Below are 70,223 nucleotides of genomic sequence, written 5' to 3'. Positions count from 1 at the left end.
CATAAATTCAGGCTTCAAACAGAAATACCGTAAACGAGCCGAAATCGCCCAAAAGAGGGGTTACACACAGAACCCAACATCAGCTGCCAAACATTGCAATCAGCCAACAATCTCCATAATTTGTTTCCGCATCTTCTCTGCTAACGTAATACGAAGGAAGTAACTTAAAACTATTTGTAGATAAAACTAGCTTAATTTGCTCACAACAAGAAGTCTGTTCTTGACGGCAACCTCCCGAAGAAATTCAATAGTACTGAAAAAGAAGGAAGCTTATCATGAAACATTGGATGCCTCAACATATAAAACCCTGCGAGAAGAGCCACAACTCGGAATGGTGTGATATGAAGAATAATGGCAGCAGACAGACAGAAAATCGCAAACAGAGATGTCGCTCTTGGATCGCGCCAGTTGAGCAACGATTGTAGCCTCTCCCCATGAATAGCCCAGTTACCAACCATATTCTGAATCTCCCCAGCAGTATTTCTCAACCGATCATACCTCATCCTTACAATGCCCGAAGGCCGGGAAGTTGGAAATGTATCAAATTCTTCATCTAAGACGTCGGGATCCTCATGTAAAATGTGATTGTCCAGTTCAGGAGGATGTCCTGGCCTCCCTATACGGTACCGAAGCATAATGAAGAAAAGGTATAGGAGAAATGCGGGTAAGATTAGCTCCGGGTGCATTACCAGGATTATAAAAAAGATGTGGACAAACACAGTTGTGACGGGTTTTTCCCAGTTGCAAATCTGATCAAACCATTTGATAAAATCAAATAACTCATGCAAATTACCCCAAAGCCTGGAAAAATTTGTATTGATCCTTCTCATACTCCACATGTGGGAGCCCGTTTCCAACATGTACTCCACCACCTCTTTCTTTAGCGGTGGCTCAGCCCCGCTCAACCTCATGAATACAACTTGAGCTGCATGATATCTCAAGTAATCAAACTGCGAAACGGTAAATGGACGGAGATAGTGCATTTTAGGCAAAAGTGGATGTGAATACATGAGCATCATATTAAGCAATGAGGAACAAGTGAACCTCACAGCCAAATGAATTTCACCCATCTTCGTCAGTCCACTGGGGTGTAAAGCCATTAGGGGATACTCGTGTTTATAAACCCGACCTGTTTCAAGGGTCGAAATGCGTATCCTTACCTTCCCAATTCTTGAATCCGTTGCCCTTCCATACTTATCATCTCCTCCATGCAAATGACAGTTATCAAACACCCCAATTGTCACGACTGTACAAGGATCGTATACCTCCCACGTATATTGTTCATTCCACCTGGGTGTGAAGCTATCGATGATCGTCCTTGTCCTGACCCACTTGTGACCATATTTTGCCACACAATAAGCGTCAGTCGTTCCGCGCCCATCTTTTGCCTTCATCGGCATCAGCCCCCGAGCATATAGAATCCCAAGTTCCAGTACCCCAATGCTGGGCTTCCACAACTGTTCTGCTGCCGGGCGAAGGTCACTCATATAGTGCGTTGAGTCGTCCAGGACATGATAACCACCTTCCAAGCAGATCCTCATACAAATCCTGCTAGAAAATTTGGTTTCCTTCTTCTGCTCCCCTTCTTGCTTTTCGAGATTATACCACCTAGTGTCGACGGGTTTATGATCCAACCTCATATGAACATCCTGCACGGGAATTACGCACCTCCCCAAAAGCTCATCCTTGTTCGGGGAAAGTCTGTCTTCGACTCTCAAAATTAAGGGCTCCTCCAATGGCTCCGCTGCTACAAACACTAAATCTTCATTCCAGATAGGACTCATAGTTCTGCTAACAGTTCTGGTTTTTAATACCTGATTTCCCAGAATAGCCTTGACAAACAGCTCTGGGAGCCTACCGTTATCACTCGGCTGCAAGTCTAGAGCTTCAATTACATTGACCCTCAAATACAAAATCTTAGGGGAGTGGTATACCTTCGACCGAAGACTACTAAGAACATCATTCCCACTAACTCCCGCCCAGTCTGAATCCCATGCTTCCGGAAACGCTTCATCAGCTTGTGTGCCCATCCAAACAGCCAACATCAGCTCCCCCTCAACCCTCTCTCCCTTCCTATCCTCCAATCCATACCACTGAAGCGCCGATGGACTGTCCTGGGGAACCCGTTTAGGAACCTCCTTAGTATTAAAAATAACCCGACCCATAAAATCGTCCGTCGTACAATTTGTATCCTTCGCAGTAATTTCAAGCACCGAGGACTGAATCCGGTCACTTCCGAATGCAAACACCTGGTTCCACTCGGGATTCGACTTCTTCGCAAGATGACGAGTTGTATCCTTGTAGTTTCCAAGCTTTACCTCCACACAAGGACCAAAACTACCGCTGACATCTTTTCCGGGCAAGTCTTTGGCCTTCATCACGCGTACATAGAGATAGCACATCTCTTCAACAAGGTCATAGGCGCGCCTATGCTTAGCTCCGGTAACCATTCCCCTTCCGAGATCGGGATGGATCGCAGCTACCGCTGACATATTTTCTTAACTTTTTTGAATTAATACCAATAATCTGAAAACGTATTCATAAATCTTTGTTTTCGGTTGAAAATGCATGAGAAGATTGTTTTGGTTTGTGGATTCCAAAGCATATGTGTACAAAGGAAATTAACACCAACGAGGAGGCCAGACAGTCAAATATGAAAAGAGTTTTGCTAGTTAAATGTACCAATTCGTATACTGTTCTTTTATTTAAAAAATGTATTTAAAAATATTTTCAAGAGAAGAAAAAAAATTTCTATTCTATAAAAATTATTTTTTATTTTTAATTCACATCGATTCCATTAAATATATATTTTATATTCCAATATCGATGTGAATTGATGCACAAACTGGAACGGTAAAAAAAATTTTCCTTTTAGACAAAGTCAATTCCACATGTGAAGTAATTTTTCCTCCGTTAAATTAAATAATTAAAAAAACCCTCTACCATTCCCATCCTCCTGCTCTGAAGTTGAACACACCACTTCTGTCGATTTGGGCGTCTCCTTGAACCAAGACAGAATATGCAGAGGCCTCCACCAGAAGACTTTTTGTTGAAGGAGACCAATCCCCATCTCGGAGGGGGAAAGGTAACCGGTGACAAGCACAAAAGCGCCTATGACCTCGTTCAACATATGCCGTATCTCTATGTACGCGTTGTCAAGGCCAGGGACTTGCCCGAAAAAGATGTCAGCCGTACTTGTGATCCTTACGTGGAGGTAAACCTTGGAAACTGCAAGGGTTCAACTCCGGATCTTAAGAAGAAGTCGGATCGTAAGTGGAACCAGGTGTTTGCTTTCTCGAAAGAGCGGCTTCAGTCTTCGGAGCTTCAGGTTACTGTGAAGGATAAGAATTTTCTAGAGGATGATTTCATCGGTCGAGTTTTGTTTGATCTGAATAAGGTTCCGAGTCGGGTTCCTCCGGATAGTCCAGTGGCGCCTAAGTGGTATGACATGGTAGATAAGAACGGGGAGAAGGCTAAGGGCGAGCTGAAGTTGGCTCTTTGGACGGGTACACAAGCCGATGAAGCATTTCCTGAAGCATGGAAATCAGAGGCAGCTGGATTTGGGGAAAGTTACTGTCTTGCTAGCATGCGTTCAAAGGTATACCTGCATCCTAAACTTTGGTACTTGAGGGTCAGTGTAATTGAAGCTCAGGACCTGCAACTGAGCGATGAGGGTTGGTTCCCGGTATTTTTTGTGAGGGCTACCCTTGGAAATCAGCAGATGATAACCAGTGTTTCTCAAAGCAGGACTATTAATCCTAAATGGAACGAGGATTTAATGTTTGTAGCAGCGGAACCATTTGAGGATCAGGACTTGATTTTGAGTGTAGAAAACAGAGTTGCAATTAAGAACGATGAAGTTGTGGGGAAGTGTACAATTCCCTTGCAGAGTATTGATAGGAGGTTGGATAATAAACCTGTGAACCCTGAGTGGAATAATCTTCAAAAGAATGTCATTGCTGGAGAGGAACAAAAGGAAACCATATTTTCCAGCAGGATTCATATAATGATCTGCTTGGAAGGTGGCTATCACGTCCTGGACGACTCACCGCAGTATATGAGTGACCTTCGCCCGGCAGCAAAACAGTTGTGGAAGCCCAGCATTGGGGTACTGGAACTTGGGATTCTATATGCTCGGGGGCTGATGCCAATGAAGGCAAAAGATGGGCGCGGAACGACTGACGCTTATTGTGTGGCAAAATATGGTCACAAGTGGGTCAGGACAAGGACGATCATCGATAGCTTCACACCCAGGTGGAATGAGCAATATACGTGGGAGGTATGCGATCCTTGTACAGTCATAACAATTGGAGTGTTTGATAACCGTGACTTGCATGGTGGAGATAAGGCTGGAGGCGCCAATGATTCAAGAATTGGGAAGTTAAGGATTCGTCTCTCCAACCTTGAAATGGATCGGGTTTATTCACAATCATATCCTCTTTTTGTTCTACACCCCAGTGGGGTGAAGAAGATGGGTGAAATTCATTTGGTTGTGAGGTTCACTTGCTTCTCTTTGCTTAGTATGATGCACATGTACTCGCATCCACTTTTGCCGACAATGCACTATCTTCATCCATTAACCGTTAGCCAGCTTGATAAATTGAGACATCAGGCAACTCAAATCGTATCGATGAGGTTGAGCCGGGCTGAGCCACCGCTGAGGAAAGAGGTGGTTGAGTATATGTTGGATGTTGACTGGAACAAGTGGAGTTTGAGAAAGAGCAAAGCAAACTTTTTCAGGCTTATGGCAGCTTATGGTTGGTTAATAGCTGTGGGAAAATGGTTTGATCCGATTTGCTACTGGAAAAACCCCATCATAACTTTATTGATTCACGTGTTGTTTATTGTATTGGTCAGGTACCCTGAGGACATCCTTTCCATAATTTTCCTCTGCACTTTCTTGATTGTGGTTTGGCGTTATAGGTGGAGGCCAAGCCATCTAGCTCATATGGATATTCGCCTTTCTCGTGCCGACTCTGCACATCCCGATGAACTTCACGAAGAACTTGATACATTTCCCTCCTCCCAGCCTTCCGAAATTGTAAGGATGAGATATGATCGGTTGAGATCTATTGCTGGGAGGATCCAGACTGTCGTTGGTGACTTAGCTACTCAAGCAGAGAAGCTACAATCTCTACTAAGCTGGCGAGATCCAAGAGCAACAGCTCTGTTTGTAATTTTATGTCCGGTTGGTGCTATTATTCTCTTCGTTATACCATTCCAAGTTGTGGCCCTTCTCGCCGGATTTTATCTGTTGAGACATCCAAGGTTTCGGAAAAAGCTTCCTTCAGTCCTAACGAATTTTTTCAAGAGGTTGCCGGCCCACACTGATTGCATGTTGTGAGCAAACGTCCAAATTATTTATGCAATCGCTTTCGAGTGGAATGGCAATGAGTTACCCCTCTCTGGTTTTATGTTAGTGCAGAGAAGATGAAGAAACAGATGAGCTTATCTGCTAATTTCTTTGTTTGGAGGTTGATGTCGAGATCTGTGTAACCTGTCTTGAAGGTAGTAGATTTGTTAATTTGCATTTTAAGCGATGCCATCATTTAGTATAGGCTTGACTTCATGGTAATCACCTTTGTTCATCTCGAAGTTTTTAGGTTTTGAGTTTGCATTAAAGATATTAATGTTGTTGTTTTTGGAAGATAATGTTGTTGTTGTTGTTGTTCTGAATATGTTAATCTTCAATCACGTAGAAAAATTTTAAAAAATACAGAAATACCCTATTGGTAACACTTGTTGTCACTCCTCTTGGTCTACTTGGTATTTTACTCACCTAAAACATATATATTTTTTTTTTCTAAAATACCTTAATATTTATCCAAAATGAATCCCAATAGATCGTGACATTGTTAATTTATCCAAAATGTATTTGCCATTTATCTACAATAAATGCGCTACATATAGTGGGTACTTTTCACCATCTATTTTTTTTTTTTTAATTTTTTCTCTTTCCATCCTCATTTCATTTATTCACTCTTATTTTTACTTGAGACTCTAATTTCTCGTAACATGCCCAAGACCTTACTGAAAATATTCTCCCGATATAATCCCATATTTTTCATCTTTTGATTTTATATATAGTTTCTATTTGGCTAATATGTTTTTATTTTGTGCATATAGAATAAAATTATATCAAAATCAAAATTATAGATATTGCAAATATCAAAATATATGGAGATATTATAAATTCATTAATAGTTAAAATGTTTGAAAAAAGAAGAAGATCAAAACATTATTTAAATGATATTAAAAATAAATAAACAAAAATATGGCAATAAGCAAAAATTATTAACTAAAATAGAAAAAAATGAATTTTGAAGATATATAAATAAAAAGATACATTCGGAGTGCTCAGCATTCATATTGGATGAGGGAAATGCAAATTTAGGCAAAATTTAACTAATCTCGACGTTAAAGTCTCCACATTGAATCAGACGTAAATTAGAAATAAGTTAGATATTAATATAATAATATGTAATTAAATATTATAGTATAAGTTTATTATAGAAATAAGTTAGGCACTAGTATAGAAATAAGTCTAATATAATAAATTAGAATATATAATACTATAGAATAGTAATATTTAATTAGATACTAGTAAATTAGTTATTGTTAAGCTGTAATTATCTTCAAATGGCAAAGCTGTAATTGTCTTAAAATGGACATTTTAGCCTATTGACAGTCTCCTTTAAAATTAAAACTATTGCTTTTCTTGAAACATACTTTTTAATTTTTTTTAGGTTAAGAAGTACTTTAATGTGTAAGAATTAGAAATCTAATTTTCTTATTAAAAAACTTTTGAGCATATTTAAATACCTTTATAACCCCTAAGACAATCCCAAGCATATCCTTAGCATTCTCTCTTAACCCTTACCCATTGCTTGGGTAGTGTGGCTTAGGGGAGAGCAGCGGGGGAGGGGTGCAAGATACCTACAGCTCCGCTCCACATATATAAAAAATATATATATATTTATATATAAATATATTATATATATATAAATATTATATATATATATATACAATTTAATAAAAATTTGAAATTATGACTGCTTCCCATATTGCTTAAGTATGATTATTATATTATCTTGACCTCTTATATAAAGGTTGATCTATGAGGTTACAACAATCCAAAACATAACTCTAATAAATTTAAAATTCTTTTTATATTAATAAATTTTAATTTATAATTTTAATTATATTATAAGTTTTTAAACCCAATAAGTTGGCCTAAGTGAGGGGTAGGGTGGATGACTTTTTGACCTTGCCCCCACCTACTGAGGTAGCGGGCCCCGCCACCTAGAGGCGGGGTTGAAAGCCCCTCCCTTGCATGGTGCAAGGTGGGGTGGAGGGAAGGTCCCCCTACCTCGCACCATGCATATAGTATATCTAGTTTGGTCCCTTTTTTTTTAGCCTCTCTCTCTCTCTCTCCCCCTCAAAAATTGGAAAAGCCTCTTCTAACCCCATCTAAAATTTTTGAGTTTTCTTGGTGGTATGGGAAAAAAAATTGTTTCTACATTTTCTTTAAGTCTATAAATTTTGCCTCCAAAATATAAATATGAGTGTAAAAACCTAAGAAATCCAAAAATATACCTCTAAAAATTTAAAAACTTGAAGACATGAGTTAAAAAAAATAAAAATAAAAAAATAAAAACCAAAATTTGGTTGCTAAATTATGAACTTATATATATATATATATATATATTATGAAACAAAAGTCATTAATTTTAAAATTTAAAAGTGTCTTTTTTAAAACATTTAAACATTTGCATATCCTCTCCTAAATTTCTTTTCGCTCTGCTAGGGTTTGAACCCTTACGTGGTTTTGCATGGCCGCCGACGGGGTTTTGCAGCCTCCGGCTGGCCCCCACAGGTCCTTCGCTGATCTGGTTTCAGCCGTTCCACAGCCCCTGCCTGAGATGGAGGTGGCTTTTCGTCCTCCAAAGATAGTAGATGGAGAAATCATTTTTCACTTCTCGGCAGAGGAGATTGAGCGCACTGCTACTCCTTTCCGATATTCAATGGTGATCAAATTCCTCCGCCCACGACCTTCACTTGATGATATCCGTGTGTTCATTCGATCTAGATGGGGTCTGTCCAGCATGCCAGTCGTCTCCTCCATGCAGCAACCACGCCATGTTTTTGTTCGGATGTCCAACGAGGAAGACTTCAATAAAGCACTTTCAAGAGACTCTTGTGACGTTAATAGTTGTCCATACCGGCCTTTTGTCTGGAAACCAGACTTTGATGAAAGCTTTGAGTCCCCTGTTGTTCCGGTTTGGGTCTTTTTACCAGGACTTCCTCCAAATTTTTTCCATGCTTCAATTCTTAAGGTTTTGACAGCACCGATTGGGAGATTCATTCGCCGTGATAATTCGACGAAGTGCGCAACCCGAACAGATGGAGCAAGGGTGTGTCTTGAGGTTAATGCATCAAAGGATCCTATTCTACACTTTTGGATAGGCAGTCCTGGTTTGCCTGGAAGTCGATGGCAAGGGGTAGTGTATGAAACGTTGCCCGCTTACTGTTCTAACTGCAAATGCCAAGGCCATAATTTGAAGACCTGTCGTCGAGGTAATGACCAGAGTAAAAAAGGGAAGGGCAGCTTGGTTTGGGTTAATAAAGGTGTTAAAACAAATATGGAGAAAGAAGGGTTTAAAGTGGAAGAACTAATTACTAAGCCAACTGAAACCGATGGCTTTAAAGTGGAAGAAATAAATGCCAAGCCGAGTGAATCTGATGGGATTGCACCCGGTGTCAACACTGTGAATGTTGTAGGAGGGCTTTCGGCAAGTGAGAAAACTGGTGACAAGGAAGCAGGAGGTTTTTCGGTTATTGAGAAAATTGTTGAAAAGGAAGCTGGAGGTTCTTTGGTTGCTCAGAGTTTGAAATGTGTTCATGAGGAGGTGCAAAATTTGATCCAGGACGTGCATGAAGAAGAAGCAGATTCCAGAATTTTGAGTGGGCCGGATGGTGTAGGTGAAGGTCAGGAATTTGATATGCAAGTGGAGATCTTGGGCCTGCAGGGTGCAATACAAACGCAGCAAGTCCATTTGAGTGAGGTGCAGGAGTTAGAGAAGGGTCCTGTTTTGGATTTTAATGGACATCAAGCGGATTTTCATAGGCCGGTTTTGGGGTCATGTGAAAATGTGAATACCGATCTTGATAATTTGGAAGGGCCTAACGTGGTTGCACAAAGGGAAAAACTCAAGGTTGTAGATGAGGAAAGATATACGGATATGATTTATGTTTCCCATTCCGATCAAGAAAGTGAAAGAGATAAATTAAAGGAGGACATGAATAAGGACTACAGCACCGATTCAGAGGGTCCCAATAAGCCTGTGGATAAAATTAACAGAAGGAGCTCCACCAGGGCGGTAATTCGCCCTTCCAAACTTAATTAATGATTAGTCCTTTTATTTTCTGGAATATTAGAGGTTTTGGCACTTCTTATATGCGGTTGAGGAAAATTCTAAAAACTTATCGCCCTAATATTTTAGCTTTGGCTAAGCCTTTTTTGTTAGAGGATAGAATTCCGCTTTACTTGGGACGGCTCAATTGTGATTTCTTTGTCACTAATGAGGTGCTTGGAGGGAAAATTTGGTTACTTTGGAAGTCGGGGGTGTCGGTTCAATGGGTTGCAAGCTCTAACCAGTTTATTACTGTGAAAGTTGAGGAGAATGGTCATGTTTTTCTTCTCACCATTATTTATGCAAAGTGTACTCAAATGGAAAGGAAAGCTCTTTGGGCGGATTTGGAAACCATGAGGATTGCTAGTATGCCGTGGGTCATTTGCGGGGACTTCAATATTATTAAAGATGATTCGGAAAGAATTGGTGGCCGTCCTTGACCTTTTACAGCCATGGAAGATTTCAATCAGTGCATTCATTCTTGTGGCCTTATAGATATGTGCTTTAAAGGCCCGAAAATGACCTGGTGTAATGGTCAAGGCGGATTAGCTCGCAGTTGGTCAAGGTTAGATCGTTGTTTCATGGATACTAACTTTCTTAACTCTTTTCCTAATGTTTTTTATCAGGTTTTGGCGCGTACTACCTCGGATCATTCTCCTTTGGCTATCCAATCTGGGGAGGACCCGTTCAGGTATGGTCCTAGTCCTTTTCGCTTTCATTTTATGTGGACTGATCACAGTGATTTTTATAGTTTTGTGGAAGGGGTGTGGAAGCGCCAGAGCCTTGGTCATAGGTTAACAAATTTGTCCTTTAAATTGAAACGGGTAAAGGTGGCTTTAAAAGAATGGAATAAGAGTGTTTTTGGTAAGACTGGTGTGATCATCAAGGACTTGGAAACTCGTATTGATTATCTGGAGAATTGTCTTCAAAGCTCGTATAATGCTGAGGACGAAAATGATCTGTTGGCTTCCAAGATGGAACTTCTAACCTGGATGGATAGAGAGGAAACCCGGCTTGCCCATATGGCCAAGAAGAGTTGGCTGAAAGATGGGGATCAGAATTCTAAATTCTTTCATGCTTACTTGAATGCCAAGTATCATCAGAGAGTGCAGGACATGTGTTTGTCAGATGGTACTTCTTTACACACTCCTCTGGACATTCATCAAGCTGCGGTTGATTTTTTTGATCAGTTTCTCGGCCATAATTATTCTCGTGTTTTGCCTAATTTAAGTGAGCTTATTTCCCCTACTGTTTCTAATGAGGATAATTTGGCGATTGGTAGAGCTCCCTCCTTAGAGGAAATCAATGATGCTCTTTTTACTATTCCTATTGATAGTAGCCCAGGGCCGGATGGTTTTGGTTCTGGTTTTTTCAGAGTCTGTTGGGATTTTGTTAAAGATGATGTTTTTGAAGCTATTGTCGAGTTTTTCCATACTCATATGTTTCCTAAAAGCTACACGGCTTCTTATATTGTTTTAATTCCTAAAGTGGACAAGCCTTCTGGCTTTGATAAATTTCGCCCTATAAGCCTTTGTTCTGTGATTTATAAGATCTGCACTAAGATTATTGTGAATCGTATGACTAGCTTGCTTTCTAAGATTATTTCAAAAGAACAAGGGGCCTTTATCCCGGGTCGCAGTATTTTCGAGAATATTAGTTTGACTCAGGAAATGGTTCATTCTATTCACAAGAAGTCGATTGGGGGTAATGTCTTGGTTAAGCTTGATATGTCTAAAGCTTATGACCGAGTGGATTGGAATTTCCTCTTACATGTTTTGATGCATTTTGGTTTTTCTCCTAATGTTTGTGATCTGGTGAAGGCTTGTATCTCTTCGCCCTGGTATTCAGTCATGATGAATGGTACTCCTCTTGGGTTTTTCAAAGGAGCGAGGGGCTTAAGGTAAGGTGATCCTCTTTCCCCTTATTTATTTATTATTATGCAAGAGGTTCTTTCTCGTCTAATTAAGAAATCCTTTGAGGAAGGTAAGATTGGTACCTTCACTCAAGCTAGAGGGACTCCTATTATCTCTCATCTCATGTATGCTGATGATATTATTATTTTTGCTAATGGTAGCAAGAAGTCGATGAGAGGTTTGATGGAGGTGTTGAACACTTATGAGGTTTGGACGGGTCAAGTTCTTAATAAAGAAAAGAGTGTCATTTTCTTTTCTAAGAGAATTCCTTTATCTAGGAAAAATGCTCTTCTTAACCTTACTGGGTTTTCAGAGGGTCTTTTTCCTTTTAGGTACTTGGGGGTTCCTATTGTGACTGGTAGGCTGAAGGCCAGTGATTTTAGCGAGTTATTGGGAAAAGTTAAAAAGAAGATTGCAGGTTGGAAGATGAAAATGCTTTCTGCTGGGGGTAGAACTATTCTTTTACGTCATGTTTTATCTAGTATGGCCACCCATCTTCTTGCTGTGTTAGATGTACCCAAAGTGGTGTTTCTTAATTTGAATAAGATTTTGAGTTCATTTTTTTGGGGTGATTATGAGGGAAAGGGCCGTAGAAAATGGATTTCCTGGAAGCATATTTGCACTCCCATTGATGAAGGTGGCCTAGGTATCAGGGATTTTGGAGATGTTCAAAGAGCTTTACATATGAAACTTGCTTGGAGGCTTATTAATGGCCAGTCTCTTTGGGCGGATTTTTTTAGAGGTAAATATGTTAAGGGGCAACATTTGTCTCTTTTGGACTCTACTAAAGGGACTCGTTTTTGGAGGTCCATTGTTCGTAATATCCCGACAGTGTTAAATAATTCTAAATGGATTGTGAAAGAGGGAAATATTTCTTTTTGGTATGATAATTGGGATGAGACAGGTCCTCTCAATAGCCAATTTCCTGTGATTGACCATCCGTCGATCAAGATTAAAGAGTGTCGTATTGAGAATGGATGGGATATTTCTCTTTTGACTAGGTTGGTGGGCCATCAGAAAGCTTCTGATTTGTATGACTTTTTGGCCAGATGTAAGGAGGGTCAAGATGTGCTAGTTTGGTTGAAGGATAAGGATGGCCAGTTTACTACTAAGAGTGCCTGGGATTGTATTAGGATTAGGGCGCCTCCTTTACCTTGGGCTCAGTGGATCTGGCACACTAACCTTCCTAAGAAGATTTCCATTATGATGTGGAAGGCGATTAATAATTGTTTAAGTGTTGATGATAAGATTCAGATGGTGGGTATTCCGATGGTTTCGAAATGTAATTGCTGCCAAGAGGGTCATACTGAGGATTTGAATCATGTTCTTTGCACGGGGGAGTTCGCTAGACACGTGTGGCGTTTAGCGGCTAGTCATTTAGGGGTTCATATGGCTTCTTTTTACAATTGGACAGAACAAATAAATTTTTGGTTTCGTCGTGCGAGTAAGTCCTCTCAGGTGCGTATTATCTTTGGTATTCTTCCTTCTATTATATCCTGGAAACTCTGGGAGAGGCGTTGTAAAGCCCGGTATGAAGAAAAGGCCAATACGGTTGAGTCAGTTTGGCATGCTGTTAAATTATGGCTCCGTCGTGTTGTGGATCAGGTTATGAAAGTCTCATCTGTTTCTACTCTGGATATTGATATTTTGAATAGATTGGATATCCCGGTTTTGAATCCTAAACCTAAGAGAGTTCGTGTGGTTAGATGGACTCGACCTCGCCAAGGCTGGGTTAAACTTAACATTGATGGTAGTAGTCTTGGAAATCCTGGTCATTCTGGTGCAGGGGGTGTTATTAGGGATGATAATGGAAGATTGATAGTGGCTTACTCTGTCTCCCTGGGTCATGGTACTAATAATTTTGCTGAATTTCAAAGTTTACTGGAAGGAGTGCGCAGGTGTCATACTCTTGGTTTTTCTCGTGTTCAGATTGAGACTGACTCTCAACTTTTGGTTAATTGGATCACCAAGGATGCCTGCCCCAATTGGTATCTAGAAGATTTTTGGGAAGAACTACATGCTTTTCTTACTTGCATGGATTATACTATGACTCATATTTTTCGTGAAGGTAATGCAGTTGCTGATTTTTTAGCAAAGAGTGGTGCTGCAGGTTTAAACTCTGATTGGTCTGGTGATCAGACGTTGTCCAGTCTTTTACGAGGTCTTATTCGCATGGATAAGTTGGGCCTTCCTTACTTAAGGGTTTCGTAAGGTTTGTGCTTGGTAAGTTCTTTCTATTTGTTTTGTCTATATGCTCCTTTTTTGCTTGCTTGTTGTTTCTTGCAGGTTGTCCTGCCCTCGGTTGGTTTTGAGTTTGGTTCTTGTTTTTTCCTTTTGGCTTTGTTTTTTGTATGTTTTGGTTATTAAGGTTTTTTACGCATGGGTTTTGGTTTTTTGTATCCCCCATGCGTCAGGTTGTAACCACAGTTTTCCTCCGCCATAAGTGAGGGTTTTTTAATAAAATTTGGGTAGGGGCTCCTCTCGTACATGGGGCCCTGACTTTTTCAAAAAAAAAAAACTAAATAAAAAAAAAAAGAGTTTGATATTAAAAAAAAAATGTCTGTTATAAATTAAAGGAATATGAAATCAAATTGCATCTATAATGTATTTTTTATAAGAGTAATGCTACTCATCATCCGAATTCTCATTATCCTATAATGTGACATTAGATGATTAGAAATTATTTATTATATTTTATTTGTAAACTTATCATCTAATGTCACATCATAAGATGATAAAAAAATTATGAGAATTAAGATAATAAATAAATTTTTTCTTTTTATAATTATAAACAATAAAAATGATCAAAAGCCATTCTGGCATCCATCCTTCCTATGCTCATTTCTACAGGAGATATGGTTAGCAAGAAATGACCACTACCATAATGGCAAAGAACCGGTGTCCTATTAACAAAATTCATCATTGGCTAGCAGAACTAATATGTTGATAAAGCCATCTCGTGTTCTATCATTTGATGCTTTCCTTTCTTTAAAGGAATTGGGTTTAAATTCTATTATGGTAAAGGTTACAAACTTGTTTTAATCTATTGGTAGGGTCATCCTACTGGAATGCTAAAATTTAATATAGATGGTTGAGGCGGACTTGCACTCAGAATAAAAGTAAAAGCTCGCTACGGCAATGGAGCCTCACCATGCCAAGATTCCCATATCAGGATCAAGAAATAATTTATTCAAATAAGGGTAGTGCTACATCCACAGAAGGATTTGGCACGAATACCCACCAAAAAAGTTATTTTTTATTTATTTTTTTATAATTCATAAATATTTTTTTTTAAATCGCAATATTATTAAAAATCATTTTTTTAATTATTAAATAAAAAAATTTAAAAAAAAAAATTCCGAGACACACTTCGGGTCCCGAATTAAGCATTTCTCTTCAAACAATCAATACCTTTACAACCCCACGCCTTAAATAGAATTGCTAACAAGTTGATCCTAAAGTAAGGAGTAGGAGTAAAATTCCTTAACTAACTAAATCTCTAAATACTAACTTAATGGATTAACATCCTTATTGATAATCAGTAATAGATTAAAATCCTTATTTTCCTGTTGATAACTATAACTGAACAGACTCCCCCCCTGGTGCTGGACTCTGTCAACGGTTCTATCTTTGAAGGTCATAGTAGGACAAGATGCGGAGTGGTACTCAAATCTGAATCAGTTGACATAATTTTCACTTTCTCATTTCATTTGGGAGACGGCACTAATAAATATGTAGAATTAATGTCTCTAAGGCAATGTCTACTTTATCATCTACAATTGAGTATTTTGGGAGTGATATTTGAATATAGGAAAAATATAGTTGCAAGTATGATTATGCATTAATGTGATGTGATTGATCAAAAAGTAAATTTTATTGAAAATAGTATTAATTTAAATTTAAAGTATGAATAAATCAGTATTGGTATACAGATTAGTGCACGACTGTGATTGTATGTAGTAAAACTCTTGAATATAATTCAACTTGTTGTAAATCATTGAAAATAGAGAGAGCCTCTAGACGCTGAGCGCCTTCCGTTTGTTTTTAGAAAGAGAAGTTCTGACTTCTATCTAGAAAAATAAATCTCTCTGTTTGTTTTTGCCAGAGAGGAAGGTGTGAGTTCCGGCTCCACCTTCCTCTTCATCTCGTTTTCTTTTTCTATTCATTTTCTACTATCTATATGTGAATATACTTATATGGTAGTGTTTTTCTATCGGTTCGGATTTTCTTAGATCTGCAGCTTTCTAGCCATGAACAGTCGACACGCGCCCCACCATCACGTTCGTCTTCCGCCGATCTTCTGGAATGACGCGGAACCCCGCCAAAATAGTCTGCTCGTGGGCCTCACGCGCGGCTTGTTTCTGCACGTGGCCCTCACACGCCGCTGCACTCTGACAGCTCTGCCGGCTACACGCGCCATACCAGAAGACTCCCCGCCCTCCGATCCTTCAGGTCGGCTCTTCCTCTCATCTTTTCGACCAGCTCGTGGCCTTCACGCGCCACTCCAGAGGCGCTGCTCGACTTTTCGGCAACTACTTTTCTGCCCTTCCGATACCAGTCTATCCGGAGTTTATCTTTCCCTAACCGGTGATCTTGTGAAAGAGATTAAGGACCTCATCAACAAATACTTCAAGGCTTTCAACCACAGTGCTTCCGCTTACACAACTTTTGGCGGTGGCTTACCTTCAAATCGTCTTTTAAGACGATACCCTCTTTGTAGGGTTTGGGTAGAGACTAAAAAATTAGTTTTAAAACTTATTTTTTTTCTTTTTTTCACCTCGTTTGTATTGTAGTTGTTTATTTTGAAAATTTTGTTGGAAAACCCTACCCTCTCTAACTTGTATTACCTTTTATTTCAATGTTATATGCTTGTTTAGAAAAAAAAAAAAAAAAAAAAGAGAGAGAGAGCCTCCAGACAGAGAGAGAACGAGAGAGAGAATTCTTATCATTGATTCACAACACGTTATCAGCACGATTCTCATTATTTTACTTTTCCCTTCCCCCAACTCCATCGCGTTTAACTCCAGACCAGATGAGGATCTGATGGAGAAGAAAGGCCAGCTGAACCCAGATCAGATGAGGATCTGATGGAGAAGAAAAGGCTCTTGCTTCAGTAAGAGATTTGGTAGATCTGGTCGACTTCGAGCAGGAGAGGCTCGACGACATCGTGCCGGATCGCAGAGGAGCGCAACCTCTTCTCCGTAGCCTATATTATAGGCTACCGAACTGAACCTGAATCTACTCTCTCTAACCTCTCAATTAAATATTAAAGATTTCCTATATTTTGTATGGATCGAAATAGTAAGAGAAACGGCCCATTACTAAAATCTAACCTTGAGCCTCCTTGCATATCTGAACATTGGAAGTGACGCTTTCTTCGTTGTTGGATGTTGGCGGATTTGGATGCTATTCCTTAATTCTTATTTCTTATCCATAAGTTTATTTATTTTTTATTATTATTATTTTATTTTATTGTATTTCTCAGACTTGGGAGGATCTGAGGATGGGGTTCTCGTTGGTGGGTTCATTGGGCTCTCAAGTTTTGGTGAGCAATTATCATCCAGGGAGGTCAAAGTTTCAATCTTTTAGTGAAAGAGGAACGCATACGGTCAATTTTAGTGAAAGAGAGCAGTACGTGTACATGGTGAAACTTGCAGAGGTACTTGCAGGGAGTCTATGCCCAGATCGTCTTCGATATGCTTTTCTGCAAATTTTCTGCGGTTGCACTGTGTAGAATTTCCCGTGAAGGGGTAGTTGAGCACGTGAACCAGCGTCTTACCTTTTTGGTTGTTGAGCACGTGACAGAAGCAGAGCTGTGATCAGATTCAAAGCATACAACCTAGCTAATTCTTTTCTAATTAGCAGCTTTTCTACGCATACGTACGTTCCAGCTACTTTAGTTGTTAAAATTTGACTTTCTTAAAGAATATTTAACAAAATTTTACAAGTTATTAATAAGAAGATAGAAAATCATTATTATATATAATATATTTCTTCATCAAAAATGACGCTGGACATCAAATAAATTTATTGAAATTTACTCACTATTGATTTTTAAGTTAGTGATCTTTTATTTCAAATAAGTTTTTATTATCTTATTTACAATCTTTAAGATGAATATTAAAGATTATATTCCTTATTATTACATAATAAAATTTTATTTTTATTTACATAGTTTACATCTCAAATTATATTTATAGTAAATTAAAATTTCTATAATTTACATATTAATTATATCTGTGATTAATTTTATTCACATAGTTTATATACAAGTTTTATTTATTTTTTTATACTCGTTAGAAATTATTGATGATATATTTAAAATGAATGTCTCGAATGTACTCCTGAAATAGTAATATCGAGTGTGTTCCTGAAGTAGCAATATCGAGTGCTACCAACTTTCGGGCCAGAAGCTTGTATTAGAAAAACTACCAACTTTCTCTTTGAAATGATATTATAGAATTATTGAATCAAATATTATGATGCATCAAAAGTGATATGATTCAAAATATTTGTATCTTTTCATGATTATCTTGATCATCCAAAATCAATTACGATAGGTCGAATAATTTTCATATAGACGTCCATAAAAGAATCTTTTACTATAAAGTCTTACCACCAAGAGTGAAAAGAAAAATTTGTTAGAAGTAAATAAGATGAAATAATTCTACGTTATCTTGATTATCATATGTGAATTGGAAGTTCATATGATAATTAAATTATGGATGCAATAAGATAAAAATGGCTCATATTCTAGCTGCTAAAATCTCAGCGAGGATTGAAGTCCTTGTAGGACAATTATGAAATTCAGCAGTCTAATAAACATAAGACATGTCTAAAGGCATGTGAAACCTATTGATACAAAAGATAAAGCATCTCAAAAGAGAAAAATACAAATAATTTGGTGGTTCTGAAGAGACCATACTCACAAAACAAGAAATAAAGTCCATCCAAATTTTATGTATAAAATTCTCCTATATAAACTCTTGAAAAGTATAAATCTCTTGATGAGTGCCTCCTGAAGAGATTTTTCATTAAATGTCTTCTATTGAAGAATGATATGTACCTGAAAATAACGAGATCTCGATACATTTCATAAATAGTAGAGAAATTATGGATAGAAACAAAATCGTTGTCGACAACGTATTTCCATATAAAATGGCAATTGACATTACCAGAAGTAATGGAGAAAGTGAATCAAGAACTGTCGAAGAATACCGACGTAAAATATTAGCCAAATTTGAAAGAAATAATTTCTACAGAATTGATATCACTAGTAAAATATAATGCATATGAACTTATAGTCCAAACACCTAAAGAGGTGATGATTATTGAATATCAGTGAGTATTTATATAAATGAAATGAAAATGTGATATATAAATCACGAGTTAGGTACTCGCAGATAATTCCTGCAGAGTTGATATTACTAGTAAAATGTGATATATATATATGGACTAGTAGTCCAAACACCTAAAGAGGTGATGATTATTAAATATCAGTGGGTATTTATATAAAGGAAATGAAAATGTGATATATAAATCACGAGTCAGTTTCTAACAGACAATTCCTGCAGAATTGATATCACTAGTAAAATGTGATACATATGGACTCGAAGTCCAAACACCTAAAGAGGTGATACTTGTTGAATATCAGTAGATATTTATATAAATGATATAAAATGTCTGAAACTTCTAATCTGAAAATGTGATATATAAATCACGACTCAGTTTCTCGTAGAAATAATATTGATATATTTTTGAAGTGGATGAAATTATATTGAGGTTTTTATTAGCTTGAAAGTTATCGAGAGTTTGGATATGCATAATTAACTGCATATTTATATAGATCATTGGATTATGACATATATATATATATATGAAAATCTCTGAAAGATAGAAAATGCCTGAAGCTTATAATCTGAATATATCTAGAAATATGTATTCTATCAAATTTCAAAAATCCTTATATAATCTAAAACAATCTAAATGCACGTGGAACAAACTATTATTGCAGTTTATATATGATTTAAATGTCATTGAGGTTCCAGAAGAGTTAATGAAAACTGCACATATTTGAGATATAAATCTGAAACACTTGCGTTTTTAAAGGGGAGATGAATGATATTATTAATTCTGAAATATCATCTCTTAAAAGCAATTAGTATTTCAGATTCATATTACGATTTTGTAAGAAGTGTGCATTATTAAAAGGAGAAATAAAATAGAGCAAACAAAACATCTATCAGAAGATAGAAATACAAATATGAATATTTGTGAAATATTATTTTATTATATCGAAGAAAAAATTACAGAAATTTGAGGCATTTCGCCTCGTTCTTTAAACGCTTTTGTTCTTCAAGAATCTGCACGGCATCCTTATCTAAAGGAGTAGGCAATCGAAAACAAGATTTAAGTAATGATTTTAAATTCTTATTCTCTTGTTTTATTGCTCCTATCTTCATATTGGACTCCAGAAAAAGTCGCTGAAGGATAGAAATATTCTTGTGGAGTTTGTCAACCCTACAAGTTTTAGATTATAGTCGCTAAGAAAATGCGACAATGGATGATGAGTATCAGGTATCGAGACTCACAAGCTCCTATATAGTTTCATTATCTGACTTATTAGTCAGATCATTATTGTATTGCATTATAGCACTTGTGGTAGAAACAGGAACAGCTGATGAACAAGATGCAGAGTACCTTATATATTGGCCACGAGAAGATTGTTGAGCTATTGCAGAGTAAAAATGCAGAAAGAGATTGCAGAGTAAGAATGCAGTATAATTACAGAAAAGTGAAGAAGATGAGATGTGAATGAAGATGAACTGAATATCTCTTTTATAGAGAAAATTATGACTAAGCACCTCTATTGCTTCACAGCATCTCTCATGAAGCATCTCTCTACAAGAGATAAGAGATGTAGCATCATACCTCTGCGACGTCTGACAGCTACAGAAGAGCTAAAAATCCTGCGATGCTTGTCTGATCTAAAAGCTGGCCACCGTTTTTGTTGAAAAATGAGGTTAGCGGCTTAATATTGATGAATTCTTTACTAACCGTGTTATTTACAAAAACTCCAAAAAGAGCACAACTCCAGAAGAGTAGTGAATTTAATGTTAAAATGATCTTAAATCAATATGGTGAATTTCATTATAAAGTATTGAAGTACTTTTATATGGACAAAGCTTATCCTTGAGTACTCCAATTGTTGCTCGATCATTTGATGAGCAGAAATATCCATTTCGTCCTTGTGAAGACGATGGAGAAATTCTTGGTCCTGAAGTACCTTATCTCCAGTTTAATTGAAACCCTTAATATATGATTATTTGGATCAAGTCCACAATTAGTTGGATATACGGATGCAGGTTATCTTTCATATCCACACAAGAAGATCATTGCAATTCATGAGGAGAAATGTGAAATTGATGTCTAGCAAATACGGTCAAGTGATAATTTGACAAATTTATTCACTTAAGCATTACCAACTACAATATTTAAGAAGATTGTGTAGAGCATTGGAATGCGAAAACTTGAAGACTTATTATCATGCACTTTTTCAGTTGTGCTGGTTGTACTCTTTTTCCTTCGCTAAGGTTTTATCCCACTGAGTTTTTATTTGCAAGGTTTTAATGAGACAATCCTAAAGTACTTAGCGGTACACATGAATATTGTACTCTTTTTCCTTCGCCATTAATTTTTTTCCCACAGGATTTTTCCTTGGCAAGATTTTAACGAGACATATTCTTTAAATATGGTCATCCAAAGGAAAAGTGTTGTAAACCATCTTATATTGTATGACCACATTTAGCCATCGTAATTGACCAAATCGTAGTCGTCAATCAAGACTTTTTTAACCCTATATATATGGGTATATTAATGTAATATCATACGGATCAATGAAAAGAATCCTCTCTCTCGTTCTCTCTCTATCTTTGAAACTCTCTCTTTTATCATTGATTCACAACACAGCTATATTTGTTCACTAGTTTTTGAATTCAAAATGCCCTTCCGGGAAGTATTATAGTATTTGGGATGACATTATTTCTTTTCGACAAGTTATATCATCTTCTCTTCAACGCTCTTACAGGGAAGGTAATTTTGTAGCTGTTTGTCTAGTTAGAGGAGGGGCTGATGGTGTTTCATTACATATTTTTGGGCATCTCATCTTTCTAAAATGGCGTTGGTGAATATAGGTCGAACTAGAAGAATTTATCTCGGTTTAGGCAATGATTTGTAAAGCTAATTTTTTTTATACATTTTGTTTTCCTGGTTATTTTTAGTTGAATTAATTACTTTAATTGGTACACGTAGTTTGTCGTATAGTTATAGAAATCTTAATTTGCATATATAAAAAATATTAGTCTATATACAGTCTCCAAATGGGGATTGCTCATACAAGCTCATACAGTTATGTTTAAAAAAAATTAAAATTACAATAATATCATTTTTTAAATGATTTTTTTTTTTATTCTCATTCATCAATGAGACTGCACACGCATTCTCCAAGTCAATACTGCAAATAGAATTGATCTCTCTTACTACATTTTAAAGTTTGATATTGAAATTTTTATACCTTCAAGTTTTTTATTAACAATAGTTTTCCTCTTCAAAAGCGAGAATTATCAATAAAATTAGAATATGGTAACTCTTTCTTGACAAGAGAATAACAAAGTGCATCAGTGTAAATTTAGTCAAGAAAACCCTAGGTGCCTCATTTTTATCCCTCCATTCTCTCATAAAAAATCAATGGCTCTTTATTTGATTTTCGTCGGAGGGGAGGAGGCATCAGCTTCCTCCTCCTCCTTCCTCTTATTTCTTGATTCCTTCATTCACCCACTTTGTCTATCAAAGTTTATTTTGCTTAGTTTTATTTTGATTTCTTCAAGATAAAAAAAAAAAAAAAAAAAACCAGATCTACAGCTTTCTAGTAACTCCCAAAAGACACAAGCGGCATAAGCAGATTAACAAGTTGAAAATCGTTCAGAAGAAAGTAATGGTTTTGCAAAAATCACGACGCGTGGTTCTCACATGCCGTCCACATCTACGCATGGTTTACACGCGCCACCACCAGACCTTTCAAATTTAACATTTGTAGCTGAAAATAAATAAGTGTATATTCTTCATGGGCCGTCATAGATTCTGAAGTATGCCAAAGTTGGTCCAAACTGTAATCCATCCTTTTTCGCATTTATCTTACTGTTTTCCTTTTTTGTTTCCTTATTGTTAATTAAAAAAATAGTTCATCTTTCGGACGTTTATCTGTAAAAGTTGAGTCATCTTTTTCTATTAAAGATGTTAAGTCTTTATTTAGGTAAAGAGTATTGTATCTTAAATATTTTTTTATAGAGAGTATAAGTAATAGTAAAAACTAGACCAATCAAAAAAAGAAATAGTGTGCTGATAAAACTCTAAATGTATTATTTTAATTTTTGATGTTATGTTTAACATGGAAACATCCCTAAATATATCGGATTATGGAAGTAAATTTATATGATGAATGAAGGCTAAAAGTTTCCATTAAAAAAGAGAATAACAAAGTGTACAATACATACATGTACATAATTATACGCATGTATGCAACTTAATCGCCAATTTCTGTTCCGCCACTACCGTCACCCACAAATAAAAAGTTCTCATTTCATCCTCGAATCTTAGCGATCTCTCGTTCGAGGATGTAGTGAGGCGACAGCAGCGTGAAGAAGGCTCTCTCTATCCACAGAAAAGTGAAGAAGGGATCTTTCCGCTCAGAAACGACCAGGATTGAGGGAATTGCAAAGTACCTGAAACAAGAAGAAAGATACCGATGCTTGGTAGGTGTTTTTCTCCTATCTCTGTCGCGGTGGTAGGGAAGAACCAAAATTGCCTTCTAAATTTAATTTTTATTTAAAAAACCATAAATTTAGTGCGTGTATTTGATTTAAAATGACGTGATTAGTTGAGTACTTCTCAATCATTCATTCACTGTTATAAAACCCGAAGAAAACTGCCCTGCTCTGAGTAAAACAACCTGGAGCGAGATATGGAGTTTAATCATTTCAGTCATCCCGAGCACCTCGTTGTTCTTGGAAGTGAGGAAAAAGTTAGAAGCGATTACAGGAACAAGATTAGATGCATAGGGTGCGACACAATCTGCACTCTTCCACTCTATGCGCACACCAGATGCCCGTTCTATCTACACAAATCATGCGCAGAATTGCCGAGAAAGTTCAAAAATCCCTTTCACCTACATCCTCTTAAGCTATGCAGAGTTGCAATGACTTTTGCTACCGCTGTGAGCCCGAGACATGCGATCTTGACCTGCATGTTGGTTGTGCTTTTCAAATGCCCACTGTTGAACAATGACAAATATTCTTATTCACCTAATCTTTACAGTGTAGATGAGGTAGATTTGAATGTACACAATACATTTGAAGGCGTAACTAAAATACATAAGAACTTGTTTATCTTACCATAACTAAGTATGTTATATCAATCTTATTATAAGTAAGTTTGTTACAGGTAAAGCAGGGAGAAATGGTGCACAATGACTGATAAACAAGGCCGCAAGCAACTACAACACTTCACCCACGAGCATCCACTGGTACTCGTTGAGGAGGTGGAAATCGAAGTTAGTCACCCTGTTAAATGCCTTGTGTGTGGGGAATATTGCTTGGGTGCTTGCTATTGCTGTGAAAGTTGCGGCATCTTTCTTCACCAACCATGTGCTGAGTTCCAGTACCCAGACAAAATCCCAGATTCTCTTGCTCACTCATGTTCTCTCGCCTTGCGTACTTGGGTAAATTACTTTATCTGCGAAGCTTGTCGCAAGTGTATTCGGGGTATATGTTACCATTGTGAGCCTTGCGGAGTGTTTGTTGATGTTGAATGCGCTCTACTGACCAGCCTAGAATCCGAAGACAAAAAGCAGATTAAGCATTTCAGCCATCCACATCCCTTTCGCGTTGAGGATTTAAGTGAAATTGACCAAGTTTATTGCTCTGCATGTAGGAAATACTGTTTAGGACCAACCTATGTTTGCCGCAAATGTAAAATTTCGCGCCACAAATCCTGTGCTGAGTTTCCTCCGAAGATCAATGACCTCCTTCACCTATCCCACCCTCTATACCTTCATGAATCTGTAACCCAAGTAGGATCTCGGTGCTACTTATGCTGCAACCGTTGCGATGGCTTTTCTTACGGATGCAAAGTGTGTAATTTTAATTTGCATGTTGAATGCGTTGGAAAAGCTTCCGCTGTAAAATATGAAGGTCACGAACACCTTCTCTTTTTGGTCGAGAATATAGGAATTGAAGTTAATTGCAACGCCTGTGGCAGGAGCTGTGGTATCGGGATACCGATCGAAAAAAAAAAGAGCTATGGCTCCTGGATACTCCGTTGTCCTCCCTGCAATTTCTGCCTCCATATTCAATGTGGCCCATTACCGTATACCATCAGAGACAAATGTCATTTAGATTCGCTCATCCTCGTGGAATCCCCGGTTGAAGACGAGTCAGACGACGAATTCTATTGCGATGCCTGTGAGATTGAAAGAGATCCGCGATTACCCATTTATTGTTGCGGACCTTGCGGCCGATTTGTAGCCGAGATCTCATGTGTAATCCCTGAGGTATGCTCTCTTTAGCTCTTTGGCTCAAAGTTTCGACTTTAAGCATCTTCCATCTTTATGCGATTTCTTCCATATTCTTATGACGATTAAACATACATTTGCAACACCAAGTACATAAATTAGTGGCATATGACGCATTGCCTAACAAATTATGGCCGATTATTTAGTTTTTGAGTCTTTTGAATAATTGATTCCTCTATTTCGTATATCATTATTTACCAATTGGATCTTTTATATTTTTAAATATGAAGATATTCTAACTGTGAATTTATAGTTTTTCTAGAAAGCAGTTTTTGTTGTTTAAAAATTCATCTGATAGACTATCTTAGAAAAACCAGAGGACTTTAGTTCAAGAATCAAAAGTATGATACATTGACATAGCTATCAATAAAACACGCTTAGAAGCTACTTATCACAAAAAAAAAAAAAACACGCTTAGAACCTACAAAAGAAATAAATAGAAAGCTATCAACAAAACATAGTGTTAAGGGCATAAAACTATCAGCATCCACAAAAGGATTGTCAAATGGCTCCCAACAATGATATCTACAGGTTTGACTCCTTGAGGTTATATCACTGGGTTGTTGTGTTGAAAAAAATGATTCAAAATCTTGATGGTTCTGTTGTAATCATGCTGTTATTTGAGTTATTTGGCTGGACTTTACGGATCTGTCGCATAGACAAGTGATTTTTGTGCAATAAAATGTGATTTTTAGCATTGATCTTTGGTGTCCTTTTCTTTTGGTGTCTTAAATGATATGGATTAGATTTTTGGCTGACCTTTGATTCTGCTAGCTAGATTTAATTGTAGCCTGCGAAAGGGATTAGATTTAATTGGGCCACAAAATATACTGCATGTATGCGATCTAAGCCTTTCTTTGCAATCCTATCCCAACCCAAGATCTACACGCGTTTTGTACTTAATTGACAAAATCTGCAATATCTATTCCATAAAACCTGTAAAAAGCTTGGCCCAGACCTCATTTCCCTGTTCAGATTTGGCTATGAAGTGTGGGAAAACCCATGTTTGATCTCATGGTTTGATAAAGTTCTGATTATCTCATGCATTTGATGTCTTGATTTATGATTACCGGCTGGGAGAAAACCCAACCTTGGGACTCTCCAGGAATGGAAATAAATATTCCCAATGTCAACTTTGCTTGTTGAAGCTAAACGGAAGGAGGTGAAGCAAACAAACTGAAGTAGGCTCTTGCAGTTATGGAAGTTGGTATCAAGTGATGGTGTGTAGATATCATATTAGCCCACCTTGACCTCTCGGTTTCTATGTGAGAACCTGTAGATATCATGTTACCGCAATGGAACCAACGATAGTCAGTATCTCTTGTTTGATTGTATTTCCTCTTGGACTACAAGACCTCTTTTGGTTACTTTCAAGTATTTTATGGCTGTATAACGTTCTATATACTTTTCTTGTGTGCTAACAATCATTTGAATCTAATTTTGTAATGGCCAGATGCGGAGTATGGAACAATTTTCTTAAATGCTAGAGATTTAGATCATAATTTATCTGGAATTGATTTGATATGAAGTTGTTTGTTGCCCAGCAAAGAGACTAATTGTTGTCCAGCAAAGAGACTAATTGTTGTTTCTTTTTTCTTTATTTCTTTTAGAATGATATGGGAATATGCAGCATTATTTCACTCAAGTTCCTTTCTTCTAAATAACAATGTATATTTAAATGGAATAGAGATGGTTTTAGGGAGCTTGTTATATGATGCTTTTGAAAAGTAGCTAGCTACCAAAAAAGTGAATTTTGTAGTTAAATTTTAGCTAAAGAATAGCTAGTTCACTAGTAATGCTCTCACACCCCCAATGACCCAATTATATATGCTTTATCAAATTAGTTGCACATGGGACAACTACATGATGCGGAGCATCTCAAAACGCATACACATAACTTTTATGAAAGTTTTTAAGAGATTGAGATTGTTCAACTAGAATTGCATGCGTGTCTTGCTTATTACTCTTGACCTCACATTGGTTTGGCTGTGTGATCAGGTTATCAGTTGGCTAAAGGGAGAATATGGGGATGTGGAGTTGAGTATGCCTGATGGAAGGATGGCTGCAAAGGTAGTAACGAAAAACCTGTTACAAGAAATGCTGAAAATAGAAGATGCGCAAGCAATCATATACAAACCAGAGCTCAAGGATGATTCTCCGACCCTCAAGAATATATTGGAGTCTTTGAGTAAGATGGGGCAAAAGGATGAGGCAGAAGCGAGCAAAAAAGATAGCGATCAGCCTGGTTTATTAATCTTGCATCATATATTAAACAGTCTGAGTGAAGATGAGTCTAAGGAATTGAGAAATGTTTTAGCGACTGAAGAAACTGAAATAAGTAGTGATGCACAGAACTCGTCTCGTGGTTCCTTCTTTTTGGATGACAAATATATAGCATTTGAGAAAAAGCTTGATTCCGTGCCCAAGGATGCTATGGATTTTTGGAGCAAAGATGAGGAGATGGTTAATGTGATGGAATACTCGGTGCCTCGGAGCTTGGTCCCAATCCTAGAAAACTTGTTTGCCAAACATGGTGATGTTAGTGTTGATACCACTCTATCTCCTGGGGTAAAGATATTTCTCTTCGTCATATTGTGTGGGACTATAAGCAGCATGTGCGACACCAGGGTTATGGACATCAAAGAAGATTTATTAGGGAATTGGTGGTACTACTTGAAAGCCTTGAAATCAGCTGGGTTCAAAATTCAGTTTGCCATTGATCATATGAAGAGAGTGGTCCGTGCTTACTTTGGACTTCAGCTCCAAGAACAAGTAAGCAATACCCGTTCCCAACATATAAGGGATATCAACAAGTATTCTAAAGAAGTAGAGGAACTTACCAAAAAATTAGAGCATCTCAATTCCAAATTGGAGCGTTTAGTATCTGAAGACTCCGGGAGAAAATCAAGCTTAATTGAGGAGTGCTTGAGTGATGCCTCCAAATTAAAGTGGAGGAAGGCTGGTGAGGGCCTAAAGCTTAAATCGGCCCTAGTCCTAGAGAATCCGTGATAACTCTGCTTTCTTGTTTGATAAGTGAAACTACTTCACCATTATTCACTACTGTTCACAAATTACCTGAGATTACATCAGCATCTAAATGTCACTTTAGTCTAAGTATGAGAATTTATATATGGTCATATATTATGTTGTTGTAGTACTTATTGAGTGCGACAGAATTTTGAAAATGTAAAAGACTAGTTTTCAAATACCCCTCCAATATGAATTCTGAAGCACATAACTTGGGAGGGAAGAACCTTTAGATTTGATATCCAACCTAGTTTTGATTGTCTCTCCCGACGGTAACTTACGAGGGTTTCGAGGGCTATTTGCGACGTTGAGATTGAGATGGTTGGACTCGGGCCGTGGGAAATCGATTGTAATTAATATAAGGGGGTCAGTCCCACGGTTTGGGCACATATATCCTTCAGGTATCTAGTCTGTAGCTTTTGGAAAGAATGGGCCTTTTGGACAATTCAACGAATATCTTGCTTTTTAGTTTTTACTTTATATAAATATGTAAGTAATATCTTTCCTACCTTTGCCTAGCGGAGAAGGTCTGTATATTCGTGTTTTATCATTCCAGGAGAGCCATGATTGGATATCAAACCCGAAAGTTAAATATTTATGTATCATGGAAGGGTTGATGGTTATCAACATCAATGTATGCGCGATTCGTAATGATTCTTTGTTTTATTTTAGGCTTTGTTCGATTTGAGTTTTGAATATGTTATTTAGCCTAATAAAATACCAAACTCCTTTGGAGGCATTTGGTAGCTTAAACGTGGAATGTAGATATACAAAAAGTAACACGATTTTGGGACATACGAGGGAGGCATTGGGAGCATAACTACTTAAAAATGTTTTCTTACAGACCAGAGTCCGTCACATACGCAACTTTTTGAATGTGCGTTTCAAAACTTTGGTAGTGAAAAAGAGGAAAAGTGATGGGCTTTTGCTTTTTGCTTGGCCTTCGATTCTAAAGATTCATACTAAACACATTAAAAGGAGGAAAGATCGATGGAAAAAGAAATCTACCGAAAAGCGCACGCACGAGTGAAAAAATGGTATGAAAGTAGGGTGGATGATAAGCTCCATGGAGAGTCGAGATTTCTTTATGTATACAGCTACAATCTCCCAAATGAACTCAACTTTGAAACCACTCGTGTTTATAAACCAATAATTAGACCCGAAGGAACATACAAAACAGCTTCTAATAACTGAGAGAAATACTTTAATCACAATATTTTATAAAAGTAAACATATAAATTAACGTTACTTGATTGATATGTCAAATTATAAAGTTATTTTTATTGTAAATAGATCTAACATATTACATAAAAGCACGTCAAGTAGTAAATTTACTTTAATGAAATATTTTTATAATTGTAATACCTCTCCAACAAAAAGATATTTCATTGCGGAAGTGTGGGTGAAGGCCACCAATGCGTTGGATTGTAGACAAGCAAGATACAGGTAAACAAGAGAAATGCTTAATCTACAAATATGTATATATATGTGCTTAAATTAAAACTTCCTAATAAGCAAAGACTGAAGTTAAGAGGAAAGAAGGTTTGGTAGTCTGCAAAGGAAAGGAAATGAAAAGAGACGAAACAGCGCCATGGATAGGTCCCCGCTATGTAGTGTAGGGCACAGCAGCGGACAGAGGATGAGGATTCCAAGAATATGGTCCATGCAAGGAAGTGCCTTAAAAATGGTCCCAGCGGTCAACAAAATTGGTGTTGAACATCAGGCAGGCGCCGTTGCTGAGGCAACTTTAATCGACCTACTGTTTTTTAAGTGTACGATAATAGAGCAGAGTTAATTTGATTTTTTCTACATTGGAGGCCTAAGGTCACCTCAACCGTGCATACTTAACAACCATATCTTTAAGGATCAGGTTTTATATTTTTAAATTTCTTGAATTACCAAAAACTCATCAGTCACTTTTGCATATCCTTACTCTATTAATAAAGCATATTAATAGAGTGCACTCAGCCATCGTATAAGATAAAAAAAGTTACAAAACCCCAACAATTGTGGACAAGGGAATCTGTGTCCCGGATGCATGGGGTTTTCTCATCCAAATAAATTAAACCAACTTGAAATAAATAAAGCATAATATTATGTACGGACAACAGAAATAATTGTATGCTTGTCTCGCTGTTCGAGAGCAACAACATCCACATTCATTCATCCATCCAAGTAGCGTAGTACCACTCGTACACACTAGCAAATCAGCGTCCCGAGCTTCGTGATAGCCAATCATATAGATAAATTAAATGCATCGGGATGACACCAAACTAATAAGATAATATGAAATCATGAAAATTTACACCCAAAATTGAAAAGACAGACAATCACATTATGCAAAAGCACTCGTGTCAGGAGCAAATACTAATATTTCAAGACCATTCCACATCACAACAAGATATACTTATCAATCGTTTGATAAAGACAAAGAAAGCTAATTCCATCCTAAAATCTAGCAAATATCATTAGCATAGAGATAGTGCAGCAATAGCCTGATTCACAACCTACAAAATTATAGGTGAACAATGCGTGATTAACATAAAGTCAAGCTTCAAACAGAAATACTACAAATGCCATCCATTAAACAAATCCACAAAACCTAATACCCCTCCAGAGGAAGGTAATCCAGAGCCCAATGGCCGCTGCCAAAGGTTGAAGCCGACATGCTACCTTTGTTCTCACTTCTTCTCCGTGTTATAACAGGAAAGAGGGGGAACTCAGTTCCATTCCACTCAAAGCAATCGCTCTTTGCTCATAACATGCAGTCTGTTCTGGCAGGCAACCTCCTGAAGAAATTTAACGGTACTGAAGGAAGCTTATGCCGAAGCCTTGGATGTCTCAAAATATAAAATCCTGTGAGAAGAGCCACAACTTGGAATGGTGTAACATAGAGTACAATAGCAGCAACCAGACAGAAAATCACAAACAGAGCTGTTGCTCTTGGATCTCGCCAGCTCAATAGAGATTGTAGCCTCTCTCCTTGAGTAGCTAAGTCACCAACTACAGTCTGAATCTTCCCAGCAATACTTCTCAACCGATCATATCGCATCCTTACAATGTCAGGAGGCCGGGAAGTTGGAAATGTATCAAATTCTTCATCAAGTTCATCAGGATGTGCAGAATCGGCATGAGAAAGGCGAGTGTCCATGTGAGGAGGATGTCTTGGCCTCCATCTATAATACCAAACCCCAATCAAGAACAGGTAGAGGAAAATTGTAGGTAAGATGAGCTCAGGGTACATGACCAGTATTATAAACAAAATGTGAATCAATACAGTTGTGATGGGGTTTTTCCAGTGGCAAATCTGGTCAAACCATTTTCCCACAGCTATTAACCCACCAAAAACTCCCATAATCCTAAAAAAGTTTGCTTTGCTCCTCCTCATACTCCACATGTTCCCGCCAACATCCAACATATACTCAACCACCTCTTTCCTCAGCGGTGGCTCAGTCCGGTTCAACCTCATCGATACGATTTGAGTTGCCTGATGTCTCAAGTTATCAAGCTGGATAACGGTTAATGGATGGAGATAGTGCATTTTAGGCAAAAGTGGATGTGAATACATGTGCATCATATTAAGCAATGAGGAGCAAGTGAACCTCACAGCCAAATGAATTTCACCCATCTTCTTCACCCCACTGGGGTGTAGAACCAAAAGAGGATATGAGTGTGTATAAACCCGATCAGTTTCAAGGGTGGAGAGACGAATCCTTACCTTCCCAATTCTTGAATCCTTAGGCCCTCCAATCTTATCTCCACCATTCAAGTGACAGTTATCAAACACCCCAATTGTTATCACTGTACAAGGATCGTATACCTCCCACGTATACTGCTCATTCCACCTGGGTGTGAAGCTGTCGATGATCGTCCTTGTCCTAACCCACTTCTGGCCATATTTTGCCACACAATAGGCATCTGTTGTTCCACGACTATCTTTTGTCTTCATTGGCATCAGCCCCTGAGCATTTAGAATTCCGAGTTCCAGTACCCCAATGCTGGGCTTCCACAACTGTTTTGCCGTCGGACGAAGGTCACTGCTATAGTGTGTGGATTCATCAAGGACATGATAACCACCTTCCAAGCAGATCCTCGTATGAATCCTGCTGGAAAATTTGGTTTCCTTCTTCTTCTGCTCCCCCTCTACAATGAGATACCTTTCAAGATTATGCCACCTAGAGTAGACAGGTTTATGATCCAACCTCCTATCAACATGATGCAAAGAAATTGTGCACTTCCCCAGAACTTCATCCTTGTTAGGTGCAACTCTCTCTTCCACAATCAAAATCAAGGGTTCCTCAAATGGCTCTGCTGCTACAAACATTAAATCCTCATTCCACATAGGATTGATGGTCCTGCTTGAAACTTTTGTTCTTAAACCCTGGTTTCCCAAACTAGCCTTGACAAAAACTTCTGGGAACCTACCCTTATCACTCGGCAGCAAGTCCTGAGCTTCAATTATATTGACCCTCAAATACCAGAGCTTAGGAGAGAGGTATACCTTTGATCGAATATTAGAAAGACCATCAGCTCCCCCAACTCCCACTGAATCTGAATTCCAAGCTTCAGAAAATGCTTCATCAGCTTGCGTACCCATCCAAACAGCCAGCATCAGCTCCCCCCTGACCTTAGTCCCGTCCTTTTCCTCCAATCTATACCACTGAGGCGCCAAAGGACTATCCGGGGGAACCCTTCTTGGAACCTCATTCAGATCAAAGGAAACTCGACCTATGAAATCATCCTTCACCAAATCATGATCCTTCACAGTAACCTCAAGAATTGAAGCCTGAAGCCGGTCTTTCGAGAAAGCAAACACCTGGTTCCACTCAGGATTCGTCTTCTTCACAAAGTGCCGAGTTGTACCCTTGTAGTTTCCTAGCTTTACCTCCACGTATGGGTCACAACTACCGGTGACATCTTTTGCAGGCAAGTCCTTGGCCTTCACAACACGCACATAGAGATACTGCATCTGTTCAACGAGGTCATAGGTGCTTGTGTACTTGTCACCGGTGACCTTTCCCCATCCGAGATGGGGGTTGGTCTCCTTCAACAAAAAGTCTTCTGGTGGAGGCCTCTGCATCTTCTGGCTTCAAAGTAGACTCCCAAATCTAAAGGAGTCTAGTTGAAGAGCTCGACTCTATAGAAGAAGTATCTTCGTCCTTTTTAATTCAAAGGTTACCAGAAACCTAAAACATCGGAAGAAACAGAGTCAAGTAGCCGTTACCAAACCAAGTTACCTAAACATTAGGAAAACTATAAAATACGATAATAACCAAAATTACCATTTGAAGCGCAAGAACAAAAACTGAAACATTTAAAGCAAAACCACGCCAGATTGATAAGAGAGAAAAATAAAATTGAAAAAGCGAGGGCTGCTGAAGATTATATTTTAAGAACAACAGTTGATGCAAAAGCAAAACCAACAGTGGTCACTGAGAAACCCAGATCTTTTGGTAGAAAACGTTTTGAAGATTTAAGGGTCGAGAATGACCTTAGGAACGTCAGATCTAAATACTTGAAACCTATTAGAAACCAAACCAGAAATAAACAGAGTCACGAACCACGAATAGTGCAATCATGCTGCTAGATCAGAGTGCAGAGAAAACAGATATTCCAATGCATTATTGAGCTGCCGAAAACACCCAGGAATATATCGGCAAAGAAAATGTAGGAAAATAGATAAATAAAAATGCCCACACGAATCCTCCTTTCATTAAATCCGGACCCTTAGAAAAGGAAAACACCCATCAGAATCAAACTTATCCATCTGTCTCGGTTGCTTATACTATTTAATACCGAGAAAAAAGTAACTTTGGAAATACCATCATGCTCGCAAATGTAGTATGTGCGTTTCCCGAACTTTGTCGGCAACCAAACATGGCAAATAAAATGCTTAGTAAAATGAAAAGGGATAGTACTTAGTAACGAGACCTCAAAGAAAACAAAAGGCTTCTCGGTATTACCTTGAAGGTAGAGGAGGATTACCGAAACCCTAGACCAATAGCTGAAAAGTGGTTCATCGTCTGCCCGAAGCAAACGGAAATGGGGCTCGCGGCTCGCCTTTTTTGGGTAGCAGTGAAATCAAAGAGATAAGAGTGAGGACTTGCCGAGATCGAGATAGGGAGGAGCGTAGAGAGAGAAAGTGAGAGATCGCTTTTGCTTTTGGGGGGTGTGGGATCTGATGAATATGCGAGAGATATACAGAGAGTTTCGACTAGTGGGTACGAGAGAGAGAGAGAGAGAGAGAGAGAGAGAGAGACTGTCGCTGTAGTGTAGGGAGCCGGGGGTAGGAATTGGGACCCGGGTCAAGCGTGCATGGGGCTACTGTCGGAGCTCTCGCACATGCGACGATGACCGACCGCTCTTTGTTTCTACCTTCTGGCACCCCCGAGGTGGCGTGTTTGGTTTTCACGAAGTAGATATTTAAGGTGCGTTTTAATTATTGATTTTCGAATGAAATTTCAGGATAAACTATTAAATTGATCATTTTTAAAAACAAAAACTATTAGATTGTTAATAAATTTTGTAAGATATATTATACATTTCTTACTGTTTCTATATAATTTCTTAATTCAAAAATTTTTTCCCATTTGAACAGATTCAGGCACAATATTTAAACTCTTTACAATATTTATTACAAATTTAATATTATGGAATCTACAACTTTTGAATTATTTCTCACAGTTAGAATCTTCGAACTTACCAACATGTTCAAAATGTTTTTTTGCTAGATATATTATTTAAATAATAAATATTAAATTATTTTTAAAAAATAATTATAATTACTAATATTTATAAAATTAGTAGAATGGAAAAATAGATCATCAAGTAACTCCTATATTTTGTTACAGGTTTAAATTTTAAAACTATAAAAACTTCTGATCGTTTGTAGATTTCCAAGTGGGCATGTTATTGTCGAGTCATTTACCATGTTTGGACACCGATTTTACCCCTTCACTTAATGGCATGTAAAAATTGATGGATTAATTTGGCCATATTGTGCGAAGCCCAAAGGGCGTTGAGGTTGGGTGTGCAACGTGTTGAGATTATTGATGTCGTATTTTGCAGTCCAAGCAATTCCACAAAATCCATCGTTGGGGGGCTTGCAAGGAGTGGACTAAGGTAGAATTCGTGAATCTTCTTATACTAAAGTCAGTTGAAAGTTTTAAGATAAATGAAGTGTTTAAGTGAAGATAAAAGAATTCCCTCCCTCTCATGAATGGATTCGAGTATTTATACCTGACTCGAACTCTATTATCGAGGAAGATCGTAGGGTGTCAGGTAGTGCTCGGGTCAAACCTGACTCACCTCTGTTGCTACAATACAGTGCCATACTAAAGTCGTGTCGTCTCAAAGATACATTATCGTGTGTTCATGTCTACTGACACGTTTTAAATGCAACATGTCTTTAGTTAGGATACCTATGACTAGACATGTCTAGTGGCCAGCATACTGCACAATCTTTTAAAAAAGATGAAAGCAAGTAGACTCATAAAACAAATAATAATAATAATAATAATAATAATAATAATAATTGAATCTAACAAGAAGAAACAAAAATACAGACTTAGAAAAGAAAAAACTTTACTAATGTCTGATGAAGCTACCGACAGAGAAGACCAGCATGAAAACAATCACAAAAATAAAGACCCATTGTCCTAGACGAATAGGACGATTTAGAAGCACAATGTCAAACTCTGTTTCAAACTTTTAGTGAGTTTTTTCTTTTTTTCTTATTTAAGTTTCTGGTGCTTTTCTTTTCTTCTTCTATGCTAGTAAAATGATAGAACCAGCTCAAACGACCACGAAGATGAAGAAATACATGCAGGATCCAGATAATCAAACACGAGGAACAAACCCACGTAAAAGCTAGACGAATCCAAAGCTCTATTTTGATCTTTCTTTTTTCTTATTCCGCACATTTGGGTTATTTTATTTTTATTTTTTTCAGCTGACACAACATCATCGACTTCGCACTGGCTGCACCAAGTGACTGTACGTAGAACTAGTGATTTAATGAGTTTTGCTATATACAAGCACAGTCGTGCACTAATCTGTGTACTAATACTGATTTATTCATATTTAAATTTTAAATTAATACTGTTTTTAATAAAATTTACTTTTTGACCAATCATATCATATTGGTGCACAGATTAGTACACAATTATGCTTGCAACTATATTTTTTCTGATTTAATAGACTCCTCCTACTTATTTGAAGGAGCGTCTTTAGAATTTTATATTTTGTGGAATTGATACAGAGACGTTAACGTTGGTTCTAACTTTATAACATTTTAGCCGAAATATTTATATGTGATTAGTTATTTATGATAAAAATAATTACCATAGTTGTCTTCTCGGTGTTCTCTCTGCAGTACATCCCAATTGAAACATGCGCAATTGTGTACTTTCCACTCGTCTGGCGTCTGGCCGACACTTGCCTCCAGCCGAATTCTTAGAGTGGATAGCCTCTGTGTAGAGCTGCACGTGGCTTTCTTCGAGCACGGTTACACGGAAAATAGAAGAGGTGAGGGGTGATGACTGATGAGAGTATATTCATGTACGAAGACAGAAGGACTTGTCCTTTGCATGTGTCTTTCGTGGTCAGATATTCCTTGCTTTGCTTTCGTCGGGCAACGTCTACCTAGCTCGAATGAATAATCCCAATCGATAAATGATATGTAAAAACGCAGCAGACGGGCCTTCGATTTACTCCGAGACAGTTCTCGACGTAATAGATAGAACTTTAGGTAGTAGTATTATGTTAAAATAAATAAATAAATTAATTAAAAATTTATAATAACTAGAATCGCATTAGCATGATAAAAATAAAATATAGAGAATATAATATATATATATATAGTAACTTCAAAACAGGTTTTTAATATTTGTATAGGCTTGGTACTGTCTAGAAGTAAAAACTCCATAATACCAAAAAAAAAAAAAGAAAAAAAAAGGTGATTAAAATCTCCATGAAAGGAAATTAAAAATTAAAAAAAAAAAAAAAACTGGAAGAATATACGTTCTTAATTTTTTGAATATCCTTTACATCTTTTCTCTGCCAATATTAAAAAAAGGAAATCAAAAGCATGGTGATATTGTCTTTTCGAGTATTCCTATATAATTCACTGGAGGAATCTTCAAATGCATGTTTGGTTATAAATGCAATTATGGATATATACTTTGCGACTACAAATTGGAAGGGTGGATGAGATGTTAGAGGTTGTTGTACGTTATTTTCCTCTCATAATTCGTCCGCACGCTGATCCCTTTGATTGCTAATTTTGCAGCTCCGATTTATTTTTAAATGAATCCTGTTGGACTTTAGAACAATGCACATGATGATCACGACTGTCTGATGTTAAACTCTGACCTTTTTTTTCTTTTTTTGAAAAAAAAAACAAGAAAAAGGAAAAAAGATGGTAGCACTTAGTTGTCACCTTTATTGGTCCAATTATTAAGGCTATGAAATATCGATAAAGTTAAAGTACCAATGAGTTGCTTCCAATCTCCACTTGATTAGTGTTTAGAGTTTACGATACTTTGGGTACAATAATGGAAACTTGAGTAATTTGGCAAGGTATGATGAAGAGTTAACTATTAGGGTACTGGCTCTACCGGCTACCGCCACCATTGGAGGCTCTCATTGGTTTTTTAAAAAATCACAATATTATTAAAACTACTTTCTTAATTATTAAGTAAAAAAAAAAAAACAAAACAGACTAGAATTTTCCTAACTATTATCATAAGCCCTTCCTTTAACAACATATCATGCTGCTAATTAGAATGAAAAAACGGGGGTAGGAGAGAAGGAATTCCCAAATGAATAAATTTTGACAAGACTAATAGAATAAAGTAAGTGACGAGAAATACTTTAATAATAAAAATATTTTATAAAAAAAAAAATTATAAACTAAAGTGATAAGATTATAAAATTATTTTTATTATAAAATAAATTTAACGTATTAGATAAAATCATGTCGATTTATAAATTTATTTTTATAAAATATTTTTGTGACTATAACACTCGGATACCATAAATAAATTAGTATGAAACATTATATCCTAAATTTGCATTGAGCAGAATAACTAGTAGCTTTAAGGGCATATTGGCATGGGAAAATGGCAATCACACAAATGACAATGGCTTTTGAGTTTTTGTTTCTTATTTTTATCCAATTGAGCTGGTTGTCAATGCATTAGCTTCATACAGTACACACCATATAATTTTTTATTTTTTTATTTTTTAAAATTTTATTTAATTTTATTCGTCTTAAAATAATTAAATTATTTTACTAATTATCTATATACTATATATTTGATAAGAAAAAAAAACTAAAAAATAAAAAAAAAATAGTATATAATATATGAAGCTTATAAATAGAATTTTACTATTCTCAAACCTCATCCCCTCCCAAAAAGTGAAAAGTAACGCGTACACATGTGAAAAAAAAATTATATTAGTGTCGTGGGTATCAAAATAATTATTATTTTTTTCATAATATATAATATATGGATAATAAGTAAAATATTAAATTAATTTAATATGAATAAAAAAATTAAAATATGTATAATATATGGTGTGAAATTACGAGTAATATAAAAAAAAAAAAAAAGTAGGATAATCCCAGGAGGTCCGAAATTCATATCATTGGAAGGAAAAAACAATTAAGGATCAGTAAGTAGTACTACTTCATACAGGGTCACACCTTTTATCGTAGGAGGAAGGTAAAAGCAGCTGAAAGTAACATAATCGTGATCTTTGGCTCCACGTACCGAAATGCTGTAGCTTTAGCTCTGAGGATGGTGCCCACGAGAAGAGATCGAAGTCACCTTGTTTTTATTTGTTGGATGGGCACTGTGCTTCCTACTCGAAAAAGTAAAGGCCCGTTAAAGAGTGGGTCGTGTAGCTGCAACCTCTCCATTTACTAATCCAGATTAAGATTTTTGAATAATGAGTTGAATTAAAATAAGGTAAGGATGATAATTGAAAATTAAATAAAATATTATTAAAAAATATATTTTTAATATTATTTTATTTTAAAATTAAAAAAAATTAAATAATTTATTATATTTTATTTAAAAATTTTAAAAAATTATAATAATTAAATGATTATTCAAATAAGACCCTAAGTTCTTGTATGGTTCAAACTTGTATTCTCGTTTAGGAATAAGGTCTTATGTCATTTGATCGAACTTAGTACTGGATATAACACTGTACACATACTTTGGGGGTTCCAAAACAAAGGTTCCCGTCCCTCTATGGGAACGGAATGTTATAATTGAAATGTTTTTCAGAAGACATGGTATATGTTATTACTTCAACACTGTGTGATACATTTTAATTAGCTGATATACAGAATTATTTAAAATATAAAAGATAAATTTATTTATCACCCTATTATATTAGTTTCTATTAAATGATTGAAAAATTATTTTAATTTGTTATTTAATTAATAATATTTAATGCATAATAAATAATATGTATTTTATAAATGTTCATAAACAGACGTTTTTAAGGGTCCTTATGATATACTGTGTTAAGTAGACGAAGATTTTTCAGTCCATGACATGCTCATTCTGAAACACACACAGGGAGAGTTGCCTTGTAAGATTTTAGTTATATTCTTTTAAATTTCGGTATTTTTCTGAGTAACAATAAACTGGAGAGATGAACATTTTAAGCTCGTCTTCTGGTACATTCACATTGCATTAATTGAGTTCGGCCTCGCTGCTTCTGGTTTAGCTCCCATTCCCACCATCCAATAACACACGCCCACGCAGTCTCTTCTCCCTCAATTTCCACACATCTGATCCCTACCGCCCTTCCTCTCTTTCTCTCACTGTATTCCTCAAAGATCTGCAACCTCTCTCTCCGCTAAAGATTCTCTTTCTTTGTCTGCGCCATGAGCGACCCCATTGAAACATCAACATCTTCGTCGAATTCGGCCAAAGAACCGAGCCCCAACCCTCTATCTCTTCTCCACCCTAGGCGGGAGCCATTCGAGCATGGCCTCCTCCCAATTCCCAAGCTCGTCTTCACCGACCCTACCCAATCCCTAATTCCCCTTAAGCAATCCCTCCTCTCATCCTCCGACACCACTCGCCGGGTCGACTCTGCCTGCCTCTCCGAGTCCCTCCAGATCTCCCTGGACCACGCCCGCCTCGTCCTCGACACCCTCGCTTCCGTCCTCCACTCCGACTCCGATCCGCTCGTCAGCTCTAAACCCGACGATATTGACTCCGTGGCCGCTGATGTCCACGATCTGCTCCTCTTCCTCTACATCCAGTCCTACAAGAAGCTGCTCCCGAGAACGCACAAGGACTCAGCCGCCGTCGCCGATGTCTGGCCCTCCACCTCCGCATTTGATGGCTACTTGTCCGCATTGTCGCCACTCCAGGTGATTTTTTTAATTGCTCTGGATTTCTTTTACAATGTGGGTTCGAATTCGAAATGCATAATCCCTTTTTCATTACGTTCTGGAGAAACTTTATTTATACATGTGGATTTGGATGTAAATTAATTGCGAGGATTTTGCAATCAATTGGTTTATTGATCTTGGTGTTACATTGTTATTCGGGAGGAATTCGGTTTATTTATATTCTTCTTCTTCCTTTTTTTTTTTTTCTTTTTTGAAAGTGGAATTCGGTGCATTATTTTTTTGATGGGTAGTTTGGTGAATTATTACTATGCAGCGTAGTAACTTTTTCATTGAGCTTTTTTGAATCGAATATTTATATCTCTTGTTGTCCAATGTTTCTGAAATGTAGTTATAATTTTATTTTTGTGAATTCGATTCAAAAGGAGCTTCTTGAATTGATGCACCTTGGTCCGTAAAAATGGTACATTGAACTTATTTCTTAGGTAGTCTTAAAATAATTTCAAAATGGACTCAGCCACCTTGGCGGGTGGGGTCGTGTATCCTAGGTTTACTCCCAGGGTGGGTCCAAAGGGCCCTGCTTGGCCAGGTTCCATATCATAAAAAATGTTATATGTATTGCATTTTTCTTCCCAAACAAAAAACTCAAGTGTTTTTTTCAACATGTCTGTTGAACCTGTCTCGTGTATAGTAGAACTCCCGAGTAACTAATTGTCAATCACTGTATATGGACTTTCCAAGCTTAACTTTTAGGATGCATTTACTAGAATTTCTATGGCAGCGACACAATTCATTGACCCCAATCATATTCCAGTTTTGTGCAACCTTTGATTCGTGGACTGCTTCCAAGGGGATTGATATGATTTAACCCAAACTGCGTGGATTGATATGAATGAAGAGCCTAAATTTTTAATTTGTCCTGTTTAGCATAAAACCTTGTCTGAATTTTTTAATATGCAGGATTTCACTCCCCCCCCCCCCCCCCCCCCCTCTCTTTCTTTTGCTTTCCTATTAGTTGTCAGAAATTTCAACTAAGACCTTATTGAAAGAACAGGGTAAATTTTCTCTAGAAACTTTGATTTAGTCATGTTTCAATTTTTATTGACTTTGTCTAAAGCATACTAAGACCTTATTGAAAGAACAGGGTAAATTTTCTCTAGAAACTTTGATTTAGTCATGTTTCAATTTTTATTGACTTTGTCTAAAGCATATGACAGCTTGTACGTAGCAACAGCCGTCGGTTAATGCCATCACAAGCTGATGAAGAGGCTCATCAGTTATCGTATCTACAAAAGCACTTGGCTAACATCCTCTCTCTCTTAGCAGAGCCTGTGGAAGGGGATGGCGAAGAATCCCTGGTTTGTAAACAGCTGCTCTTTTTCATTTTCAGTTTGGTGGAGCCTTTATACTTCTTTTTCATTGTTTTTTATTTTCTTCTTCTGTTTAGTTCAATATTTCATACCCTCTTAGATGAAGAAGTTAGTGCTAGCATTTTTTGTTTTAAATTTTTTCATCCAATTAGAAAAAAAACTTTGTGCCTGTTTCAGACCTGATCCCTGTCTATCACTTAATACCGCTGTTGGTTCCGGCTGAATTGGTATCAATGATGCTTGGAGTCTCAGTGCTACAGGAGTTCTGAATCCTAGGCCTCCCATAAAATACATTAGAAGCTCATGGTTTCTTATTTCATTTTATCCGTCTAGTTTTCATGATATCATCTTAAACATGAATCTCATGGACTGGCTCAATACTGTAGTTGAATTTTCTGTACTTAACATAAGGTGCAAGCACGTGGGCCATTACTTAGCTGCACTTTGGCATCATAGGTTTTGTTTTGTTTGTTTGATGGGTAAAAATAACATTATTAATTTGAATGAAATAGGCATTGCCCAACACCACAGGTTTTGTTGCCAATTTTTATGCTTCTAAATGTTTATATGTAGAGTTTGGTCAATGCTTTGTGTGAGTGGAAGCTGCAGAACCATTACTTTTCCTGTTACTGAAAAAAATTAAACATATGGAGTTATTTTTATTTTTGATTCCCAAGTCCAACTATTTCAGGTTATTCGACTTGGCATTCACTAACTTTTTTTAGTCATAGCTTTCACTTGCTAATTATTCTTGTTATTTGTCTCTTTGCACTTATAATATGACTGAATGTTAGCATTTCTCTGGCCTTGCTAATTAAGTCTATTTTTGTAGGTTTTGACTATGGAGAGATTTGAGCACCTTGGGTTTCTGATTCAATTTGATGATAAGGGATCTGGAGGAACTCAGTTGAGTCAACATGCTCCATTTTTTGCAAACTCAGATCCCGATATGCCTGCTGTCCCCGTTCCTGCAGCACAAGTTCATGATTGGCTTCTACAGAATATAGCTTCTTCTTTAGAACATATTTCAGAAAGAGCTTCTCTTAAAGAAAATGGCCCAGCGGGTGCCTCTGATCAGGATGTTGCTATGGCCGATGCCTGCACAACTTCAATCAAGGCCTCACCAAGTGCTAGAGGTTCTAGTTTTATTGAAGGGATCTCCAAATCATCACTTGTAAAGCAAGCATCTGATCTTAAAGGTTCTTCTGTGAAGGTTTGTATTGCACACGTCTGTCTTTCCTTAGGTGTAATTTAGGCATGAAAATGTTACTTGTCATTGCCTATTAGCAGATTGAAGTATGAGATCTGATGGTTGATGACTGGACTTGGAGTGAGGTAGATCCATTCTGATTAGTTTCTGGAGTTTTAATGCGTAGTTGGTTTATGATACTATGTAAAATGAAATTATAATATCCTTGGAAATTGCCTCATGATTATAATATCCTTGGAAATTACCTATAAAAAAAAAAAAAGAAATTATAATATCTTTGGAAATTGCCTCGTGACTTTTTTTTTTTTTTTTGAATTTAGAAAAACTTGATGTTAGATCCTTGCTTTTAGGTTCTGTTGACATCCACAGAGCAGATCTGGAAGTTAATTTGAATATGAATATAATTTAAGATTTTTTGGTATTTACATTTAGACTGATATCTGGGTATCATAACTAATAGTAGATTAAGAAGGCGTTACTGGTATAGCTTCCTGGGCTGGATTGGATTGACTTTTAGGATCCCCAATGAATCAACCTACAAACTGCACTTCCATTAGTTTCTTTCAGTTGTCTGTTCGTTTTTTTTTTCCTGTTTGATGCATGTTTAATATCATCTTTTATGCAATACGTTGAACTGGCAACTTTACCTGTAAAAAATGGAAAAAGATTCCCTCAAGTTCTTGCCCGAACTTGAGGGCCTCAAGTGATAGAAAGAGAAAGACACATTAAGTGGCCCCTACAATATTTGTTGCTGCCCGTATAAATATTTTGTGTAGCATTAAATGATCAATAAATGGTGTAGAACCTACTTGATGTGTCTATTTTTCTCCCACAGGAGGCCCTTGTGTTCGGGCAAGAACTTTGAATTTTAAATGCTGCATTCTAAAGGGGATCTTGATCCATAAAAATAATGTAGTTCTTTCAATGTTCAAAATATTCACCATAGTTACTTAGGGCCTAATTAATAGCCTTGGAGAGTTTTTGTGGGATTCGGAAGGTCTTTTTTGTTTTTGTTTTTCAATGAATGTTGTTAGAGCCTATGACTTTGGCATTAGGTTTCAAAGGAGGATATTACTTTTCCGTCCAATTGTGCTCTGCTGCATCAGGATATCTTCTGGCTAATGTTCTCTATAATTTAGAACAAAAAATCTTTCTCAGCTCCAAACTTCCGGGTGTCTTTATCTAGGTGGCTATCATTTTTTACATGGAAAAAAAAGTGAGACCATGACACGAACCTTATGGGCCTTCCTGCATTATTTACTTGGTAGAGCTTCTATTCTTACTACTAGTAGTTCAACACCACACTGTTCATTCTAATGATATCTGAGCTTTCTGGGATTTAAGCAGTACAGTTGATATCTAAAACTCAGAATAAGCTTTAATATAAAATTTATTACAGCCTATGTTAGGAGATCTCCATCACTCATGTTTTGTTTAAGCCAACATGTCGTCTGGCATGCTCTGCACATATTGAGTGTGATAATAAACTCGCGTTTTCATTCCTCAAAAGTCATTCTGTATTGGCCTGCTTTTAACATGGTATTATGCTATTGCAGGTCCTAAATTGTCATGATTCTGTCATTTACATCTTAGCACCTTTGAGATACGCCACCATTTATGGATGCTCTGATACCACTATAGTTATTGGAGCAGTTGGGAAGGTAAAAATCAAGATTTTAGTACATTCTATTTTACTACGACATGTTTATGGTTTGCTTGGTGCTTTGTTATCTTATTATTATTATCGTTATTATTGTTATTATTATTTTTCAATTCAACTAAGCGTTTTTTCTTTTTTAAATTTTCGTCTACAGTGAATTTTTGAAGCCTAGTGCATGCTAGCTCATTTTGGGTTTGTGTTTTGTATATACTTTCTTGTTTGCATTAGGTCACTCTCTTTGGCACCTTATGATCAATTAATCACCATTGAAAAATATTCCCAAAAACATCGATTTAGTAGTTGAGAAGGAAGAACGATATATACTGGTGCCTATAATTAGCTGGAGTGTGGTACACTAATGTTGTCAATACCATACAGGTGTATTTTTAATCCCTGTGAATTTTCAGGAGTATGAACTTGTAGCTATGAAAAATATGATAGGGTGAGTTCTTTAATTTTGTATGTCAGACACGGTCGCTTTACAGAGAAGGAATTTTCACAAAGACCAGTGTCGATGGTCATCAAAGGATGCTCAATATTAAAGTGACCCATCAAGTCAGATGACATTAAATATCCAACAACTTAATTATCCATCATGTGATCATTTAACCTTGGTTCTTTGAGATTAGAAAGGTTTTTTCACTCAAAACTGCCCTGCAGGATGTTATCCATTATTCAGTACTTGTTTTCTTGTGTCGCTTGCCCTATAATAGGTATCCTGGGTTGAACCAATCTTGCTTGTCTGTACTCGTAGCTTTGTGAACCACCCATTTTACCTCAATGTTAACATACCTGGCATATAATGCACGCTTATGTAAAGTGATCAACTTGGTAATCAACAGATGTGCCACTAATTTTTTACTCACTTCGACTCATTAATTATTAACAGAAAACATCATCCAAATGGAAACTGACATGGATGCATTGTAAATGATTGGCTTTTACAGGCTGTAAGGGTTGAGCATTGTGAACGAGTTCATGTGATTACAGCAGCAAAGCGAATCTGCATAGCCAACTGCAGAGAATGTGTGTTCTTTTTGGGTGTAAACCAGCGACCACTTATTGTTGGTGATAACCATAAACTGCAGGTGGTTGTCTCGAACTATTTACTTCAATTCCCCAATGAAGTTGCTAGCCAGCACAGATTGGCTATAATGTTATATTTACGTAGTAATATACAATTAATGAAGGTTACTCAATTGTGGTTATGCATCAAGTCTATCATAATTGTCAAATTTGAAAATATTGAGTTTGCAATTATGTGGTCATTCTTACCTATATAAAAAAAGAAGTAATTATGCAGTCATTCTTTCGTCGTCTGTAAAGCTCCAATGCCAATTTGATTTTAAATGAAATACTGTCACTGTTCAAAACATGAATAAGACCCAGCCCAAGTTTCCTCCTGTATCCTCTGAAGCATTTTGATAAGTAGCATCATTTACAGTGTTTTTATCTATATTGTTTAACATTTTCAGAAATACTTTTCATTGCGCCAATTTTTTAGGTGGCACCATACAATACATTTTACGCCCAGTTGGAGGAGCACATGAATGACGTTGGTGTTGAGGCTACAATTAATAGATGGGACGAACCCCTGACACTAGGAGTGGTTGATCCACACGATTCATTATCTCATCCTGCAGGTGTCTCTGATGTGCAGGCCGAGTCAGCTATCCGCCTGGACCCTGATCAGTTCACAAATTTTTTGGTATATTTTGTACTTGTGCTAACTTGGTAGGAGTTTTTTTTTGGTGCTACGTTTGTTGGTGGTGTTGTGAGTAATTAAGTAGTGTATGGAGGCTGCTACCTAGTTTTCTGGGCATGGTCATTATATGAATTTCTTGGTGTGTGGGGGGAGATTCGGCAGGTTCGATTTCCTCTTCTTTGACTTATTGGCTGTGTATATCCCTTTTTTTCCCTTGATGCACAGATTCCGGACTGGTTTGGAGGTGAGTCCTCTGGATCTACAAAAGGCAACCCATTTCCATTACCGGATGTTTATTTGATGGCTCAGCAGAGAAATGTATGTCCACTGAACTGAGATGCTTCATTGTTATTATATTACCCAGGCTTGTCGTGTACAAAAGTACTGTTATACAATAGGGTCTCTTGATTTGGTTTGAACTACATGATTATTTTTCCAGCAAAAGAATTTAGGGGAGATAAAAAAACTATTGAGGGAAGCACCGCTTGAAGAAAATCGGAAACGGGAGTTATCTTCTGCACTCCATGTTTATTTCAAAGACTGGTTATATGGTAATGATTTCTCTTTCATCTGTTTTTGTTTTATTGAGGTACTGAGTCTATAATCTGCTGGAAAGTTATATGCATATGGACCAGAATTCTACTAGTCATGTGCATCCCTATTCATGCACAGAATTCTACTAGTCACTTTTTATTTCTTTGGCAATGTAAAAACGTTTTATATAAGTTATAATTTTATTGAGTTAGATCTTTGGTTGAGGCAGCTTTCAAAATCATTTTACCGCTTGTGTGAAAAATCGTTTAGGATTTCTTTCTGGCTTGCTATCCACATTTGTCATTAGGATTGTTATAGTTGCCTTGTGTTTGAGCATTAATGTTACAATGTTTATTACAAATAAATTAGCAAAAAACCCAAACTTAAAATGGTTTGCTTCTGTTTGGGTCGTGAAGAAACATACGTGAGAGCAAGTGATATTGAAACATCACATCACTCACTACATTGTTGGAAATTTTGGACCATTGAGCTTTATGTCTTACTCAACTTTCGAATACCTCTGTTATGGAGTTTTAATAATGGAAATTGGTCTATCTTTGTCTCTTTCCATTTTTCTTGGGCTTGTTTTTCTTTAGCTAATGCGAATGAGAAGATAGATAGCTTTGGGTTTGCAAAATGTCAGATGCTAGTTAGCTTTGGGTTCTGCTGTTGCTTGGAAACAGACTTAACTCAGATGGGTTGGTTGCACCAGGTGTGCTGGTTCGTTAGGTGGTGGCCTGATCTTTTGGTGGATTATTTTTTTGGGTTTTTCACTTGTGAAAAAATGGTTTTACAGAATCCTCAAGACTCCAGATTCTAGATTTTTTTTTTCAATCATCGTTCAATTTCTAGCATACAAGATTGTGTTGGCTGCAGTCTTGTTATTTTTGTGACATAGGTGTCTTTGCCAATAATAATAAAAATAATGAGTTTATAATATGTAGATTTTTTTTCTTGTTCTGAACAGTCCCATATATCATTTAAATGAGGTTGAATCATGTTCTCTTATGATTGGCACAGCTTCGGGAAACGTCCGTCAGCTTTACTGCCTACAAGGCGACTGATAGATCGTTATAATAAAATGGCACAATTAGGGATGGTACAGAAGTAAGTTCTCTGGTTTTCTTTTTCAAACGTCACCAAGTTCACATTGCCACTCCTGGTGGTACTTGAGGCAGCTGAGAGTCAACCCGATTTACTGCAGAACGGCAAAGCTATATATTCATTTGATAGTGGTGCACAGAGTGAAATTCACGAAACATTTCCTAATCTCATTGTAATATTTAATTTTTGAATAAAAGGTAAATCTGGCTGTAATATTTTGTTAACAAGGTTCACAGTTTTTTTTTTTCTTTCTCCTCTTGGTCTAGCATGCTGAATTTCTCTTAAGCTTTCAAAAGTTTTGACCGTTTGTTGTGAGTTTACCATTTCCATTTTCCCGAGTGAATTTGCTGAGGAATTTGAAAAAGAGTTTGCTGCATGTCAAATCGGGTTTAATTAATCATAGAACGAAGGAAAAAGGTGTTTTTGTGTGTGGGTGGGTAGGGGGTTTGTTTTTATGATTTGAGATGATGGCTTTAGCCTTTAATAAGAGCATTCTAATATTGAAGATTTTGTTGGCTTTTATATAATTGATTCTGTTCAGTTTCCAATCTCACGGATCTTATTTTTCATGCCTGACTACATAGAGCAAAACGCGACTCTCGAATCTCCATGTTAAACTTGGAACCTATCTACCTTCCAAAGTTCATATGATAACCAACGCATGCATGGCATGGCATGTATTTGACTTAAGAAAAACAACTGCACGCGTATCGGCAGAGTTTCATGAAATTTCAGCTCACTTTGATTCAAATACGAATATTAGTATCGTATAATCAATCAGAAAGGACTTCGCTTGAAAGGCTTTCTACGAGTAGTAAATAATACGATTATTACAGGTTAACGGACTTTCCTCCCAAATTAAAACAACAAAATCATTTAATTTAAAAATATAAGAGAGACTGCAAAACTCTTTTTGGCCTTATGAAGCCTACTAGGTCACTGGTGCAATTTGGAATAGTTTCTCTGCTTGCTCCGGGAAGAATGTGATGAATAGATATGCACCTGCACAATGCTTTAATATTTAAAAAAAAAAAAAAAAGAGATCTATTCTATCAGCATAGTAAACCCAAGGGACTCTTGAAGAACTCACAGATAAGGACTGTTCCTAGCACGGCCGAAATCTTTCCTTGAATAGTGATCAATCCAGCTTTGCCTGCATCCTGCAACTCGGTGGTTCCGACAGAATCAAAAGTTCCTGCGAACAAAATTGTTTCCTCTCTTTATATACACATACGGGATTAGCCCGGTTTGGTAAAGGTAGTGAAATTTTAACCTGATTTCGCGGATTGAAGCCCCGATGTTATGCATGCTATGTTTTGAAAACCAGCTTGCTCTAGCTTGTTAGCAGCAGCAACAGACCTTGACATTGAAAAGGAAACACAACCCTGTCAAAAGGCTTGGTTCCTAGATGAGGCAGAAAATAACTCGATATAAAGCCATCTCATCAATGGAAGTATCAATTTATTTGAATGTCTACCATACTCCTCTCTTCGTTACACCACATCAACTATAGCTCGCTAGTTTGTGGTTTAAGAATCTGAAAGAGCCGTTCATTGGTTTGAGCCACACCAAGCTTGAATGCCATAACGAAAGAATAAAAATCCAATTCAAGTTAAGTTCATAGTTCAATCTGACCTACGAAGAAAGAACAAAGAAGGTACTATGAGAGCCTCAAAATTCATGGCTGGCCTCTCCAAAGGGCATGTCTCAATCATGCATCTTGAAACTAAATTAAAGTCTTACTATTCCACTAAGTAGCAATTAAAAACTTTTTGTGGAAAACTCCCACCTTAAATTGTATCTACTTAATGAAATCTGATCAGAACTATTCTCTGAAACTACACAGCAAAACATTTAGACAACTGGGAAACTAACCTCAGTCCCTCCTGACAAACAAGCACGAGTTTACTTTCAGGCGAAAATTGGCTCTTAATAGATTGCACAAAATCAGGGTTGGGTTTAGTGAACGGCAGCCCAAAGAACAAACCTGAGAAATTGTTGTGCAGGGTCCTCTTTATAATTGTACCTGCACCAAAACTTACCAGCTAAAGAAAAATTATGGAGCCCAAATACTAAAGTCTAATTTTTTGAGGAGGCATATAGAAAGAATAAAGAGTGAACGATGTATTAACAACAACAGACAAGCATAGGAAGAAACCTTACCAAAATCACCATCTTTGTTTTCAATGAAAAGAGGCACATGACAGCATGATTTAATATGAGCTCGGTCATATTGAGATTTGTCCCGCACATCCAGAATTGCATACTCCTCGACTGCTATTAGTTTCTTTGCTTCTTCAGCATCCACATAATTCACTTCTGCTTTAACATTCAAATTTTTCCGATGATTTAGTTTCCCCGGCAAGGTCCTTCGACTGTGAGTTTCGGATACCAACCAAGATGTCTGAAAGTTTCTGAAAACACAAGCTTGATCCCTTACTGCCTTACTCATAGATCCAATCATTGTCTTAGTAAGTGAATGCTTTGGTTCATTATACATAGCATCTCATAGCAAGCTCACCCAGATGGCGATTCAAACTAAACCCTCAATAACTTGAGATGAATAAATATATCTTAGGTCGGATAGATTTGTTATTCCTTTAAAGCAAAACAACCGAGACTCAGACAATAACTTCCACGCTCTTCTCTCTCTCAATTTAAGCAATAACGTGAAAAATGTTAGGTTATTATAATGGTTATGTGATTAGAAAATTTAGCATTTGATCTGGCTAGAAAAAGCTCAAGTTTCTCTGTACCCCTCAGTTGACGTCTGAGAAAACTGAGCTAAAGAAACTAAAATATAATTTTGGATTCCCATGCACCATTCGTGATTTGTCAATAAGTCCATAAGAATGAGGAACTCAGGTGAATTGGCCAAGTCGATAAAGATTCAATCTATTGTTCTTTTTCATTCCATAAGAAAAAGAATTCACATTAATTAACTTGAAATGTAACCTTTTATTGCTTTATCTTCTGTAAGGAGAAACTGAAACCTAAGTATGAGATATAAAAAGTGAAAACGAAAAAGAAAAATGAAGAAGCCAGAACTCATGAATGCGAGTATTCATACATTAACAACTATTCGCTATTCGCTATGAGATTGAGATTTTACCTGGTGGCAGAGAGCGCCGAAGAAAACCCAATGCCTGCCATTCTAAGAGCTTTATCCTCGCTTCTCTCTCGGACCCAATGGCACTGTAACTTACAAATTATAGACAGAGAGGCCCAAGAAATTTAGGAGGAGCAATGGGTTTGTGCCACGTGGCATGCATAACTGGACTGGATATGTTACTTCAATCTCTGGTGCCAGTCACCTCGCTCTGCTTCTTCGAGTGCCGCTAGATTCCGTAAACCTCAGCCCATAAATAGAAACCCCAACATGATCAGTTCAGATGCGTTTTCGAGTACTACTAGGTTTTGGAATTCGGTTTTTCTGAATAATACTTTCTTGTGTATTTGATATGAACAAGCAACATAGGCGAAGACTTGTTTATCTTCAGTTAAAATAAATAAAAGCTTTCAAAGCTGATAGGACATTAGACTGCAACATATTGCCCACCCTGCAGTTTGATCGTCAAAGACGTTGTAACGTATAAAGCTTAAAAAATTATATATATGTTATTGATTGTGATTTATGAAAGTGGTTGGAAACTTAGAACTTGACTTATGAAGACAGCTATCAAGTATTCTAATTAAAATAAATATATAGTGTAAAGTATCCCTTTAAATTATATTAATTTATAAATTTATTTTTATAAAAAAATTTTATGTCTAAAATATTTTTCTGTAGAAAATATTGATGCTTGACTCACTCCTACGAAACATCATTATGTAATCTTAAAAAATATAAAATAAATAAATAAATAAATAATTTTATTTCTGTCTATCAATTTAAAATTTTGATACAAAATTGACGTGACACAACTCTGCTTCATTACATGTACACGGTGGAAAACGCAGGCTGAAGAGAAAACAAACTGAAAAAGATGCAAAAGCTACCGGTCATCAACCATTTTACAAAAAAGCATTGACTGAAAAAGAATATCAGAGAACGCGAGAGTTGTTCGCCACAAACTCTGTATTGGGCTCTATACGAAAGTGGTTACAGGTTTTTGCATCAATACCAGAGTGGGAGTGATCAAAGATAGAAAGAGAGGATGGGATTCTTATCATCCATCTGTTGCTGCTTTTATCGCCCTTCTCGCGTGTCAATCGATTGGGTAGGCCATGGTGCAGTGAATCAGCCTCTCAGACACAATTTGATTGAAACAGAAGCTCGAGCGCCGATTCTGGTTCCGCACTTTCCCGTTAACTCAAATCTTTCTCGCCTGTAGTTTTTTTTTTTTTTTTTAATCTTATTCACTTTCCTTCTGCTTCTTGGATAAAGCCGATGGGTTCTGAAAGTTTCTACAGTCCGTATTCAAAATATTGTAGTATATGATGCATCTTTGTATGTACCCATAATTAATACTAATACTTACTTTGATATATATATATATATATATATATATAAATATTCATGCCAAATTGTTGGTAAGGGCTTAAATGTTTCTGCCTTGTGACGGGTTATTTGATTTTGATCCAGTAAACTGGGCGAATAAACAGTTACTTGTGCTTGGATCGTTCGTACTTCAGGATGGGATTGTCATCGCGATCAGGACGATTCTTTTTTTTTTTAGTTCTAATATCGTGGCTGGGTATCTATCATTATTCTTATTCTTGTGCTTGGATCGATCATGCAATCGCACCTTTATCGAGATAAAATCATGTATGCAATAGAGCTGTGTATCTATCATTATTCTTTTGTTGGTCTCATAGTGCACAAGATGAAACCAAATAAAACTTAGAGCAACATGTTCAATCCTATGAATTTCTTGCACTCCCAGTTCCATCTCCAACAACTCTGGACTTCCCAGAGACATGGTAGAAATCAGGAGAAATATCTACTTAACTCTGACAATGTGACAAAGCCGATTTATTACATCATTGGTTCAAGCTATAAAACCTTGAGATTTTAAAAAGCACAGAAAGATTTCCGGGAGTACGATTACATCTCTCTGAACAGACATGCGACCGGTCGAGAAAACAGTGATGAATTTACCCAGTATGATGCCACTGGCTTATTTACAAAAAGCAGAAATGAAATTTTATCAATCCAGAGAGGATCTTTTCTTGGTGTAAGGGTAGTACTCCTTTCCAGTGTCAATTCTTGTGGTCTGACCTCCCGCATCAATAACAGCAGAAGTGACTGCCAATGCTATTCCAGCAGAAATGGCTGTTTTAATGCTCCTTCCTGTAAAATGGGCAGAGCATGTTAACCGACAATAATGCCTGTCGATGACAACAATCTTTTTGCCAACACAGTAACATAATTTAAGAACTAAAAATCCTGATCCAATCACCCAGGATGGGGACCTCATCTCCACACTCTATAAGCTGAATGAATAGCCATCAACCAGAAAAATTGACAAAAAAACTCAATGAAGATAACAAGCATATTGGGGCCAGTGTCAATCAAGCTCGAATCTGGCCCTGCATAAGATATGTTAAGCTTAAGAGAAATGATTTATGCAGTCGGGAAACGCAGTCGGCGTGCAGTCGGCTGTAAAAAAAAAATTAATACAGGACCTACATGAAAAAAAAAAATTATTTTTATAACTTTTTATAATTCATGCAGGTCCCCTTGAATATAAAATAATTTTTTTATAATTTTTTTTTATTCATTCCGTACAGCCGACTGCACGCCGACTGCGTTTCCCGACTGCGTGTAGCAAAGCCCTAAGCTTAAACGTGTACCCGTAATTGTCTTGAGAAGCATAACTTTAAATTGAAGGCTGAAAGAAGGTACGGGTTTTCTTTTAGTCTGACACGATAAAGGAGTACTTTGAATTCACTCATATGAATATTATATTTATCATGCATCTAAACGATCTAGCTAGATAAAAAATGTTTAGAGTTTAGATAGACGTCACTACAATCCAAGTGCAAAACCAACTAAGCAGCATAAAAGCATCCCACATTCCTGCACTCACACTACAAACCCAAGCACAGCACAGCACTAGATGACTCAATAAGTGATAATGTGATGTCTCCAATTTTCACGTTAGGACACGTGGAAAATTGAAACGTCGGGATGATGACAATACGGTTCACCATTCTATCGCTAAGTGTCAAGTGTATGTACATGCAACAAGTGTACAATAAAAATATGCAGCGGATAATAAAAATCTTATAACTAAGTACCATAATTTTTTTATTTAATACAAACCCGTTTAAAACATATATAATAAAATATTAGTCTCAAATATTGTTTCAAACTAAAATACAAGCCATAAAAACTGATAGAGAATATTTTTAAACATCAAAGACTTTAAGTCAAAACTCTGGCGGAGCTGCCTCTTCGAGTTCAGCCTCCTCCTCCTCCTCAACATTTGCATCAAAATCTACGGTATCAAAATAGTACCGCAGGTAAGTAATAATCCAAACGTCACAAGATAAAAACATATTAAACTCAACAATATGCATGAAAGAATGCCAAATGTACATATACCATAAATCCACAGTTTTCCACGTACGCCAAAAATCCCATTTGGCCCCAAAAATATATTACCTTCCAACTCACACCAAAAGTCTCATTTGGCTCAAATCCAACTCAATTCAATATCCAATTAATCTGAATGCACCATGACCTCCCATAGGGGTCATCCGCACACCCTGGCTCCCATCGTCACACCACGGGTAACGATCATGCGTGTGACTTCGTAACGAGCGATGCCCAGTTCCGCGCCCCGTGCGTACGTAGCCAAGCATCCTCTGGCCCCCGCCAGCAAAGGGGCCACGGAGTCGGTACGAGAGCGTTACCATCCCGCCCGCTCCCGTTGTCGCCCAGCAACAACTCAGGGGACGTCACTCAATATATTACGCTCCCGAGTGACCAGAAGAGCTCCATCGAGATAATACTCCAATTCGGCTTGGGGTCGTGATACACACGTACCCGAAAATCCATTTACACAAATAAAATCAGTTTTTCTCAATTTAACACATGCACATGTATGCACCATGCAATGCACACCTCAAGACACAAATTATCCAATAAAACATGACATCAATAATAACCAAACAACTCCGTCCTCAAATTCATCCGACCCCCGACTCCTCAGATTCAGTCCGGAATAACCAACCAGTCAATGAATTTATTGTAAAAGCAATAATATATTTAAATCTAAAATAGTGTTTGGAAAATACTTACAGCGCTATATGATAATTTTCAAAGGATCAAGGAGCTGCAAACGGCGGAGAAAAAGCAACGTAACAGTGTAAAATACATTGTGGCCGTGGGTTGTATAATACCCACTTTCGAACGGAGACAAACCAAGACTTGAGATTGATAGGGAATGGCCTAGAGGTGTTTATGAAATTAATGGAAGTGAGAGTGGCCGTGGGTAGCGGTGGAAATGACGATAGAAGTGAAAAACGGCAAAAACAAAGATGAGCTCATGGAAGCTGCTTCGGCAACTGATCGGAGCTGGAAATGGGTGGTTTAGGACGGCAAAAGGTAAGTGATGAAGTGGTGAAAAGATGGTGGCCGGAGGTGGAACGCCGGCGGCGGAAAAGCACAAAAACCGTGCAGCTTGGAGGAGCTCGTGATGGCTAACGGTGGCTCGGATGGAGGTGAAATTTGGTGGGGAGGTGCGCCGGCCAGAGGGGAAGATTTCTGGGTGTGTGGTGTCGACCACGTCGCCGGCAAGCTGCTGTTCTGGGCGGTGGAACGAAAATGGGTAGAAATGGAGGAGAGAGAGAGTGTCGCGCACGGGAGAAGAACCGGAGAAGAAGGAAGAAAAAAAAAAGAAAGAAAAAGAGAAAGAGAAAGAAAAAGAAAAGAGAAAAAAAAAAAAAGAGAGAAAGAAAAAATAGGGAAAAGAAATGAGGTCCAATCCTCACATCTGGAGTTCAGAAACTGATCCGACGAAAACAATTTTAAAAGTTATAAAACGACCGAATTAATTTAAACACCACATCAAGCTAAAATATAATAAATAACTAGTAAAAACTAACAACTAAATTTTAAATCCAAAAACAAACTAAAATAAATTACATAGTAATTTAAAATCAAAACGATAATTAATATTAAGAAAACTCCACAAAACAAATATTACAACTAAATAAATCCAATTAAAATATAATAATTTAAAATAAAAGAACTAATATTTTAATTAAATTAAAATATTCCTTCATTAAAAATACACAAATAAAAAGGGGATGTCACATATAACTAGAGATCTTAACTTTTAATTGGGAATGAAAAAAAGAATCCTCAGCAGCCCCCAAAAAAATTGTAATTTCACATTAGCATCATCATCATTTAAATACAGGGACTGATAAATTTAGATTTCGTAAAGTGTAGTGATAAATTTGGATTTCGTAAAGTGTAGTCACTTTTTAATTTTTTTTGTTTGGAAGTACAATCACCTTTCCAAACTAACGTGAGCCATCACCAAACCAAACCAATTATCACATGTTAACACTCTCTACAAATAGAAATACTTGCCTTTGAAACCTAGAACAGTTGCCCCAGCAACAAAACCACCAACAGCTCCATTGATAAAGTCTCTTTTCATCCTTTTATTCTGCAAGAACTGCTCAACTCCAATGTAAACTCCCCCAATCGCAGCAAATGTCATCCCATAGTTACCCATCATCTTCAGGGTCCTTATTAGACCTGGAAGAGCAACATTTCGCTCGACACAAGGCACGTCATACCATGTGGCAGCAATGGTCCCAAAAATAGTTCCGGAAACAAAAATCAGTTGTTGCGCCCTTAATTGTCTTCATCAGGGGAGTATCCTCCTCCTCCAAATACCTAGGTTCTGCAGGGTCCAGATCCATGGTTCTCTTCCAACTACCTGAATTCTGACCAATTTTTCAAAGAAATACAACAATCAGAGCTTATACAACATTTGATTCCTCAGATACAATATTGACAGACAGAGCATTAGTAATGGCTAGTCATTGCCAAGTCTAAAATAGAACTCTAAATGTGGTGTTTTAACTATAATATGAATTTTTAACTAGACTAGTCTATATTGGACTAACTATTTTAAATTCTAAATAATAATATAATATTATATATTTTAATAATATTTGATAATTTTTTTCTAATATTTTACAAATACACTTCATATATTAATTAATAACTTTATTAAAAAGTAAAATTATTATTTTGGAAATATTTTTTCATAGAATATCCAAGTTTTTACAATAAATATATCCCTACTATATTAGAAAATTATAAAAAATAGCATACATTTTTACAATAGATATCTCCCGCTATATTAGAAAAAAAAAATAGAAATATCACTGCATGTGATTGTAAACGAGAGAATGAAACTTTTTATGTAATTTTAGTCTTTGTACAGGAGGGGAGGGAAGCGTGAGTGTGAGTGTGGGACTTAAAAGATAAAATAATAAAATATGAGTTTGAACTTTGCACAGGAGCTCTCCAAGTATGGTGATGAGCTTAAATTTACTATAAATAAAATCTTAAACTTCTTATGTATGACTAGTCTAATGTAGAGGAAAATAAACTTTAACTTCAAAATTTTAGATTTGCATTGGGCAATGGCTAGTCCATTGCCAATGCTAAACAGGCCAAACTAGAATATCTGGTTTGCATCCATTTGAGCAAAAGTTTTATCATCCACTTTTTCTTTTTCTGAAAGATAAATATTTTCACATAAAATGTTTCAGAAAATAATTTTGTTCTATCCCCTGTTTTTCTTGAGGTTGTGGCCTGAGGGCATTTGATCAGACGCTTCCTTAGCGGCTTGACAGATTAATATCTCAAACCAACTGAATTTCACCTCTTTGTGTCAACAAAATCTTAATGAGGAAAAAATTCAGCGTTCGAGAAAAATAATATTTACAACAACTAGCACCAAAGCAAAGGAGAACGAGAATGATATGCGGAAATGGGCTATCTACTTTCTGGCGTTCGACTGTCGGAAATTGGAAATAAGAATCTAAGATGCATGCGAAAATATTTTATTGTAATTTCGCAAGAAATTTTCTATTTTTTTGTATAGGTAATCAAGAAGTTTTATTCATAATTAAAGGCATATCCAATGCACTGGACGTATATATGAGTAAGCTTTTCTACGAGAAAACAGCGAAAAAAAATAAATTGACGCAAAAAACATCGAAATACTTGAAACAAAATCCTAATCAAATGAATTGCTTTAAGGTAAAAGAAATCGCTGGAACAAAACTAAGCAGTAGATCACGTTATTCGTAATAGATACAAAGAAATCTAAATTTAGATCCAATCGCCAGTCATTGGAAACAAACAAACAAAGGATCGGTTAATTCAAACCCTAGACCTGTTACCGGCGAAACGATCGAATGCGTGTAAAGAAAACAGAATCGTACCTTTCTTCGTTCTTAGTATTAGACAGAATGCGGATTTGCTTCCCAAATTTTAAAGAACCCTCAGAGCGAGGCTGTTACTCCTTCGCAGTTCGCAGCCTCGCACCGCATCACCGTAGTTCCTAACTTGACGGTATTACCCTCACAAAACCCCGAAAATTGACCATATTACCCTCACGAGTCACAATAGGCAGTAGTGATCAAGAAGGAAAAAACCCGTCTTGGCTCTGTCTTGAAAGCAATTCTATTAATTCCTGTGGAAAACGATTTCCCGGAAAATGCAGACTCCCGATGACATTCGGAACCTGCCCATCGACATCACATTTTCTCGTCTCGGAGGTAACGACCTAGCATGCACTCCCTCCCACACTAAACTATCTCTCCAATTCCATTCTTTGGGGCCACTCTTTTCTTTTTGGTTGTTTGGATGTTATATTCGATTCAAATTTGATAAGTTTCACTGTAATTTGAAGAATGGTTGGTCGATCGGAAGCGAATTCCGGCTGATTGGCGAAAACGCTTGGCGGCCATAAGGGCTCGGATTTCCAAGGAGTTCTCGGGGCTTCCTAAGGATATCGATCCCTATATCCAAACCCTCGACGCCGAAGGTTCGCTTTTCTATTACAACTGCTAAATTAGTTTTTATTTTTATATTTTTTAATTAGGTTGTTAATCACTGAACTTTATGTGCGATTTTGGTGGTGGAATTGCGGGAATAATTGTAATTTTTTTGGTACATCGAAATTAAAGAATCAGTTTTCAATGTTTATTTTGTTTTGGTTTATGGAACTGGATATGAATAAAGTATTGTTTTGTGTTAGGGTCGCCTCAGCTGACCCTAAAGGCTGTATAAATATTTGCTTTTAACTCATAATAAGACGTGCTGTGAGAAATAGCGGACTCCAGTAGCCTCTGTTTGAATGGGAAAAAAGATCTGGGAAGAAATTGGATGCAATTAGTTCAATATGTAGTAACAGACATATTTCTTGCCAAATTGTGTTGACTACACTGGATTTGTGCGGCAGACTCAAAACGATAAGAACAAGATTCTAGATAACAATCTAAGCACCAGTCCATCATCTTATGGTGTGGTCCAAATACTTATGGTTCACGTTTTTCCAATTATCTATTATTTTTGTTTCTTTGAGTAAATTATATGTGCTCATTAATTTTTATTCCATATGAACATAGCACTCTCTGGTCAATACATTTACTTTGGTACCATAGTTATCATTACGTGGATCTTCAGGAAATATTGAATGTTAGTCCCACAATCGTTGCCTGAGATATACCTGCAATGTAAAGGTTCAGAGTTCAAGTTTGATGTAGTTTACATGTGGATTTTTTTGTTACTTTTTTTTTAAGTTTCAATTAGAAGTGTAAGGAGTCAGATGCTAGTGTTTCGAGTTGGTCATTCTTACCATTTTTCATGTTTGAATGATGAGTAGCATGCTGCTTTCAGGGATTGGTTACTTGGAGTCCAAAAAACTATATGATATTCTATTAAAGTCAACTCCAGAAAGCCGGAATATATTTGGTCGGCTATCAGGTGCTGCTGTAAGACATCTCTCTCTCTCTCTCTCTCTGCACACATGTATGTAACTGTATATGTGTGTTTTAAACTATTTATAAGGTAGTCACATGCATCATTAAATTGGGCAGGGTTCTTGGGAGGCGATTGTGCGTTCTTTTGAGAAGGATCATATCTACCTTGGGGAGGCTGCTCAAATAATGGTTCAAAATGTAAACTATGAAATGTAAGTGTGTGCTCTTGCAGTAGTCCTCTTGGTTGTTAAAAAATATTTGTAAGAGGTTTGTTTTTTCCGTTGTGGTTTGTGGTGTTGATCACTTTTCAAATATGAAGACCATATCAGAAAAAACAGGTGCAAAAGATCCAGCAACAACTATCGGAGCTGGAGCGCAAGGAAGCCGATATAAAAAGAAGTTCAGCTCTATCAGCAACTAAGTACGTTGAGGCTTGTCAAGAGCTTGGATTGCAGGTTATTATAGTGGGCCACTTCACTGATATTTTGAAACTTGGTTTGGTGTATGTTCCTGCTTGCAACTACTAGAAAAATTCACAATTGCTAAATCTTTCAGGGAAAAGATGTGAGATTAGAACTTTTAGAGACAGCAAAATCGCTTCCAAGCACATTCAGCAGGATTTTGGAAGCTATAAATAGTGATTCTACATCACAGGCTATGGAGTACTACTACAGCTTTGTGAGAGATGCTCACACAGAAAAGGATGTGAGGCAATAGTTGGGTTTTATCTGTCTCGTGATGATTTCTAGATGGATTGCCTCTAAATTAATTGGGATTGTAAATTTGTTTGCAGAAATCTTTGTCAATTGTGTTACCTAACTTGAGGGACATACGTGAACATCCACCGTCTTTGCATGTTTATGTGGGCTCTGAGTTTGTTACCTCTGTGGATACTCAATCAAGCTCAGACCTTGTGAGAGGGAATGTGGATGTTGCTGCAGATAATATTGACTGGGATATTTCAGTTGACAGTTCTCAGATTGATTGGGATATTGGTACCATGGAAGAAACAGATGATAATGGCAATGGTTTGGGTCCTTACGAGATTATTACTGCCAGTGATATTTCGCAGAACTCTTCACCAAATGAAGGTGTGGAATCTGATCAAACCTTATTAGATAAGGAAGGTGGTCTACACCCAGAAATTACCGTGTCAGAGATATCTTGGGATGTTAGTGTTGAGACCCCTCAAGTTGATGTGATTGATGATGTCAGCTTGCCAAATGTAGGCCTGGACAACGAGACATCTGTTTCAACTTTTTCATCTCAAACACCACAAATGAAGGAAGAGAGGAGCAAGCTTTTAGAGACAGAGTACAGGAACAAGATTCTCGATGATCTGTATGAGGTATCTGCTGATTATCCTATTTTTATAAATGACTGGCTCACGTGAATCCAATATCTCTTTTTTCTTTTTCCAAAATTTTAGCGTTTCTTACTTGTATAGGAAAATGGTGATCCAGCTTTAATTGAACTTATTAGTTTGGCGGTGCTGTAATATGAGCAAAGCAAATTATAGCTCAACGGGAGATGTTATATATTGATTTAATGTTTTCAGATCAAAGCATTTCTAAATCAGAGATTGGCAGAGTTAAAGAACGAAGAGACTTTGTCCTTTCAACATCAAGTCCAGGCAGTTGCTCCATACGTGCTGCAGCAGTACAGTCCTGATGCCATTGAGGCAATGCTATTGGATCTTTCCTCAGCTATTTCCTTGCTGACGAATAGGAAAACAAGGGACTTGATCATGATCCTCAACTCTAAAAGGTGTCAGTAGACATTTTAATCTTCACTGTCCCTTGCACAACTGAACTTATCTTACACTTGGTTTGCACAACAGTAAAGGCAGAAGCAATGGTTTAAGTTGATTGAGCTTTTACCTTGAATTTATTCTGTTCATATGAAAGTCTGGATGTAGTAGTTGACTATTAGTTATCTATGGTATGTACTTACAAGTGTAAAAACTAGCGTGTAACTGAAAATGTACCGGAGAATGTACTTAAACGAACTATCTTATGGGATGTGCTTGGTGCGTTATTAAGTTAATTTTTGGTCTATCATTGGATTAAGATTTGATGCCTTAACACATCCTGTCAGTGCCTTCCCCCCACCCCAATTCTTGTTCCCCTTTTTATAAAGACCTACTTTTTGCTTGCTTTTGTTGGCTATTTATTTCATCAGTTACCATGCTGATTTATTCAGCAAAGAAAAAGTTACTATCCTGATTTGGATTGACTGTAGCAGTTTCTTGATTAGTTTTATTCCTCTTTTTGCCGTACCGGTGTATTGGGATCGTACTATAAGTAGTCATGTCTTTAATTCTAGAATGTTACGAAACTTTGGATGCTAATTAACTCTGATTTTGGCTTGAATTTCAGATTTTTAGACAGACTGGTAACTACATTAGAGGAAAAGAAGCATCGCGAAGTTAAGTTAAAAGAGGGATTGATAGACTTGGCTACCAAACGCATGGAGCTGCACAATTCATTAGCCTCTTCTTGGCCAAAGCAAGTGAGTTCTCATTTTATTCGGTGAATAATGCTTGTCATCTGGTTTTAGTAGCTCGCTTTACCCTGAATCGGTATATATGCACAAGCTTTTTTTATGCCTTGTATTCAGGAAAAAAGGTTCTTTTGCATTTCCTAAACTTTTTACTCCTTTTCTGATTGGAAATAAGATTGAAGAAAAATCTTTTATTTGGTGTGATTCGTGATCTTGTCTAGATTAGTCATTAGCCAGGGGTTGTATATCAAGAACCCACATATTTTGTTTTGAAATATATAACATGAAGATATAATGATCTTGAAGGAAGGATTTTGTCCAAGGAATAGTGTAATGCCCAAGGTAACAGTGTGGCTTTTACTAATAAACTAGAGTTCTAATATGTATTTGAAAGTTTTTAAATCGAGTCAAGCTAATTGGTGTTTGTGTCACTCTCATCCATCAATTCCTTTTTTATTACTCTAAGAATAGCTGCCGTATCTAGCCGTTATAGAATTGCATCATTTCTGGCTTTGGTTCATTTTGACGAAAAAGATATTCAAATACATGCATGTCAATTAGTGGGGATCAAATCCTCGATCATCCCCTTGTTACTGGTAATTGATCTAGCAATCCAAAATATTGAGTAAAAGTGTTTTCATTTCAGGAAGCGGCTCTTTCAAAAACCAGAGAGTTGAAGAAGCTGTGCGAGGGTGCACTGTCCTCTATGTTCGAAGGAAGGCCTGTTAATATTATCGGTGAGATCAACACCCTTTTGACTAGTGGCCTTGGGGCTTGAATACTAAGAAGTTTAGCTTTTGGCAACAATGAAACCTTCGGTTAGGAAGTGGATAGATCAACTGGCACTCCTTTGATCGTTTCGATATTAAAAACTGAGATATTTTGATGCTGAATAATTTTGCCTCTCTCTCTCTCTCTCTCTCTCTCTCTCTCTCTCTCTCCCAAAAAATTCATAATTCTACTCTTTCTTTCACTATGGATATGGAATTAAGATCCCTAGAATTTTTGAGTGGGTGCTTCAATGTGATTGTGTGCACGAAAAGTGTGAAAACTTGCGATTGTGCTTCAAACAAATGACAAAAAACATCCGACTCGGGGCTATATTTTCCTAGCGAAAATTATAAGGATAAAGATCTTTATATTTAATAAATTATGCTTCCACTCCCGTTGATCCAAATTTGCTTGGTGCAGAACTGAATTTAGAGGAATTCAGAAGATGGAACACCCTGTTTCTTACTTCAGACTCTTCCATCCCAGCACAGTGACTGAGATTCAAAAAATCCCTTTAGCTTAGCAAAACTTTCATTCCAGGAGGGATAAGGTGGTCTGGATCTTGAATACCTCAAATGAAATATGCCTATAAAGCTATTAGTCAGTTTTCTAAAATAGCCCCTGCCTTGTGGAAAAAAGTTTGGAAATTAAACAAACAAAAGACAGATTGGGTGTTGAGAAGTGTCGTGAATAGTAGTGAAAAAGTATATGAAAAGTATTAATAGAATATTAAATAGTAGTAAAAAATAATGAATAGTAGTAAAAAGTAAGTGAAAAGTAATAATGAAATAATGAATAGTAGTGAAATATGTTGAAAAGTGTTAAATACTCTCAACACCCAAACACAATATTAGTTGCTCATTTGGAAAGTCCTAAACAATATCCTCCCCACGAGATCTATGTTGAAAAATTGCCTTCCACTAAGTGACAGTCAAGAAACCTACCCTATATCTGAGTCTGAGGAAGATAGCCTTACACATCTTTTCTTAAAATGCACATTTTCTAGAGTATTGTGGAGTCAGTCTCCTTGGCCTATAGACATCTCAAAGTTTACCTTAAACAGAATAACAAACTGGATAGCATGTATTCTTAATCCATCAAATTCTCTAAAAATTTCCTCTGCAAGAACACTACTTTCAGCTCTTTGCTATCCTCCCTATGGACTGCATATGGTTCCTTATAAACAAAATTGTGCATGTTTCCTTTTGCCCTAATCTTGATAACTTTATGCAAGGGGTTTTAAAGAATTTTAAGAATCATTATAATGCTTGGGGCAACAAACTTATGAGCAACCCTAGGAATTGGAAGGCAATACTAAAAAACCATTATTTGCTAACTTTTGATGTAGTTGTGAGGAACAATGGTAGCACTATTGCTGATGTTTGTAAAACAAAAGAAGGGTCTATGGTTTTGGTCATAACCAGCTTCATCACCAATCAGAACCCTAACCAAGGAGAGGCCACAACCTTATACACAAGTATCAAGGAAGCAGAGGCTCAAAAGATAAAAAAGGTTACAATTGGGGGAGACTCACTAGTGGTCCTTAGAGAAGTAGAAGATCCATAACAATGTTTGGATTGTATTATTGAGCATATAATCAAAGACACCAAAATGCTTCTTCAATCTTTTGATAGTTGGAGTGTTTGGAAAATACATCAAGACCATGATCGATGTGCGCATTCTATTGCATAATGAGTAGCTTCCAATTACTTATATGGAACACTACCCCTCATTTCATTAGAATTTCATAGTAGAAAAGACCCCTTATGTTTGTAAAATGCTTGGAGCTAGGGTATTTATTAAGCCACTGAAGTATCTTGCCTTAAAAAATATATATATATATAATTATGCTTCATTTTCTCACCAAGCAGAGGTTTTAAATACATTCTAATCACCACTAACTAAGGATAGGTTTGAATAGTAAGATGAGAATTTTTAGTTTTAGATGAAAATTTAAAATATTATTTTTTAATATCATTATTATTTTAAAATTGGAAAAAGTTGAATTAAAATTTTAAAAAAATTAAATTATTTATTATATTTATGTAAAAATTTTAAAAAATTATAATAAAAAAATAAAAAATAGATAAAATTTTAATATCCCGTCCTCCTTATCAAATCTTTCCTAAAATCCCACGCTTTTTTCGGTCTTCAAAAATAAGCAAAGCCAGAATCGTTGACATGGAGTTGGTGATGGTGATATCGTTTTGAGAAGCAATTACGATAATATTTGACGACCTGGCGTCTATATTAGGGGTGTCAAATCGTATTAACGGGTCGTGTCAAAGCATGCATATTATACAATATAGGTAAACCCTAACCCGACCTGTTAAGCTTATCGTGTCAAGATCTTAAACCCTAACACGACCCGTTAATATAACGGTTCGTGTCGTGTCAACCCGTTTTGACCCATTAGTGAATAATACAAAATAAGTTAACATGATATAATATGACTCATTTCAAAATATTTATGTAAATAGGTTGAATAAATCCGAAATTAACACGTTTGACTTGATTAAATTTAGTATAATTTTATATAAATGTTAAAATCATAATATCTATAAAAATTATAAACTAATTACAAGTCCAAAATTACAATCCAAACAATAAAAATATCAAAATTAAAATTATAACAATTTTACTTTTAAGTATAAGGATATAATTTTAATTTTAATTTTTTTAACGTGTCATATCGGGTCAAAACGGATTAACCAATTATCAACCCGTTAAGCAATCGTGTCTTAACAGGTTAACCCGTTTTGACCCGAACCCATTAAGACTAAACCTTAACCTACTATTATCGTGTCATATTCGTGTTGGGTTAACGGACCGTGTAACATATTGCCACCCCTAATCTACATCAGTAAGTTCCGTTACTCGTTATGATTGCTGTGGGAATCCCATGCTCCCGAATCGATTATGTATATCATGCACCCTCATTACGTGTTTGACGACCATTGCTCATTTATAAAAGCAGATTGGGCTCTTCCCGATCACTGGCCGAGGCTCATCAGAAAGCCGATGAGTGAAGGTCATCTATAAGGTATGTCTCATTGGGCACCGTATATTGGGCCGCTACAGCTTCATGAAGCCCAGTATCGGGCCATCTGGTTTTCATCCCCAAAGCCGCACTCCGTTTCCGTTGATTTTCATCTCCTCTCTTGTCGAGCTTCAAACTCAAACATGGCTGAATCAACTCACAACGGAACAACCAATGGAGCAGCAGCGGAAGCGGAAACGGAAGAAGAAGATTATATGGGGGACCTCTCTCGCTTCCTCCCTCTTGAAAACTCCATCTCTGTGAACTCTTTATCCCAAAAGGTCGGTTTTATGCCATCTTTGGTTTCCCAAGAGAAAAAGAAAATACTATAGAACAAGAAATGATGAGATAGGGTACGGTTTTAGTACTTTTAATTACGCCTAACTTATAATTTTTACTTACTTTTTTGCTGAAATAGCGCATGGCTGCCCAATACTATACAAATTACTCAACGACAAAACCCTATCAGTTCACCCTCCAGGAAAGTTAGAAACCTTAAAGCAATCATAATGTGGAAAAGAGTACTTTTTTATTTTTAATTTTGCCTGGTTCCTGTGAAACTTTTGAGCTTGTTGATTTGGATTTAATTTACCCCTTGAGGGAAGCTTATACTATAGGATATACACCCTCTGTTCTGTGCCAAGAAAAATGGGAGATGGTAAGAAGGGTAAACTAAATGTTGATGTTGTAATCTTTTGGTGGGAGATTTAGCAAGTATGGGTTTTCGAAATTATGGGCTAATGTCATTGACGAGGAGGAAGAATTGAAAGTTGAGTTTCTTCCGTCCTACACTTTCTCGAGAACCAAACTAACTGCTAGGTTACTTCATATTTAATTAATCGTTACTCTTAGTTCAGGGATCTGAATGATCGTTTTGTAGCGTGTAGATGGAATATTTCTGTTGGATTGAGCTTTGCACTACAAATTGACTTCTATTAGCCAGATCTTCAGTTTGATGAAATGACAACGAACGAAATTTAAAGTTGATTTCTTCAGTTTGTCAACAACCAATAGAATAGCCTATTTATACAGAATGGTCCCTCTATGATCGATGATCAAACTCAGAAATTTTGGTCATTACTTTCTTTTCCGTAGTTGTTCTATAAGCAAACAGGGGCGTGATTTTAGACTTTTTTTTTTCCACAAATATGTTCAAAACCAACACCCCAGCACCCAGCATCTCAATCCTACGAGAAGAGACCTAAAGCTCTCAATTTTAGCACCTCATGTGCTTGCCTTAGAAACTGAAGAAATTAAAGTTAAAATCTTTTTTGGTCTTGGTTTCATGAAAGCAGAGGTTCATTTCCACTGACTTGAATTATTCTTTTGCAATTCAATGTAAAGAAAATATGAGGTTACAACTCTATTTTTTCTTTATTCTATGTTGGGTTTCTTTGTGTGGAGCCTGGTTTTGGTTGTGTCCGGCCCGGTTGTCAGATTCGATGATTTTTTTTTGGGTGGATTTTCAAGGAGGTTTGAGATGATAATTTTTTTTGACCAGTTTTTCTCTTAATCCGACCCGACCCACTAATTATGGTTTACCATATATTGTATTAAACCCTTGTACGGCTGCTAATTAGGGTTTACTATATATATATGCACTATTCCCATACAGCCAATGTAGTGCTAGTCAGCTGCATTGTGTTCAACTATCATCTGAAATAAAATCCTTTGCTTATGTGGAAATAGGCACATTTTTGAACCACGTAAATTTTGTGTCGTGTGTGATTGATTCCGTTTTTGCTTTACTCTTTTTCTCTTATCATTCCTTACATTCTCCTCCCATATTTTACACTACAGAGAATTACTATTTCCCTTTGTTTTTTTCAGATATCCATCAATAGAACCCAACCTGTTCAATCCTCCAAGAAGCAATCCAAAACCCTAAGCTGGCAAGAACGGCGTAGACTTGAAAGAGAACAAAAGCAACAAGAAGAGGATGAGCAGACCTTAGCAAATGTGGAGGCCCCAATCCCACAATCCAACATTGGATTCAAGCTTCTGAAGCAAATGGGCTACACTCCTGGTTTGGCCCTAGGTAAGGAGAAGTCTGGCAGGGCTGAACCAGTGGGATTTGAGATTCGGCGATCACGAGCTGGGATTGGCCGAGAGGACCCCCACAAAGAAAAGAGAAAAAAGGAGGAGATTGTGACTGAGAAGAAAAGGAGAAAGGAAGAGGTTTTGATGGTGGAGTTTGGATGTAGGCAGAAGTTGCAGTGGAGGACTCGAAAAGTCGTAGTTAATTTCAAAAAAGCAAAGGCTGCTCTTGATCAATTGGAGAATAAGGAAGTTGTGGAGCCTAAGAAGAATGAGGATGAGGAGGAGGGTGAACAGGAGGAAGACGAAGAGGAGGAGATAACGGAAGAGGTTTGTTCTTTTCTTCTTTCTTTCTTTTTTTTTTTTTTTTTTCTTTTTTTTTTTTTTAAATTTTATTTGGAAGTTTTGCTTTAGCTAGTTTTGGATTTTGGTACGTGGAAATTGGTTACTTGGGGAGCATTTCTTTTTTTAGCTTATAGAGTAACTAGGTTCCAGGGCTGGGAATGTAATGCAGTGGTTGGCGCGATATGATTGAAATTGACATCATGTTTTTATAGTTATTCTGACTTGTATTGTGGAAGATTGGAGTGTCTTAGTGATTGTCATGGATCCAAATGTTGATGAATTATTATTTTTTTTTTTTTATGGGCTTGATGAATTATTACTTGCATTCTTTATCAGTGGGCTTGGTTATTAACTTGAATCGTGGTTTGGAAACTGGTTACATCTTACAACATATGGTGTAGCCATTTGTGGCTCTTCTTTCATGGACTGATTTAGGCTACGATTAGGATTTGACTGGAAACTTACTTGGCATCACCTCATTCACAATGTTTGGGTACGAAAACTACATCAACGAAAAAAAACATTGTTTTGCTATCTATCATCTTAATATGGCCTAGATTTTCATTTTTTTCTCTCTTCATCAGTTGTAACTTCTAAGTTCATTACTTGTTACCTTAGTAAATCTGTAGTGGGTGATGATCACACTATACTACATGCAGGACTTGCTAGATATATTGATGAAACTCAGAGATGAACATCAGTACTGCCTCTTCTGTGGATGTCGGGTAAGTTGACTTTAATTATGTAGTACTTGAAAGGCCATGCTGAAGATATTTTGGGTTCCCAGTTCATGATGTTAAACTCCAAATACTAACCACCCCACCTTCTTTCCCAAAAAAAAACCTTTCCAGTACGAATCAATGGAGTCTTTGTTGGCCAACTGCCCTGGAACTGATGAAGACGACCACTGAACTAGGAGTTCCTAGCTTACTTCTCCTATGGCACGATGAGATCAGTGAAAACAAGGTTCCAATACGCAATGTTATCCAGGATTGTCATCAAGGATGAGATCTGCAGTGGAAACAAGATTTTCAAGAGGGATTTTATCCAAGGTTGTCATCAACGATTAGATCTGCATACCGTGTAAAATTCTTCCATTCTTCCACCATTCTATCATTTAAAGGATAGAGAACCATAGGTAAAAAGGTTGAAGAATATGCTGAATTCTCTCATGGATCAGTTGTGCGTGTATTTAGGATCTCAGGCACTAACTAATATGACGATATTGTATAGAAAGGTGGACGAACTTGATCTATATATCGAGGAAATTAATAAATTTATGTTGGTCTACTTTTGCTATCCCAGCTGATTGAAGTCCTTGCGGATATTAAATGATATTCCCCCCTGTTCTCTACTGCATATTGGAATGCACTGATCTACGGACACCGTTTCACATCACTATAATGTTGTTCATAGAGATTCCAGGGTCCATCAGTCAATGAAAGTTTTTCTACCGGTTAATTTACCTCACCTAGAGTGAATACGTAGTGCAAACAGACCACCGGACGTACTACAAATGCTGCTCTGGAATTGAGTTTTCTGCATTCCCAATTGAACGAGATGTCAAACAGGTTTCTAATATAACTTTCTATTTCATATAGGTTTCAAATGAAACCAAT

At 36.9% G+C, this 70,223-nt stretch overlaps 8 protein-coding genes and 1 pseudogene across 11 annotated transcripts in view; 5 read left to right on the top strand and 4 right to left on the bottom strand.

Annotated features, from left to right (window-relative positions):
• LOC122276104 (FT-interacting protein 3-like) overlaps positions 1-2,671 on the bottom strand; it is a 2,857-nt gene extending 186 nt beyond the window's left edge. Inside the window, exon 1 of the mRNA XM_043085574.1 lies at positions 1-2,671. This exon is cut by the window's left edge and continues 186 nt beyond it. Coding sequence (XP_042941508.1) covers positions 201-2,492 — 2,292 coding nt within the window. The 5' untranslated portion in view covers positions 2,493-2,671 and the 3' untranslated portion in view covers positions 1-200.
• A 260-nt stretch (positions 2,672-2,931) lies between these two features.
• On the top strand, positions 2,932-5,647 carry LOC122276103 (FT-interacting protein 3-like). The gene has a single exon (XM_043085573.1). It carries the CDS (start codon positions 3,020-3,022, stop codon positions 5,342-5,344), a length of 2,325 nt encoding a protein of 774 aa, XP_042941507.1. The 5' UTR covers positions 2,932-3,019; the 3' UTR covers positions 5,345-5,647.
• Positions 5,648-22,906: 17,259 nt separating this feature from the next.
• LOC122277458 lies at positions 22,907-28,226 on the top strand. The gene is made up of 3 exons (XM_043087438.1): positions 22,907-23,136; positions 23,825-24,932; positions 26,952-28,226. The coding sequence occupies exons 2-3, from the start codon at positions 23,850-23,852 to the stop codon at positions 27,960-27,962; spliced, it is 2,094 nt and encodes a 697-aa protein (XP_042943372.1). The 5' UTR covers positions 22,907-23,136; positions 23,825-23,849; the 3' UTR covers positions 27,963-28,226.
• A 2,089-nt stretch (positions 28,227-30,315) lies between these two features.
• LOC122276009 (FT-interacting protein 3-like) lies at positions 30,316-34,372 on the bottom strand. 2 transcript variants are annotated; one of them, XM_043085417.1, is made up of 2 exons: positions 33,944-34,372; positions 30,316-33,166 (listed from the first exon to the last, which is right to left on the bottom strand). In XM_043085417.1, the coding sequence occupies exon 2, from the start codon at positions 33,058-33,060 to the stop codon at positions 30,736-30,738; it is 2,325 nt and encodes a 774-aa protein (XP_042941351.1). In that variant the 5' UTR covers positions 33,061-33,166; positions 33,944-34,372; the 3' UTR covers positions 30,316-30,735. The 2 variants fall into 2 exon arrangements, with proteins under 2 accessions (XP_042941351.1, XP_042941352.1); XM_043085418.1 differs by lacking the exon at positions 33,944-34,372 and adding an exon at positions 33,542-33,783.
• A 5,213-nt stretch (positions 34,373-39,585) lies between these two features.
• LOC122275721 (TBCC domain-containing protein 1-like) lies at positions 39,586-48,249 on the top strand. The gene is made up of 9 exons (XM_043084924.1): positions 39,586-40,380; positions 41,577-41,717; positions 42,562-42,942; positions 44,496-44,600; positions 45,547-45,687; positions 46,104-46,307; positions 46,530-46,622; positions 46,744-46,855; positions 47,859-48,249. The coding sequence occupies exons 1-9, from the start codon at positions 39,886-39,888 to the stop codon at positions 47,900-47,902; spliced, it is 1,716 nt and encodes a 571-aa protein (XP_042940858.1). The 5' UTR covers positions 39,586-39,885; the 3' UTR covers positions 47,903-48,249.
• A 412-nt stretch (positions 48,250-48,661) lies between these two features.
• Positions 48,662-51,494, bottom strand: LOC122275724 (rhodanese-like domain-containing protein 9, chloroplastic). Of its 3 annotated transcripts, none has more exons than XM_043084927.1 (6): positions 51,055-51,471; positions 50,106-50,356; positions 49,818-49,968; positions 49,216-49,301; positions 49,033-49,137; positions 48,662-48,944 (listed from the first exon to the last, which is right to left on the bottom strand). In XM_043084927.1, exons 1-6 carry the CDS (start codon positions 51,093-51,095, stop codon positions 48,874-48,876), a joined length of 705 nt encoding a protein of 234 aa, XP_042940861.1. In that variant the 5' UTR covers positions 51,096-51,471; the 3' UTR covers positions 48,662-48,873. The 3 variants fall into 3 exon arrangements, 2 of the variants coding, with proteins under 2 accessions (XP_042940861.1, XP_042940862.1); XR_006228677.1 differs by lacking the exon at positions 48,662-48,944 and adding an exon at positions 49,420-49,572 and having other exon boundaries at positions 49,080-49,137; positions 51,055-51,493; XM_043084928.1 differs by lacking the exons at positions 48,662-48,944; positions 49,033-49,137 and adding an exon at positions 49,425-49,572 and having other exon boundaries at positions 49,224-49,301; positions 51,055-51,494.
• A 1,277-nt stretch (positions 51,495-52,771) lies between these two features.
• LOC122275725 lies at positions 52,772-56,849 on the bottom strand (annotated as a pseudogene).
• A 1,692-nt stretch (positions 56,850-58,541) lies between these two features.
• On the top strand, positions 58,542-63,307 carry LOC122275722 (CDK5RAP3-like protein). The gene is made up of 10 exons (XM_043084925.1): positions 58,542-58,703; positions 58,838-58,972; positions 59,827-59,921; positions 60,027-60,121; positions 60,229-60,364; positions 60,465-60,614; positions 60,703-61,257; positions 61,468-61,676; positions 62,288-62,420; positions 63,058-63,307. The coding sequence occupies exons 1-10, from the start codon at positions 58,643-58,645 to the stop codon at positions 63,187-63,189; spliced, it is 1,701 nt and encodes a 566-aa protein (XP_042940859.1). The 5' UTR covers positions 58,542-58,642; the 3' UTR covers positions 63,190-63,307.
• A 2,986-nt stretch (positions 63,308-66,293) lies between these two features.
• LOC122275723 (G patch domain-containing protein 11) lies at positions 66,294-69,894 on the top strand. Its single transcript, XM_043084926.1, has 4 exons — positions 66,294-66,503; positions 68,053-68,589; positions 69,264-69,329; positions 69,456-69,894. The coding sequence occupies exons 1-4, from the start codon at positions 66,366-66,368 to the stop codon at positions 69,513-69,515; spliced, it is 801 nt and encodes a 266-aa protein (XP_042940860.1). The 5' UTR covers positions 66,294-66,365; the 3' UTR covers positions 69,516-69,894.
• The last annotated feature ends 329 nt before the right edge of the window (positions 69,895-70,223 follow it).

Source organism: Carya illinoinensis, chromosome 9, assembly GCF_018687715.1.
Source record: "Carya illinoinensis cultivar Pawnee chromosome 9, C.illinoinensisPawnee_v1, whole genome shotgun sequence".
Lineage (NCBI taxonomy): Eukaryota > Viridiplantae > Streptophyta > Magnoliopsida > Fagales > Juglandaceae > Carya > Carya illinoinensis.
Note: the sequence above shows the minus strand (reverse complement) of the source record. Positions and strands in the feature narration are given on the sequence as shown.

Bases quoted from the DNA above. Each gene is read 5' to 3' on its own strand.
- LOC122276103 (XM_043085573.1), top strand. From the start codon at position 3,020: ATGCAGAGGCCTCCACCAGAAGACTTTTTGTTGAAGGAGACCAATCCC.
- LOC122277458 (XM_043087438.1), top strand. From the start codon at position 23,850: ATGACTGATAAACAAGGCCGCAAGCAACTACAACACTTCACCCACGAG. The intron at 24,933-26,951 runs GTATGCTCTCTT...CTGTGTGATCAG, and splicing joins TCTCATGTGTAATCCCTGAG to GTTATCAGTTGGCTAAAGGG.
- LOC122276009 (XM_043085417.1), bottom strand. From the start codon at position 33,060: ATGCAGAGGCCTCCACCAGAAGACTTTTTGTTGAAGGAGACCAACCCC.
- LOC122275721 (XM_043084924.1), top strand. From the start codon at position 39,886: ATGAGCGACCCCATTGAAACATCAACATCTTCGTCGAATTCGGCCAAA. The intron at 41,718-42,561 runs GTTTGTAAACAG...CTATTTTTGTAG, and splicing joins GGGATGGCGAAGAATCCCTG to GTTTTGACTATGGAGAGATT. The intron at 46,856-47,858 runs GTAATGATTTCT...TGATTGGCACAG, and splicing joins TTTCAAAGACTGGTTATATG to CTTCGGGAAACGTCCGTCAG.
- LOC122275724 (XM_043084927.1), bottom strand. From the start codon at position 51,095: ATGGCAGGCATTGGGTTTTCTTCGGCGCTCTCTGCCACCAG. The intron at 49,138-49,215 runs GTTAAAATTTCA...TTTTGTTCGCAG, and splicing joins GCTTCAATCCGCGAAATCAG to GAACTTTTGATTCTGTCGGA. The intron at 48,945-49,032 runs GTGAGTTCTTCA...AGCATTGTGCAG, and splicing joins GCTAGGAACAGTCCTTATCT to GTGCATATCTATTCATCACA.
- LOC122275722 (XM_043084925.1), top strand. From the start codon at position 58,643: ATGCAGACTCCCGATGACATTCGGAACCTGCCCATCGACATCACATTT. The intron at 59,922-60,026 runs GTAAGACATCTC...TAAATTGGGCAG, and splicing joins GTCGGCTATCAGGTGCTGCT to GGTTCTTGGGAGGCGATTGT. The intron at 61,677-62,287 runs GTGTCAGTAGAC...CTTGAATTTCAG, and splicing joins ATGATCCTCAACTCTAAAAG to ATTTTTAGACAGACTGGTAA.
- LOC122275723 (XM_043084926.1), top strand. From the start codon at position 66,366: ATGGCTGAATCAACTCACAACGGAACAACCAATGGAGCAGCAGCGGAA. The intron at 66,504-68,052 runs GTCGGTTTTATG...TGTTTTTTTCAG, and splicing joins TGAACTCTTTATCCCAAAAG to ATATCCATCAATAGAACCCA. The intron at 69,330-69,455 runs GTAAGTTGACTT...AAACCTTTCCAG, and splicing joins GCCTCTTCTGTGGATGTCGG to TACGAATCAATGGAGTCTTT.